The sequence below is a fragment of the Leptodactylus fuscus genome (assembly GCF_031893055.1).
Source record: "Leptodactylus fuscus isolate aLepFus1 chromosome 2 unlocalized genomic scaffold, aLepFus1.hap2 SUPER_2_unloc_2, whole genome shotgun sequence".
Classification (NCBI taxonomy): domain Eukaryota; kingdom Metazoa; phylum Chordata; class Amphibia; order Anura; family Leptodactylidae; genus Leptodactylus; species Leptodactylus fuscus.
This window is the reverse complement of record NW_027439803.1, coordinates 264,890-336,978: the sequence shown is the minus strand read 5'-3', so window position 1 is coordinate 336,978 and position 72,089 is coordinate 264,890. Positions and strand designations below refer to the sequence as shown.

The window sequence follows — 72,089 nt, the reverse complement described above, 5'->3', positions numbered from 1 at the left end:
ATTATACTACATGTGGGGGCACTGGAGGGTCATTATACTACATGTGGGGCACTGGTGGGGTCATTATACTACATGTAGGGGCACTGGTGGGGTCATTATACTACATGTGGGGGCACTGGTGGGGTCATTATACTACATGTAGGGGCACTGGAGGGGTCATTATACTACATGTGGGGGCACTGGAGGGTCATTATACTACATGTGGGGCACTGGAGGGGTCATTATACTACATGTGGGGACACTGGTGGGGTCATTATACTACATGTGGGGGCACTGGTGGGGCATTATACTACATGTGGGGGCACTGGTGGGGTCATTATACTACATGTGGGGGCACTGGTGGGGCATTATACTACATGTGGGGGCACTGGTGGGGCATTATACTACATGTGGGGGCACTGGTGGGGCATTATACTACATGTGGGGGCACTGGAGGGGTCATTATACTACATGTGGGGGCACTGGAGGGGTCAATATACTACATGTAGGGGCACTGGTGGGGTCACTATACTACATGTGGGGGCACTGGTGGGGTCATTATACTACATGTGGGGCACTGGTGGGGTCATTATACTACATGTGGGGGCACTGGAGGGTCATTATACTACATGTGGGGGCACTGGAGGGTCATTATACTACATATGGGGGCACTGGAGGGGTCATTATACTACATGTGGGGGCACTGGTGGGGTCATTATACTACATGAGGGGGCACTGGAGGAGTCATTATACTACATGTGGGGGCACTGGTGGGGTCATTATACTACATGTGGGGGCACTGGTGGGGTCATTATACTACATGAGGGGGGACTGGTGGAGTCATTATACTACATGTGGGGGCACTGGTGGGGTCATTATACTACATGTGGGGGCACTGGTGGGGTCATTATACTACATGAGGGGGGACTGGTGGAGTCATTATACTACATGTGGGGGCACTGGTGGGGTCATTATACTACATGTGGGGACACTGGTGGGGTCATTATACTACATGTGGGGGCACTGGTGGGGTCATTATACTACATGTGGGGGCACTGGTGGGGTCATTATACTACATGTAGGTGCACTGGAGGGGTCATTATACTACATGTGGGGGCACTGGTGGGGTCATTATACTACATGTGGGGCACTGAGGGGTCATTATACTACATGTGGGGGCACTGGAGGGGTCATTATACTACATGTAGGGGCACTGAGGGAGGTCATTATACTACATGTGGGGGCACTGGAGGGGACATTATACTACATGTGGGGCATTGGAGGGTCATTATACTACATGTGGGGCACTGGTGGGGTCATTATACTACATGTGGGGGCACTGAGGGGGTCATTATACTACATGTGGGGCACTGGTGGGGTCATTATACTACATGTGGGGGCACTGGAGGGTCATTATACTACATGTGGGGGCACTGGAGGGTCATTATACTACATATGGGGGCACTGGAGGGGTCATTATACTACATGTGGGGGCACTGGTGGGGTCATTATACTACATGAGGGGGCACTGGAGGAGTCATTATACTACATGTGGGGGCACTGGTGGGGTCATTATACTACATGTGGGGGCACTGGTGGGGTCATTATACTACATGAGGGGGGACTGGTGGAGTCATTATACTACATGTGGGGGCACTGGTGGGGTCATTATACTACATGTGGGGGCACTGGTGGGGTCATTATACTACATGTGGGGACACTGGTGGGGTCATTATACTACATGTGGGGGCACTGGTGGGGTCATTATACTACATGTGGGGGCACTGGTGGGGTCATTATACTACATGTAGGTGCACTGGAGGGGTCATTATACTACATGTGGGGGCACTGGAGGGGTCATTATACTACATGTGGGGGCACTGGTGGGGTCATTATACTACATGTGGGGCACTGAGGGGTCATTATACTACATGTGGGGGCACTGGAGGGGTCATTATACTACATGTAGGGGCACTGAGGGAGGTCATTATACTACATGTGGGGGCACTGGAGGGGACATTATACTACATGTGGGGCATTGGAGGGTCATTATACTACATGTGGGGCACTGGTGGGGTCATTATACTACATGTGGGGGCACTGAGGGGGGTCATTATACTACATGAGGGGGGACTGGTGGGGTCATTATACTACATGTGGGGGCACTGGAGGGGACATTATACTACATGTGGGGGCACTGAGGGGTCATTATACTACATGTGGGGCATTGGAGGGTCATTATACTACATGAGGGGGGACTGGTGGGGTCATTATATTACATGTGGGGGCACTAGTGGGGTCATTATACTACATGTGGGGGCACTGGAGGGGTCATTATACTACATGTGGGGGCACTGGTGGGGTCATTATACTACATGTGGGGGCACTGGAGGGTCATTATACTACATGTGGGGGCACTGGAGGGGTCATGATACTACATGAGGGGGCACTGGAGGGGACATTATACTACATGTGGGGGCACTGGAGGGGACATTATACTACATGTGGGGGCACTGGTGGGGTCATTATACTACATGTGGGGACACTGGTGGGGTCATTATACTACATGTGGGGGCACTGGTGGGGTCATTATACTACATGTGGGGGCACTGGAGGGTCATTATACTACATGTGGGGCACTGGTGGGGTCATTATACTACATGTGGGGGCACTGAGGGGGGTCATTATACTACATGTGAGGGCACTGAGGGGGGTCATTATACTACATGTGAGGGCACTGGAGGGGTCATTATACTACATGTGGGGCACTGAGGGGCCATTATATTACATGTGGGGGCACTGGAGGGTCATTATACTACATGTGTGGCACTGGTGGGGTCATTATACTACATGTGGGGGCACTGGTGGGGTCATTATACTACATGTGGGGGCACTGGAGGGCCATTATACTACATGTGGGGGCACTGGTGGGGTCATTATACTACATGTGGGGGCACTGGTGGGGTCATTATACTACATGTGGGGGCACTGGTGGGGTCATTATACTACATGTGGGGGCACTGGAGGGTCATTATACTACATGTGGGGCACTGGTGGGGTCATTATACTACATGTGGGGGCACTGAGGGGGGTCATTATACTACATGTGAGGGCACTGAGGGGGGTCATTATACTACATGTGAGGGCACTGGAGGGGTCATTATACTACATGTGGGGCACTGAGGGGCCATTATATTACATGTGGGGGCACTGGAGGGTCATTATACTACATGTGTGGCACTGGTGGGGTCATTATACTACATGTGGGGGCACTGAGGGGGGTCATTATACTACATGTGAGGGCACTGGAGGGGTCATTATACTACATGTGGGGCACTGAGGGGCCATTATATTACATGTGGGGGCACTGGAGGGTTATTATACTACATGTGGGGCACTGGTGGGGTCATTATACTACATGTGGGGGCACTGGAGGGGTCATTATACTACATGTGGGGGCACTGAGGGGCCATTATACTACATGTGGGGGCACTGGTGGGGTCATTATACTACATGTGGGGGCACTGGAGGGTCATTATACTACATGTGGGGCACTGGTGGGGTCATTATACTACATGTGGGGCACTGGTGGGGTCATTATACTACATGTGGGGGCACTGAGGGGGGTCATTATACTACATGTGGGGGCACTGGAGGGTCATTATACTACATGTGGGGGCACTGGTGGGGTCATTATACTACATGTGGGGCACTGGTGGGGTCATTATACTACATGTGGGGGCACTGGTGGGGTCATTATACTACATGTGGGGCACTGGTGGGGTCATTATACTACATGTGGGGACACTGGTGGGGTCATTATACTACATGTGGGGGCACTGGTGGGGTCATTATACAACATGTGGGGGCACTGGAGGGGTCATTATACTACATGTGGGGGCACTGGTGGGGTCATTATACTACATGTGGGGGCACTGAGGGGGGTCATTATACTACATGTGAGGGCACTGGTGGGGTCATTATACTACATGTGGGGGCACTGAGGGGGGTCATTATACTACATGTGGGGGGACTGGAGGGGTCATTATACTACATGTGGGGGCACTGGTGGGGTCATTATACTACATGTGGGGCACTGGTGGGGTCATTATACTACATGTGGGGGCACTGGTGGGGTCATTATACTACATGTGGGGGCACTGGTGGGGTCATTATACTACATGTGGGGGCACTGGTGGGGTCATTATACTACATGTGGGGGCACTGGAGGGGTCATTATACTACATGTGGAGGGACTGGAGGGGTCATTATACTACATGTGGGGGCACTGGAGGGTCATTATACTACATGTGGGGGCACTGGAGGGGTCATTATACTACATGTGGGGGCACTGGTGGGGTCATTATACTACATGTGGGGGCACTGAGGGGTCATTATACTACATGTGGGGGCACTGAGGGGTCATTATACTACATGTGGGGGCACTGGAGGGTCATTATACTACATGAGGGGGCACTGGAGGGGACATTATACTACATGTGGGGGCACTGGAGGGGACATTATACTACATGTGGGGCCACTGGTGGGGTCATTATACTACATGAGGGGGCACTGGAGGGGACATTATACTACATGTGGGGGCACTGGTGGGGTCATTATACTACATGTGGGGGCACTGGTGGGGTCATTATACTACATGTGGGGGCACTGGTGGGGTCATTATACTACATGTGGGGGCACTGGTGGGGTCATTATACTACATGTGGGGGCAAGTGGTGGGGTCATTATACTACATGTGGGGGCACTGGAGGGGTCATTATACTACATGTGGGGGCACTGAGGGGGGTCATTATACTACATGTGGGGGCACTGAGGGGGGTCATTATACTACATGTGGGGGCACTGAGGGGGGTCATTATACTACATGTGGGGGCACTGGAGGGGTCATTATACTACATGTGGGGCACTGAGGGGGGTCATTATACTACATGTGGGGGCACTGGAGGGGTCATTATACTACATGTGGGGGCACTGGTGGGGTCATTATACTACATGTGGGGGCACTGGGGGGGTCATTATACTACATGTGGGGGCACTGGTGGGGTCATTATACTACATGTGGGGGCACTGGAGGGGTCATTATACTACATGTGAGGGCACTGGAGGGGTCATTATACTACATGTGGGGCACTGAGGGGCCATTATATTACATGTGGGGGCACTGGAGGGTCATTATACTACATGTGTGGCACTGGTGGGGTCATTATACTACATGTGGGGGCACTGAGGGGGGTCATTATACTACATGTGAGGGCACTGGAGGGGTCATTATACTACATGTGGGGCACTGAGGGGCCATTATATTACATGTGGGGGCACTGGAGGGTTATTATACAACATGTGGGGCACTGGTGGGGTCATTATACTACATGTGGGGGCACTGGTGGGGTCATTATACTACATGTGGGGGCACTGGTGGGGTCATTATACTACATGTGGGGACACTGGTGGGGTCATTATACTACATGTGGGGGCACTGGTGGGGTCATTATACTACATGTGGGGGCACTGGAGGGGTCATTATACTACATGTGGGGGCACTGGAGGGGTCATTATACTACATGTGGGGCACTGAGGGGCCATTATATTACATGTGGGGGCACTGGAGGGTCATTATACTACATGTGGGGGCACTGGTGGGGTCATTATACTACATGTGGGGGCACTGGAGGAGTCATTATACTACATGTGGGGCACTGAGGGGCCATTATATTACATGTGGGGGCACTGGAGGGTCATTATACTACATGTGGGGCACTGGTGGGGTCATTATACTACATGTGGGGCACTGAGGGGCCATTATACTACATGTGGGGGCACTGGTGGGGTCATTATACTACATGTGGGGCACTGGTGGGGTCATTATACTACATGTGGGGGCACTGGAGGGTCATTATACTACATGTGGGGCACTGGTGGGGTCATTATACTACATGTGGGGGCACTGAGGGGGGTCATTATACTACATGTGAGGGCACTGGAGGGGTCATTATACTACATGTGGGGCACTGAGGGGCCATTATATTACATGTGGGGGCACTGGAGGGTCATTATACTACATGTGGGGCATTGGAGGGTCATTATACTACATGTGGGGCACTGGTGGGGTCATTATACTACATGTGGGGCACTGGTGGAGTCATTATACTACATGTGGGGCACTGGTGGGGTCATTATACTACATGTGGGGTACTGGTGGGGTCATTATACTACATGTGGGGGCACTGGTGGGGTCATTATACTACATGTGAGGGCACTGGAGGGGTCATTATACTACATGTGGGCCACTGAGGGGCCATTATATTACATGTGGGGCACTGGAGGGTCATTATACTACATGTGGGGCACTGGTGGAGTCATTATACTACATGTGGGGCACTGGTGGGGTCATTATACTACATGTGGGGGCACTGGAGGGTCATTATACTACATGTGGGGCACTGGTGGGGTCATTATACTACATGTGGGGGCACTGAGGGGGGTCATTATACTACATGTGGGGGCACTGGTGGGTCATTATACTACATGTGGGGGCACTGGTGGGGTCATTATACTACATGTGGGGGCACTGGAGGGTCATTATACTACATGTGGGGGCACTGGAGGGTCATTATACTACATGTGGGGCACTGGTGGGGTCATTATACTACATGTGGGGACACTGGTGGGGTCATTATACTACATGTGGGGGCACTGGTGGGGTCATTATACTACATGTGGGGGCACTGGTGGGGTCATTATACTACATGTGGGGGCACTGAGGGGGGTCATTATACTACATGTGGGGGCACTGGTGGGGTCATTATACTACATGTGGGGGCACTGAGGGGGGTCATTATACTACATGTGGGGGCACTGAGGGGGGTCATTATACTACATGTGGGGACACTGGTGGGGTCATTATACTACATGTGGGGGCACTGGTGGGGTCATTATACTACATGTGGGGGCACTGGAGGGTCATTATACTACATGTGGGGGCACTGGTGGAGTCATTATACTACATGTGGGGCACTGGTGGGGTCATTATACTACATGTGGGGGCACTGAGGGGGGTCATTATACTACATGTGGGGGCACTGAGGGGGGTCATTATACTACATGTGGGGACACTGGTGGGGTCATTATACTACATGTGGGGGCACTGGTGGGGTCATTATACTACATGTGGGGGCACTGAGGGGGGTCATTATACTACATGTGGGGGCACTGGTGGGGTCATTATACTACATGTGGGGGCACTGGTGGGGTCATTATACTACATGTGGGGGCACTGGAGGGTCATTATACTACATGTGGGGGCACTGGAGGGTCATTATACTACATGTGGGGCACTGGTGGGGTCATTATACTACATGTGGGGCACTGGTGGGGTCATTATACTACATGTGGGGGCACTGAGGGGGGTCATTATACTACATGTGGGGGCACTGGAGGGGTCATTATACTACATGTGGGGGCACTGGAGGGTCATTATACTACATGTGGGGCACTGGTGGGGTCATTATACTACATGTGGGGGCACTGAGGGGTCATTATACTACATGTGGGGGCACTGAGGGGTCATTATACTACATGTGGGGGCACTGGAGGGTCATTATACTACATGTGGGGCACTGAGGGGTCATTATACTACATGTGGGGGCACTGGTGGGGTCATTATACTACATGTGGGGCACTGAGGGGTCATTATACTACATGTGGGGACACTGGTGGGGTCATTATACTACATGTGGGGCACTGGTGGGGCCAATGGGATTAGGCTTCTTGGCCAGTTGTTCCATGTAATTCTTGATCTTCTGCATGGACTCCTGAACATTGCCTTGGAACCACAAAATCACATCACAAATAGAGGGATCCACCATGGACAGTGGTAGGGGGTGGGACTCTGGTAAGTGGCGGGATGCCAGTTGGGACTCTGGTAAGGGGCGGGATGCAAGTTGGGACTCTGGTAAGGGGCGGGATGCAAGTTGGGACTCTGGTAAGGGGCGGGATGCAAGTTGGGACTCTGGTAAGGGGCGGGATGCAAGTTGGGACTCTGGTAAGGGGTGGGACTCCAGTAGGTGCCAGGGCTCCTGTAAGGGGCGGGACTCCAGTTGGGACTCCGATAAGGGGCGGGACTCCCTGCTCATTTATAGGCTAGGGGAGGGGTTATTATTTAGGTTCAATGACTGACATGATAAGTTCCATCTCCAGTTCTCGTACACATGTAGGACTCCTGTCATGGACACCTTCGGTCCCCGGGCTTCTTCAGCCCCAAGAAACGTGAATCGGCGGATACGAATTATTAAAAGGAAAATTCAACACAACAAAAGCAAAAGACGTGGTGGTGGTATGGGAACTCACAGCGGAGGAGACGTCTCAGCTCACACCCCTGTATATAGAGCACCCCTGTATGCTGTATATACTGCACCCTGTATATAGAGCACCCCTGTATATAGAGCACCCCTGTATCCTGTATATACTGCACCCTGTATATAGAGCACCCCTGTATCCTGTATATACTGCACCCTGTATATAGAGCACCCCTGTATCCTGTATATAGAGCACCCCTGTATATAGAGCACCCCTGTATCCTGTATATACTGCACCCTGTATATAGAGCACCCCTGTATCCTGTATATAGAGCACCCCTGTATATAGAGCACCCCTGTATCCTGTATATACTGCACCCTGTATATAGAGCACCCCTGTATCCTGTATATAGAGCACCCCTGTATATAGAGCACCCCTGTATCCTGTATATACTGCACCCTGTATATAGAGCACCCCTGTATCCTGTATATAGAGCACCCCTGTATATAGAGCACCCCTGTATCCTGTATATACTGCACCCTGTATATAGAGCACCCCTGTATCCTGTATATAGAGCACCCCTGTATATAGAGCACCCCTGTATCCTGTATATACTGCACCCTGTATATAGAGCACCCCTGTATCCTGTATATAGAGCACCCCTGTATATAGAGCACCCCTGTATCCTGTATATACTGCACCCTGTATATAGAGCACCGGAGGAGACGTCTCAGCTCCCAGGCCTCAGGTGCCCAGTCATGGTCTTACACAAACGTTTCTTGTAATCTTCCCCACAAGGAGCTCGCCGGGTACAGCCTGAGGCAAGACATTGGGCAAGACGTAAGAATTACCCCATATCATCAATACAGCTAAACTAAGAGCCTGAAGATACAGACCTCTGTATATAGAGCACCCCTGTATATACTGCACCCCCTGTATCCTGTATATACTGCACCTCATATATACAGCACCCCTGTATATACTTCACCCTGTATATACTTCACCCTGTATATACTGCACCTTGTATATAGAGCACCCCTTGTATCCTGTATATACTGCACCCTGTATATAGAGCACCCCTGTATCCTGTATATACTGCACCTCATATATACAGCACCCCTGTATATACTTCACCCTGTATATACTTCACCCTGTATATAGAGCACCCCTGTATCCTTTATATAGAGCACCCCTTGTATCCTGTATATACTGCACCCTGTATATAGAGCACCCCTGTATCCTGTATATACTGCACCTCATATATACAGCACCCCTGTATATACTGCACCCTGTATATAGAGCACCCCTGTATCCTGTATATAATGCACCCTGTATATTGAGCTCCCCTGTATCCTGTATATACTGCACCTTGTATATAGAGCACCCCTGTATATACTGCACTTTGTATATACTGCACCTTGTATATACTGCACCCTGTATATACTGCACCCTGTATATAGAGCTCCCCTGTATCCTGTATATAATGCACCCTGTATATAGAGCTCCCCTGTATCCTGTATATACTGCACCTTGTATATACTGCACCCTGTATATACTGCACCCTGTATATAGAGCACCCCTGTATCCTGTATATAATGCACCCTGTATATAGAGCTCCCCTGTATCCTGTATATACTGCACCTTGTATATAGAGCACCCCTGTATATACTGCACCTTGTATATACTGCACCTTGTATATACTGCACCCTGTATATACTGCACCCTGTATATAGAGCTCCCCTGTATCTTGTATAAACTGCACCCTGTATATAGAGCACCCCTTTACCCTGTATATACTGCACCTTGTATATAGAGCACCCCTGTATATACTGCACCTTGTATATACTGCACCTTGTATATACTGCACCCTGTATATACTGCACCCTGTATATAGAGCTCCCCTGTATCCTGTATATACTGCACCCTGTATATAGAGCACCCCTGTATCCTGTATATAGAGCACCCCTGTATATAGAGCACCCCTGTATCCTGTATATAGAGCACCCCTGTATCCTGTATATAGAGCACCCCTGTATCCTGTATATAATGCACCCTGTATATAGAGCACCCCTGTATCCTATATATAAGGCACCTTGTATATAGAGCACCCCTGTATCCTGGATATACTGCACCTTGTATATAGAGCACCCCCTGTATCCTGTATATACTGCACCTTGTATATAGAGCACCCCTGTATCCTGTATATAATGCACCCTGTATATAGAGCACCCCTGTATCCTGTATATACTGCACCCTGTATATAGAGCACCCCTGTATCCTGTATATAGAGCACCCCTGTATCCTGTATATAATGCACCCTGTATATAGAGCACCCCTGTATCCTATATATAAGGCACCTTGTATATAGAGCACCCCTGTATCCTGGATATACTGCACCTTGTATATAGAGCACCCCCTGTATCCTGTATATACTGCACCTTGTATATACTGCACCTTGTATATACTGCACCCTGTATATACTGCACCCTGTATATAGAGCTCCCCTGTATCCTGTATATAATGCACCCTGTATATAGAGCTCCCCTGTATCCTGTATATACTGCACCTTGTATATACTGCACCCTGTATATACTGCACCCTGTATATAGAGCACCCCTGTATCCTGTATATAATGCACCCTGTATATAGAGCTCCCCTGTATCCTGTATATACTGCACCTTGTATATAGAGCACCCCTGTATATACTGCACCTTGTATATACTGCACCCTGTATATACTGCACCCTGTATATAGAGCACCCCTGTATCCTGTATATAATGCACCCTGTATATAGAGCTCCCCTGTATCCTGTATATAATGCACCTTGTATATAGAGCACCCCTGTATCCTGTATATACTGCACCCTGTATATAGAGCACCCCTGTATCCTGTATATAATGCACCCTGTATATAGAGCACCCCTGTATCCTGTATATAATGCACCCTGTATATAGAGCACCCCTGTATCCTGTATATAATGCACCCTGTATATTGAGCACCCCTGTATCCTGTATATAATGCACCCTGTATATAGAGCACCCCTGTATCCTGTATATAATGCACCCTGTATATTGAGCACCCCTGTATCCTGTATATAATGCACCCTGTATATAGAGCACCCCTGTATCCTTTATATAATGCACCCTGTATATAGAGCACCCCCTGTATCCTGTATATACTGCACCCTGTATATAGAGCTCCCCTGTATCCTGTATATATTGCACCCTGTATATAGAGCACCCCTGTATCCTTTATATAATGCACCCTGTATATAGAGCTCCCCTGTATCCTGTATATACTGCACCTTGTATATAGAGCACCCCTGTATCCTGTATATAATGCACCCTGTATATAGAGCACCCCTGTATCCTGTATATAATGCACCCTGTATATAGAGCACCCCTTTATCCTGTATATAATGCACCCTGTATATAGAGCACCCCTTCATCCTGTATATATTGCACCCTGTATATAGAGCACCCCTGTATCCTTTATATAATGCACCCTGTATATAGAGCACCCCTGTATCCTGTATATAATGCACCCTGTATATAGAGCACCCCTGTATCCTGTATATAATGCACCCTGTATATAGAGCACCCCTGTATCCTTTATATAATGCACCCTGTATATAGAGCACCCCTGTATCCTGTATATAATGCACCTTGTATATAGAGCACCCCTGTATCCTGTATATAATGCACCCTGTATATAGAGCACCCCTGTATCCTGTATATAATGCACCCTGTATATAGAGCACCCCTGTATCCTTTATATAATGCACCCTGTATATAGAGCACCCCTGTATCCTGTATATAATGCACCTTGTATATAGTGCACCCCTGTATCCTGTATATAATGCACCCTGTATATAGAGCACCCCTTTATCCTGTATATAATGCACCCTGTATATAGAGCACCCCTGTATCCTGTATATAATGCACCCTGTATATAGAGCTCCCCTGTATCCTGTATACATTGCACCTTGTATATAGAGCACCCCTGTATCCTGTATATACTGCACCTTGTATATAGAGCACCCCTGTATCCTGTATATAATGCACCCTGTATATAGAGCACCCCTGTATCCTTTATATAATGCACCCTGTATATAGAGCACCCCTGTATCCTGTATATAATGCACCTTGTATATAGAGCACCCCTGTATCCTGTATATAATGCACCCTGTATATAGAGCACCCCTGTATCCTGTATATAATGCACCCTGTATATAGAGCACCCCTGTATCCTGTATATAATGCACCCTGTATATAGAGCACCCCTGTATCCTGTATATAATGCACCTTGTATATAGAGCACCCCTGTATCCTGTATATAATGCACCCTGTATATAGAGCACCCCTTTATCCTGTATATAATGCACCCTGTATATAGAGCACCCCTGTATCCTGTATATAATGCACCCTGTATATAGAGCACCCCTTTATCCTGTATATAATGCACCCTGTATATAGAGCACCCCTGTATCCTGTATATAATGCACCCTGTATATAGAGCTCCCCTGTATCCTGTATATAATGCACCCTGTATATAGAGCTCCCCTGTATCCTTTATATAATGCACCCTGTATATAGAGCTCCCCTGTATCCTGTATATAGAGCACCCCTGTATCCTTGTATATAGAGCACCCCTGTATCCTGTATATAATGCACCCTGTATATAGAGCACCCCTGTATCCTTTATATAATGCACCCTGTATATAGAGCACCCCTGTATCCTTGTATATAGAGCACCCCTGTATCCTGTATATAATGCACCCTGTATATAGAGCACCCCTGTATCCTGTATATAATGCACCTTGTATATAGAGCACCCCTGTATCCTGTATATAATGCACCCTGTATATAGAGCACCCCTGTATCCTGTATATAATGCACCTTGTATATAGAGCACCCCTGTATCCTGTATATAATGCACCCTGTATATAGAGCACCCCTTTATCCTGTATATAATGCACCCTGTATATAGAGCACCCCTGTATCCTGTATATACTGCACCTTGTATATAGAGCACCCCTGTATCCTGTATATACTGCACCTTGTATATAGAGCACCCCTGTATCCTGTATATACTGCACCTTGTATATAGAGCACCCCTGTATATACTGCACCCTGTATATAGAGCACCCTGTATATAGAGCTCCCCTGTATCCTGTATACATTGCACCTTGTATATAGAGCACCCCCGTATCCTGTATATACTGCACCTTGTATATAGAGCACCCCTGTATATACTGCACCCTGTATATACTGCACCCTGTATATAGAGCACCCTGTATATAGAGCTCCCCTGTATCCTGTATATACTGCACCCTGTATATAGAGCTCCCCTGTATCCTGTATATACTGCACCCTGTATATACTGCACCTTGTATATAGAGCACCCCTGTATCCTGTATATACTGCACCCTGTATATACTGCACCTTGTATATAGAGCACCCCTGTATCCTGTATATACTGCACCCTGTATATACTGCACCTTGTATATAGAGCACCCCTGTATCCTGTATATAGAGCACCCTGTATATAGAGCACCCCTGTATCCTGTATATAGAGCACCCTGTATATAGAGCACCCCTGTATCCTGTATATAGAGCACCCTGTATATAGAGCACCCTGTATATAGAGCACCCTGTATCCTGCTATACTGGAAGCTCCCAAGTCCAGAAGGCTATTGCAGTCCACAGATTTATGTTTTTGTGTATATCTTCTGTTGGTCCCCTACCAGATACTCAATGTTCACGGCATCAGATTTCCCAGAAAGCTACTAGAGATGAATCCAGAGATCTTGTGATTGAATATGAGGTCACTGCTGTCTAAGATGAATTTCTATCGATGGAAGAAAGGTTGGAGCCGGTGGCCGTAGTCCGAGGGACATATCAGTGTAGGGGGCGCTCACACCCGGGGCATCGGACCTGTCCTGGGACAAGCTCGTCTATCAGGTTAGTGCAATCCCTCCCATGGGAAACTGGTAACATCTCTAGTCATATATCTCCATATTGGGACACGTTCTGTTATTGATTTGGTGGCTGATATGATCGGTCCCCGGGCGGGATGTGACGGTGGGTGATAGGAGAGAGCGATGGCCGGGTCCTTGATGTCTCGTTATCATTCCCCCCCATACATACATTGTAGCTTTCTGTAGGATTCTGGATTCATCTGAGGGGTCAGAGGAGAGCGGAGAATAACGGTGACGGGATATGATGGGTCTCCCCTACACAGGTCTCCCAATCCGAATTACCACCCCTCCCCCCATATCAGCGCTCCCCATGACTATGTCCCGATTATTCATAAGGGACCTCAGGACTTGTCTCTATAAAGTCGGGATTGTTACTGAGGGATCTAATGGCAGCTGCTAATGGATACAAAGTGTCTGTATGACCCCCCCCCCTCTGGTGTACAGAAGTGGGAACGAGGTCACATACATTAAGTGATGTCACATAGAACTGGTGATGTCACATAGTCATACCTCCCAACTTTTGAAGAACCGAAAGAGGGACAAAATGTGTGGCGCGCGTAGCGCGCTGCGGCAAATTTAGCCCCACCCACTTTTGTGTTGACTCCGCCCACTCGTTAATTTTTCATATGCCCGCACACAATATAATCCTCCTACAGTCACCTGTAAATTATATGTCCCCCCTCTATCTCTCCCCCAGTTTCATATACACCCTTCATCTGCCCCCAGATTCATGTCCTCTCCATCTCTGCCCCCAGATTCATGTCCCTCCATCTCTGCCCCCAGATTCATGTCCCCTCCATCTCTGCCCCCAGATTCATGTCCCCTCCATCTCTGCCCCCAGATTCATGTCCCCTCCATCTCTGCCCCCAGATTCATGTCCCCCATCTCTGCCCCCAGATTCATGTCCTCTCCATCTCTGCCCCCAGATTCATGTCCCCATCTCTGCCCGCAGATTCATGTCCTCTCCATCTCTGCCCCCAGTGTCATGCCGTCCTCTCCTTCATCTGCCCCCAGATTCACGTTCCACCTCCACATTAAACTTACCTTCTCCTCCGTTCCCTCACCGCTCTCTGCCCGCCTCTCTCGCTGACACATGCGGCTGAAGAGAGGAGCTGACCTGTGTCAGCTCCTCGCTTTGCTGCTGCCGCCGGCTCCTGGCTTGTACATCGCGTCTACAAGCCAGGAGCCGGCGGCAGCAGCGAAGCGAGGAGCTGACACAGGTCAGCTCCTCGCTTCAGCCGCATGTGTCAGCGAGAGAGAGACGCAGCGGCGAAGCGAGCACGCGAGCAGCTTCAGCCGCATGTGTCAGGGAGAGAGGCGGGCAGCGGCAAAGCGAGGAGCTGACCTGTGTCCCCGGGACCGCGGGACATGTCACCGGAATCGTGACTGTCCCGCGGAAATCGGGACGGTTGGGAGGTATGCATAGTCGGTGATGTCACATACAGTCGGTGATGTCACAGTGAGTCAGTGATGTCACATACAGTCGGTGATGTCCCAGTCAGTGAGAGTCTCTGCAGGGTGAGTTCCAGTGGCGCCCTCTGCAGGTACACAGGGCCGGTGCTGATCAGTACCTCCCAGTCACGTACATAGATGGGGTTACACATCACACAGTAAGAAGTTTCCTAAGAACTCCTGGGTTATGTAAGATGTCAGTAAGAGGAGCCGGCCCCAAATATTAGTAAACAGGAAGGGCCCCGCTCCTACATAACACCCAACCGACATCCCCTCCTGTATCACACCTGAAGCTGCAGAGGAGCGGTGAGTGGGGGCAGGAGCAATAGTTAGGGATGGGGACTCCAGTCACAGCCAGAGCTGCACTCACATATCCTACTACAGACCTGGGTGTGACTGGAGAGTAAGACGTGATGTCACCTAGTAACTGTAACTGCAGATCTGGATGTGACTGGAGTGTGACGGGCCACTTAATACTATAATACTGACCCCTGTAGTACCCCACTCTATACAGTGATCCCCTATTATACTGACCCCTGTAGTCCCCACTCTATACAGTGACCCTCTATTATACTGACCCCTGTGGTACCCCACTCTATACAGTGACCCTCTATTATACTGACCCCTGTAGTACTCCACTCTATACAGTGACCCTCTATTATACTGACCCCTGTAGTACCCCACTCTATACAGTGACCCTCTATTATACTGACCCCTGTAGTACTCCACTCTATACAGTGACCCTCTATTATACTGACCCCTGTAGTACCCCACTCTATACAGTGACCCTCTATTATACTGACCCCTGTAGTACCCCACTCTATACAGTGACCCTCTATTATACTGACCCCTGTAGTACCCCACTCTATACAGTGACCTCTATTATACTGACCCCTGTAGTACCCCCCTCTATACAGTGACCCTCTATTATACTGACCCCTGTAGTACCCCACTCTATACAGTGACCCTCTATTATACTGACCCCTGTAGTCCCCACTCTATACAGTGACCCTCTATTATACTGACCCCTGTGGTACCCCACTCTATACAGTGACCCTCTATTATACTGACCCCTGTAGTACCCCACTCTATACAGTGACCCTCTATTATACTGACCCCTGTAGTACCCCACTCTATACAGTGACCCTCTATTATACTGACCCTTGTAGTACCCCACTCTATACAGTGACACTCTATTATACTGACCCCTGTAGTACCCCACTCTATACAGTGACCCTCTATTATACTGACCCCTGTAGTCCCCACTCTATACAGTGACCCTCTATTATACTGACCCCTGTAGTACCCCACTCTATATAGTGACCCTCTATTATACTGACCCCTGTAGTACCCCACTCTATACAGTGACCCTCTATTATACTGACCCCTGTAGTACCCCACTCTATACAGTGACCCTCTATTATACTGACCCCTGTAGTACCCCACTCTATACAGTGACCCTCTATTATACTGACCCCTGTAGTACCCCACTCTATACAGTGACCCTCTATTATACTGACCCCTGTAGTCCCCCCTCTATACAGTGACCCTCTATTATACTGACCCCTGTAGTACCCCACTCTATATAGTGACCCTCTATTATGCTGACCCCTGTAGTACCCCACTCTATACAGTGACACTCTATTATACTGACCCTTGTAGTCCCCACTCTATACAGTGACCCTCTATTATACTGACCCCTGTAGTACCCCACTCTATACAGTGACCCTCTATTATACTGACCCCTGTAGTCCCCACTCTATACAGTGACACTCTATTATACTGACCCCTGTAGTCCCCACTCTATACAGTGACCTCTATTATACTGACCCCTGTAGTACTCCACTCTATACAGTGACCTCTATTATACTGACCTCTGTAATACCCCCCTCTATACAGTGACCCTCTATTATACTGACCCCTGTAGTACCCCACTCTATACAGTGACCCTCTATTATACTGACCCCTGTAGTACCCCACTCTATACAGTGACCCTCTATTATACTGACCCCTGTAGTCCCCACTCTATACAGTGACCTCTATTATACTGACCCCTGTAGTCCCCACTCTATACAGTGACCCTCTATTATACTGACCCCTGTAGTACCCCACTCTATACAGTGACCCTCTATTATACTGACCCCTGTAGTACCCCACTCTATACAGTGACCCTCTATTATACTGACCCCTGTAGTCCCCCCTCTATACAGTGACCCTCTATTATACTGACCCTGTAGTCCCCACTCTATACAGTGACCCTCTATTATACTGACCCCTGTAGTACCCCACTCTATACAGTGACCCTCTATTATACTGACCCCTGTAGTACCCCACTCTATACAGTGACACTCTATTATACTGACCCCTGTAGTACCCCACTCTATACAGTGACCCTCTATTATACTGACCCCTGTAGTACTCCACTCTATACAGTGACCCTCTATTATACCGACCCCTGTAGTACCCCACTCTATACAGTGACCCTCTATTATACTGACCTCTGTGGTACCCCACTCTATACAGTGACACTCTATTATACTGACTCCTGTAGTACCCCACTCTATACAGTGACCCTCTATTATACTGACCCCTGTAGTCCCCACTCTATACAGTGACCCTCTATTATACTGACCCCTGTAGTACCCCACTCTATACAGTGACCTCTATTATACTGACCCCTGTAGTACTCCACTCTATACAGTGACCCTCTATTATACCGACCCCTGTAGTACCCCACTCTATACAGTGACCCTCTATTATACTGACCTCTGTGGTACCCCACTCTATACAGTGACACTCTATTATACTGACTCCTGTAGTACCCCACTCTATACAGTGACCCTCTATTATACTGACCCCTGTAGTCCCCACTCTATATAGTGACCCTCTATTATGCTGACCCCTGTAGTACCCCACTCTATACAGTGACACTCTATTATACTGACCCCTGTAGTCCCCACTCTATACAGTGACCCTCTATTATACTGACCCCTGTAGTACCCCACTCTATACAGTGACCCTCTATTATACTGACCCCTGTAGTCCCCACTCTATACAGTGACACTCTATTATACTGACCCCTGTAGTCCCCACTCTATACAGTGACCTCTATTATACTGACCCCTGTAGTACTCCACTCTATACAGTGACCTCTATTATACTGACCTCTGTAATACCCCCCTCTATACAGTGACCCTCTATTATACTGACCCCTGTAGTACCCCACTCTATACAGTGACCCTCTATTATACTGACCCCTGTAGTCCCCACTCTATACAGTGACCTCTATTATACTGACCCCTGTAGTCCCCACTCTATACAGTGACCCTCTATTATACTGACCCCTGTAGTACCCCACTCTATACAGTGACCCTCTATTATACTGACCCCTGTAGTACCCCACTCTATACAGTGACCCTCTATTATACTGACCCCTGTAGTCCCCCCTCTATACAGTGACCCTCTATTATACTGACCCTGTAGTCCCCACTCTATACAGTGACCCTCTATTATACTGACCCCTGTAGTCTCCACTCTATACAGTGACCTCTATTATACTGACCCCTGTAGTACTCCACTCTATACAGTGACCCTCTATTATACCGACCCCTGTAGTACCCCACTCTATACAGTGACCCTCTATTATACTGACCTCTGTGGTACCCCACTCTATACAGTGACACTCTATTATACTGACTCCTGTAGTACCCCACTCTATACAGTGACCCTCTATTATACTGACCCCTGTAGTCCCCACTCTATACAGTGACCCTCTATTATACTGACCCCTGTAGTACCCCACTCTATACAGTGACCTCTATTATACTGACCCCTGTAGTACTCCACTCTATACAGTGACCCTCTATTATACTGACCCCTGTAGTACCCCACTCTATACAGTGACCCTCTATTATACTGACCCCTGTAGTACCCCACTCTATACAGTGACACTCTATTATACTGACCCCTGTAGTACCCCACTCTATACAGTGACCCTCTATTATACTGACCCTTGTAGTACCCCACTCTATACAGTGACACTCTATTATACTGACCCCTGTAGTACCCCACTCTATACAGTGACCCTCTATTATACTGACCCCTGTAGTACCCCACTCTATACAGTGACCCTCTATTATACTGACCCCTGTGGTACCCCACTCTATACAGTGACCCTCTATTATACTGACCTCTGTGGTACCCCACTCTATACAGTGACCCTCTATTATACTGACCCCTGTAGTACCCCACTCTATACAGTGACCTCTATTATACTGACCCCTGTAGTACTCCACTCTATACAGTGACCCTCTATTATACTGACCCCTGTAGTACCCCACTCTATACAGTGACCCTCTATTATACTGACCCCTGTAGTACCCCACTCTATACAGTGACCCTCTATTATACTGACCCCTGTAGTACCCCACTCTATACAGTGACCTCTATTATACTGACCCCTGTAGTACCCCCCTCTATACAGTGATCCTCTATTATACTGACCCCTGTAGTACCCACTCTATACAGTGACCTCTATTATACTGACCCCTGTAGTACCCCCCCTCTATACAGTGACCCTCTATTATTCTGACCCCTGTAGTACCCCACTCTATACAGTGACCCTCTATTATACTGACCCCTGTAGTCCCCACTCTATACAGTGACCCTCTATTATACTGACCCCTGTAGTCCCCACTCTATACAGTGACCCTCTATTATACTGACCCCTGTGGTACCCCACTCTATACAGTGACCCTCTATTACACTGACCCCTGTAGTACCCCACTCTATACAGTGACCCTCTATTATACTGACCCCTGTAGTACCCCACTCTATACAGTGACCCTCTATTATACTGACCCCTGTAGTCCCCACTCTATACAGTGACCCTCTATTATACTGACCCCTGTAGTACCCCACTCTATATAGTGACCCTCTATTATACTGACCCCTGTAGTACCCCACTCTATACAGTGACCCTCTATTATACTGACCCCTGTAGTACCCCACTCTATACAGTGACCCTCTATTATACTGACCCCTGTAGTACCCCACTCTATACAGTGACCCTCTATTATACTGACCCCTGTAGTACCCCACTCTATACAGTGACCCTCTATTATACTGACCCCTGTAGTCCCCCCTCTATACAGTGACCCTCTATTATACTGACCCCTGTAGTACCCCACTCTATATAGTGACCCTCTATTATACTGACCCCTGTAGTACCCCACTCTATACAGTGACACTCTATTATACTGACCCCTGTAGTCCCCACTCTATACAGTGACCTCTATTATACTGACCCCTGTAGTACTCCACTCTATACAGTGACCCTCTATTATACTGACCCCTGTAGTACCCCACTCTATACAGTGACCCTCTATTATACTGACCCCTGTAGTACCCCACTCTATACAGTGACCCTCTATTATACTGACCCCTGTAGTACCCCACTCTATATAGTGACCCTCTATTATACTGACCCCTGTAGTACCCCACTCTATACAGTGACCCTCTATTATACTGACCCCTGTAGTCCCCACTCTATACAGTGACCTCTATTATACTGACCCCTGTAGTACTCCACTCTATACAGTGACCTCTATTATACTGACCCCTGTAATACCCCCCTCTATACAGTGACCCTCTATTATACTGACCCCTGTAGTACCCCACTCTATACAGTGACCCTCTATTATACTGACCCCTGTAGTACCCCACTCTATACAGTGACCCTCTATTATACTGACCCCTGTAGTCCCCACTCTATACAGTGACCTCTATTATACTGACCCCTGTAGTCCCCACTCTATACAGTGACCCTCTATTATACTGACCCCTGTAGTACCCCACTCTATACAGTGACCCTCTATTATACTGACCCCTGTAGTACCCCACTCTATACAGTGACCCTCTATTATACTGACCCCTGTAGTCCCCCCTCTATACAGTGACCCTCTATTATACTGACCCTGTAGTCCCCACTCTATACAGTGACCCTCTATTATACTGACCCCTGTAGTACCCCACTCTATACAGTGACCCTCTATTATACTGACCCCTGTAGTACCCCACTCTATACAGTGACCCTCTATTATACTGACCCCTGTAGTACCCCACTCTATACAGTGACCCTCTATTATACTGACCCCTGTAGTACCCCACTCTATACAGTGACCCTCTATTATACTGACCCCTGTAGTACCCCACTCTATACAGTGACCCTCTATTATACTGACCCCTGTAGTACCCCACTCTATACAGTGACACTCTATTATACTGACCCCTGTAGTACCCCACTCTATACAGTGACCCTCTATTATACTGACCCCTGTAGTACTCCACTCTATACAGTGACCCTCTATTATACTGACCCCTGTAGTACCCCACTCTATACAGTGACCCTCTATTATACTGACCCCTGTAGTACCCCACTCTATACAGTGACCCTCTATTATACTGACCTCTGTGGTACCCCACTCTATACAGTGACACTCTATTATACTGACTCCTGTAGTACCCCACTCTATACAGTGACCCTCTATTATACTGACCCCTGTGGTACCCCACTCTATACAGTGACCCTCTATTATACTGACCCCTGTAGTCCCCCCTCTATACAGTGACCCTCTATTATACTGACCCCTGTAGTACCCCACTCTATATAGTGACCCTCTATTATACTGACCCCTGTGGTACCCCACTCTATACAGTGACCCTCTATTATACTGACCCCTGTAGTACCCCACTCTATACAGTGACCCTCTATTATACTGACCCCTGTAGTACCCCACTCTATACAGTGACCCTCTATTATACTGACCCTTGTAGTACCCCACTCTATACAGTGACACTCTATTATACTGACCCCTGTAGTCCCCACTCTATACAGTGACCCTCTATTATACTGACCCCTGTAGTACCCCACTCTATACAGTGACCCTCTATTATACTGACCCTTGTAGTACCCCACTCTATACAGTGACACTCTATTATACTGACCCCTGTAGTACCCCACTCTATACAGTGACCCTCTATTATACTGACCCCTGTAGTACCCCACTCTATACAGTGACCCTCTATTATACTGACCCCTGTAGTACCCCACTCTATACAGTGACCCCCTATTATACTGACCCCTGTAGTACCCCACTCTATACAGTGACCCTCTATTATACTGACCCTTGTAGTACCCCACTCTATACAGTGACACTCTATTATACTGACTCCTGTAGTCCCCACTCTATACAGTGACCCTCTATTATACTGACCCCTGTAGTCCCCACTCTATACAGTGACCCTCTATTATACTGACCCCTGTAGTACCCCACTCTATACAGTGACCCTCTATTATACTGACCCCTGTAGTACCCCACTCTATACAGTGACCCTCTATTATACTGACCCCTGTAGTACCCCACTCTATACAGTGACCCTCTATTATACTGACCCCTGTAGTACCCCACTCTATACAGTGACCCTCTATTATACTGACCCCTGTAGTACCCCACTCTATACAGTGACCCTCTATTATACTGACCCCTGTAGTACCCCACTCTATACAGTGACCCTCTATTATACTGACCCCTGTAGTACCCCACTCTATACTGATAGGGACATCAATGGATCCCTCTGTATGTTGTAGAGGTCCTAATTAGAGATTAGATCACAGGCCTGCAGAAGACACACGCACACAGCTGATGGTGTACCAAGTGAATTCAAATTTTATTGTAAGAAAAAGGTAGTTTAAATACATTACAGACAAAGAGCTGGCTTGGCTATTCTAATTAGTATACCATGATTGGTCATAGAGATATAAGATAAGCCTGGCACATGACTATTGGCTGAGGCTCATTATAATCTCCATCTCATTATAGCTTTCCAAACTGGGATGGACTTTCCCATGAAACAAAGAAGGATTCAAAATACTTATGTGTGAGCTAACATCCCAGACTGTCTATATGTATATATCATGGCAAAAGAGATAAGATGACATGTTCCAACTTAATTAACAATGAGCTACATAGATTCTGTGTCTGTACACACTCTAAGTGACCTTCATATACCATAAAATATGATAAAGTGCCCAGATACCTTAAGATTAATACTTTTGTTGGTTATGTGTCCATACATCATGTAAAGGAGATAAGAGATATACAAAGTCAGCTGTATCTTCTCAAAATGAGGCCCTTGAGAGATAATGATTAGCAACCTCTGCATTAACATTCATTATCACATTCCTTAAAGTCTAACAAAGGGCCTCCTTGACTTAAGCAGAAAAATACATACTTATACAGTTATATGTGAAAGATTACAAGATGGCTGCCAAAATACAAAGATGGAGGACTTAACTCTAACAATACAGTGACCCTCTATTATACTGACCCCTGTAGTACCCCACTCTATACAGTGATCCCCTATTATACTGACCCCTGTAGTACCCCACTCTATACAGTGATCCCCTATTATACTGACCCCTGTAGTACCCCACTCTATACAGTGACCCTCTATTATACTGACCCCTGTAGTACCCCACACTATACAGTGACCCTCTATTATACTGACCCCTGTAGTACTCCACTCTATACAGTGACCCTCTATTATACTGACCCCTGTAGTACTCCACTCTATACAGTGACCCTCTATTATACTGACCCCTGTAGTCCCCCACTCTATACAGTGACCCTCTATTATACTGACCCCTGTAGTACCCCACTCTATACAGTGACCCTCTATTATACTGACCCCTGTAGTACCCCACACTATACAGTGACCCTCTATTATACTGACCCCTGTAGTACTCCACTCTATACAGTGACCTCTATTATACTGACCCCTGTAGTACCCCACTCTATACAGTGACCCTCTATTATACTGACCCCTGTAGTCCCCCACTCTATACAGTGACCCTCTATTATACTGACCCCTGTAGTACCCCACTCTATACAGTGACCCTCTATTATACTGACCCCTGTAGTCCCCACTCTATACAGTGACCCTCTATTATACTGACCCCTGTAGTACCCCACTCTATACAGTGACCCTCTATTATACTGACCCCTGTAGTACCCCACTCTATACAGTGACCCTCTATTATACTGACCCCTGTAGTACTCCACTCTATACAGTGACCCTCTATTATACTGACCCCTGTAGTACTCCACTCTATACAGTGACCCTCTATTATACTGACCCCTGTAGTACCCCACTCTATACAGTGATCCTCTATTATATTGACCCCTGTAGTACTCCACTCTATACAGTGACCCTCTATTATACTGACCCCTGTGGTACCCCAATCTTTCCATTGATCCCCTATAATACTGATGTGCTCCTCTGCTCCTAGTGCTGCCCCCCTGTGGTTATTGGCCCATCCAGGTCACTATAGAATCCCTGACTATTAGAAGGACCTGTCTATTAGCTGCCTCAGCTCTCTTAGCACCCGGGGGTGTAGACTATTTGGGGTGTTTGGAGTTTTGGGGTGCCTCTGCACTTCTTCCTCCGTTACTTTGTTTCTTTTCATTTCTTGGGTTTTCTTATTGTCCTCAGTGACCACATGCTCTTGTGTCTTCTCTTCCTCCCTATCACTATTTCTATAGGTGCGGGATATTTCGGGGTGCCCTTCCCCTCCTCTGGTAATGATTCTCTGTCTCCAGCTTTGCCGCCTTCCTCTTCTGTCCCTTTTGTCTTTCTTCTTATTATTAATGGCTTCCTTCACACTTGTATTTTTTCACTTGAGTTTCCTCCTGCCGTTAACCCTTCCATCCCAGAATTCTGCATTCTGACAATAAATCAGGAGATCTGGAGAGTCAGAGGATTAGGGTACAACTCTCCAAAGACACACCCCTGGAAAAGATATGGCGCAGTCCACCGAATATCGTGAACGGCCGGAGCATCAGAACTATAACATAAAGCTCCGAGAGCCAACGAATCTACCCCAAGGCCCGACCATGAAGAATAATCGTAATAATGCTGTGCTATTATGTGATACAGGGGCATCTCTGCTCAGGGACAGCTCCACTTAGGGACATTTCCTCTCCTCAGGGACATTTCCTCTTTTCAAGGACATCTTCTCATAGGATCATTTCTGCTCAGGGACAGATCCTCTTCCCAGAGACATCTCCTCCTCGCAGGGACAGCGTCTCACAGGGACATCTCCTCTTTTCAGGGACATCTCCTCCACTCAGGGACATCTCCTCCACTCAGGGACATCTCCACTCAGGGACATCTCCTCCACTCAGGGACATCTCCTCCACTCAGGGACATCTCCTGCTATCAAAGACATTTCCTCACTTCAGGGACATTTCCTCCTCTCAGGGACATCTCCTCCTCTCAGGGACATCTTCTCCTCTCAGGGACATCTTCTCCTCTGCTCAGGGACATCTCCTCCTCTCAGGGACCTCTCCTCCTCTCAGGGACATCTCCTCCTCTCAGGGACCTCTTCTCCTCTCAGGGACATCTCCTCCTCTCAGGGACATCTTCTCCTCTCAGGGACATCTCCTCTGCTCAGGGACATCTCCTCTCAGGGACCTCTCCTCCTCTCAGGGACATCTCCTCCTCTCAGGGACATCTTCTCCTCTCAGGGACATCTCCTCTGCTCAGGGACATCTCCTCCTCTCAGGGACCTCTTCTCCTCTCAGGGACATCTCCTCCTCTCAGGGACATCTCCTCTGCTCAGGGACATCTCCTCCTCTCAGGGACCTCTTCTCCTCTCAGGGACATCTCCTCCTCTCAGGGACATCTCCTCTGCTCAGGGACATCTCCTCCTCTCAGGGACCTCTTTTCCTCTCAGGGACATCTCCTCCTCTTAGGGGCATCTCCTCTCAGGGACATCTCCTCTTTGGGGCATCTCCTCTCAGGGACATATTTTCCTACCACAGGAACTATCGCATGGCCGTGTTGTAGGGATAACCCTTGTGGTCCCAGAGTGCTGTCTTGTGGGTCTTCTGCTTTTCTGCTTCTTTTCCAATTTCCTTATCTGTCCCTTTAATGCTTACTTCTGATCTGCTGTCCTGGAGGACATAGATTATAGTTATAGAGGTCTCCATCCATTCACATGTAGTAACCCCAGCCTGATATATACCAGACAGAGAAGAGCTGAGACAGCACCGGACATCATCTGAAGACATGGGGACCTTCAAGCTGACAGTGGCCACTGGAAGAGATGTCCAAGCTGGGACCCTCGATTCCATTTGTATCAGCCTCATTGGGAGGAAAGGAGAAAGTCCTAAGAAGAAGCTGTCCCATGTGTGGGTACCTGGGAAGGTAAGTGTTCCCGCAGGACCAGGCGTGTGCGGCCCTGACCCTACTCCTACCTCTGCTTGGTCATGTCAAGCAGGACATCATGAGTCCTGACCGAACCTAGTAACACATATGGTAAGGCTAAAAATCCCTCTGTCCCTCCAGCTCAGGCTATTATTCAGTAATACTCGTTCAGAGGATGAGCCGCTACGTAAGATGGATTTGTGAAAATTTTTTTTTTAATTTTGGCTTTGCCACCTACAAATTTCTATTACGCTTTGGGGTCTCTTCAAGTGCCGAGACCCTAATCCAGTCCTAGCGTTGTCCATCTTGATCCGTTACGATCATCTACTGGACTCGTTCAACTGCAAGAGACTCCAGAGTATAATAATAGACTGGTCTGGGCAGAACAAGCTCAGTGTGAAAGACTGGGAGAACCTCAAATATTCGTGAAACAAGCAGTGGTGTAACTAGGAATGGCTGGGCCCCAAGGTGAACATTTCACATGCCCCCCCCCCACCTTTGCCCCGACTGAGCAAACTCGCCCTCCCCACAGAAGCCGCATTCCTGCACACAGTATTATCCCCAATAGTGGCCCCTGCACACAGTATTATGTCCCATAGTGGCCCCTGCACACAGTATTATCTCCCATAGTGACCCCTGCACACAGTATTATCCCCAATAGTGGCCCCTGCACACAGTATTATGTCCCATAGTGGCCCCTGCACACAGTATTATCTCCCATAGTGGCCCCTGCACACAGTATTATCCCCCATAGTGGCCCCTGCACACAGTATTATGCCCCATAGTGGCCCCTGCACACAGTATTATGTCCCATAGTGGCCCCTGCACACAGTATTATGTCCCATAGTGACCCCTGCACACATTATTATGTCCCATAGTGGCCCCTGCACACAGTATTATGTCTCATAGTGACCCCTGCACACAGTATTATGTCCCATAGTGGCCCCTGCACACAGTATTATGTCCCATAGTGTCCCCTGCACACAGTATTATCCCCCATAGTGGTCCCTGCACACAGTATTATCCCCCATAGTGGCCCCTGCACACAGTATTATGTCCCATAGTGACCCCTGCACACATTATTATGTCCCATAGTGGCCCCTGCACACAGTATTATGCCCCATAGTGACCCCTGCACACAGTATTATGTCCCATAGTGGCCCCTGCACACATTATTATGTCCCATAGTGACCCCTGCACACAGTATTATGTCCCATAGTGGCCCCTGCACACAGTATTATCCCCCATAGTGACCCCTGCACACAGTATTATGTCCCACAGTGGCCCCTGCACACATTATTATGTCCCATAGTGACCCCTGCACACAGTATTATGTCCCATAGTGACCCCTGCACACAGTATTATGTCCCATAGTGGCCCCTGCACACAGTATTATGTCCCATAGTGACCCCTGCACACAGTATTATGTCCCATAGTGGCCCCTGTACACAGTATTATGTCCCATAGTGGCCCCTGCACACAGTATTATGTCCCATAGTGGCCCCTGCACACATTATTATGTCCCCATAGTGACCCCTGCACACAGTATTATCCCCCATAGTGGCCCCTGTACACAGTATTATGTCCCATAGTGGCCCCTGCACACATTATTATGTCCCATAGTGGCCCCTGCACACAGTATTATGTCCCCATAGTGACCCCTGCACACAGTATTATGTCCCATAGTGGCCCCTGCACACAGTATTATGTCTCATAGTGGCCCCTGCACACAGTATTATCCCCCATAGTGGCCCCTGCACACAGTATTATCTCCCATAGTGGCCCCTGCACACAGTATTATCCCCCATAGTGGCCCCTGCACACAGTATTATGTCCCATAGTGGCCCCTGCACACAGTATTATGTCCCATAGTGGCCCCTGCACACAGTATTATGTCCCATAGTGGCCCCTGCACACAGTATTATGCCCCATAGTGGCCCCTGCACACAGTATTATGTCCCATAGTGGCCCCTGCACACAGTATTATGTCCCATAGTGGCCCCTTCACACAGTATTATGTCCCATAGTGGCCCCTGCACACAGTATTATGTCCTATAGTGGCCCCTGCACACAGTATTATGTCCCATAGTGGCCCCTGCACACAGTATTATGCACCATAGTGGCCCCTGCACACAGTATTATGTCCCATAGTGACCCCTGCACACAGTATTATCCCCCATAGTGACCCCTGCACACAGTATTATGTCCCATAGTGACCCCTGCACACAGTATTATGTCCCATAGTGGCCCCTGCACACAGTATTATGTCCCATAGTGACCCCTGCACACAGTATTATGTCCCATAGTGGCCCCTGTACACAGTATTATGTCCCATAGTGGCCCCTGCACACAGTATTATGTCCCATAGTGGCCCCTGCACACAGTATTATCCCCCATAGTGGCCCCTGCACACAGTATTATCCCCCATAGTGACCCCTGCACACAGTATTATCCCCCATAGTGGCCCCTGCACACAGTATTATCCCCCATAGTGACCCCTGCACACAGTATTATGTCCCATAGTGGCCCCTGCACACAGTATTATGTCCCATAGTGGCCCCTGCACACAGTATTATGTCCCATAGTGTCCCCTGCACACAGTATTATCCCCCATAGTGGTCCCTGCACACAGTATTATCCCCCATAGTGGCCCCTGCACACAGTATTATGTCCCATAGTGACCCCTGCACACATTATTATGTCCCATAGTGGCCCCTGCACACAGTATTATCCCCCATAGTGACCCCTGCACACAGTATTATGTCCCATAGTGGCCCCTGCACACATTATTATGTCCCATAGTGACCCCTGCACACAGTATTATGTCCCATAGTGACCCCTGCACACAGTATTATGTCCCATAGTGGCCCCTGCACACAGTATTATGTCCCATAGTGACCCCTGCACACAGTATTATGTCCCATAGTGGCCCCTGTACACAGTATTATGTCCCATAGTGGCCCCTGCACACAGTATTATGTCCCATAGTGGCCCCTGCACACATTATTATGTCCCCATAGTGACCCCTGCACACAGTATTATCCCCCATAGTGGCCCCTGTACACAGTATTATGTCCCATAGTGGCCCCTGCACACATTATTATGTCCCATAGTGGCCCCTGCACACAGTATTATGTCCCCATAGTGACCCCTGCACACAGTATTATGTCCCATAGTGGCCCCTGCACACAGTATTATGTCTCATAGTGGCCCCTGCACACAGTATTATCCCCCATAGTGGCCCCTGCACACAGTATTATCTCCCATAGTGGCCCCTGCACACAGTATTATCCCCCATAGTGGCCCCTGCACACAGTATTATGTCCCATAGTGGCCCCTGCACACAGTATTATGTCCCATAGTGGCCCCTGCACACAGTATTATGTCCCATAGTGGCCCCTGCACACAGTATTATGCCCCATAGTGGCCCCTGCACACAGTATTATGTCCCATAGTGGCCCCTGCACACAGTATTATGTCCCATAGTGGCCCCTTCACACAGTATTATGTCCCATAGTGGCCCCTGCACACAGTATTATGTCCTATAGTGGCCCCTGCACACAGTATTATGTCCCATAGTGGCCCCTGCACACAGTATTATGCACCATAGTGGCCCCTGCACACAGTATTATGTCCCATAGTGACCCCTGCACACAGTATTATCCCCCATAGTGACCCCTGCACACAGTATTATGTCCCATAGTGACCCCTGCACACAGTATTATGTCCCATAGTGGCCCCTGCACACAGTATTATGTCCCATAGTGACCCCTGCACACAGTATTATGTCCCATAGTGGCCCCTGTACACAGTATTATGTCCCATAGTGGCCCCTGCACACAGTATTATGTCCCATAGTGGCCCCTGCACACAGTATTATCCCCCATAGTGGCTCCTGCACACATTATTATGTCCCATAGTGGCCTCTGCACACAGTATTATGTCCCCATAGTGACCCCTGCACACAGTATTATGTCCCATAGTGGCCCCTGCACACAGTATTATGTCTCATAGTGGCCCCTGCACACAGTATTATGCCCCATAGTGGCCCCTGTACACAGTATTATCCCCCATAGTGGTCCCTGCACACAGTATTATGTCCCATAGTGGCCCCTGCACACAGTATTATCCCCCATAGTGGCCCCTGCACACAGTATTATGTCCCATAGTGGCCCCTGCACACAGTATTATGTCCCATAGTGGCCCCTGCACACAGTATTATGCCCCATAGTGGCCCCTGCACACAGTATTATGCCCCATAGTGGCCCCTGCACACAGTATTATCCCCCATAGTGACCCCTGCACACAGTATTATCCCCCATAGTGGCCCCTGCACACAGTATTATCCCCCATAGTGACCCCTGCACACAGTATTATGTCCCATAGTGGCCCCTGCACACAGTATTATGTCCCATAGTGGCCCCTGCACACAGTATTATCCCCCATAGTGGTCCCTGCACACAGTATTATGTCCCATAGTGGCCCCTGCACACAGTATTATGTCCCATAGTGGCCCCTGCACACAGTATTATGTCCCATAGTGGCCCCTGCACACAGTATTATGTCCCATAGTGGCCCCTGCACACAGTATTATGTCCCCATAGTGACCCCTGCACACAGTATTATGTCCCATAGTGGCCCCTGCACACAGTATTATGTCCCATAGTGGCCCCTGCACACAGTATTATGTCCCATAGTGGCCCCTGCACACAGTATTATCCCCCATAGTGGTCCCTGCACACAGTATTATGCCCCATAGTGGCCCCTGCACACAGTATTATGTCCCATAGTGGCCCCTGCACACAGTATTATGTCCCATAGTGGCCCCTGCACACAGTATTATCCCCCATAGTGGCCCCTGCACACTATATTATGTCCCATAGTGGCCCCTGCACACAGTATTATACCCCATAGTGGCCCCTGCACACAGTATTATACCCCATAGTGACCCCTGCACACAGTATTATCCCCCATAGTGGCCCCTGCACACAGTATTATGTCCCCATAGTGACCCCTGCACACAGTATTATGTCCCATAGTGGCCCCTGCACACAGTATTATCCCCCATAGTGGCCCCTGCACACAGTATTATGTCCCATAGTGGCCCCTGCACACTGTATTATCCCCCATAGTGGCCCCTGCACACAGTATTATCCCCCATAGTGACCCCTGCACACAGTATTATGTCCCATAGTGACCCCTGCACACAGTATTATGTCCCATAGTGGCCCCTGCACACAGTATTATGCCCCATAGTGGCCCCTGCACACAGTATTATCTCCCATAGTGACCCCTGCACACAGTATTATGTCCCATAGTGGCTCCTGCACACAGTATTATGTCCCTTAGTGGCCCCTGCACACAGTATTATGTCCCATAGTGACCCCTGCACACAGTATTATGTCCCATAGTGGCCCCTGTACACAGTATTATGTCCCATAGTGGCCCCTGTACACAGTATTATGTCCCTTAGTGGCCCCTGCACACAGTATTATTCCCTATAGTGGCCCCTGCACACAGTATTATGTCCCATAGTGACCCCTGCACACAGTATTATCCCTCATAGTGGCCCCTGCACACAGCATTATGTCCCATAGTGGCCCCTACACACAGTATTATCCCCCATAGTGGCCCCTGCACACAGTATTATGTCCCATAGTGGCCCCTGCACACAGTATTATCCCCCATAGTGGCTCCTGCACACAGTATTATGTCCCATAGTGGCCCCTGCACACAGTATTATGTCCCATAGTGGCCCCTGCACACAGTATTATGTCTCATAGTGACCCCTGCACACAGTATTATGTCCCATAGTGGCCCCTGCACACAGTATTATGTCCCATAGTGGCCCCTGCACACAGTATTATGTCTCATAGTGGCCCCTGCACACAGTATTATGTCCCATAGTGGCCCCTGCACACAGTATTATGTCCCATAGTGGCCCCTGCACACAGTATTATGTCTCATAGTGGCCCCTGCACACAGTATTATACCCCATAGTGGTCCCTGCACACAGTATTATCCCCCATAGTGGTCCCTGCACACAGTATTATGTCCCATAGTGACCCCTGCACACAGTATTATCCCCCATAGTGGCCCCTGCACACAGTATTATGTCCCATAGTGGCCCCTGCACGCAGTATTATGTCCCATAGTGGCCCCTGCACGCAGTATTATGTCCCATAGTGGCCCCTGCACGCAGTATTATACCCCATAGTGACCCTGCACACAGTATTATCCCCCATAGTGGCCCCTGCACACAGTATTATACCCCATAGTGGCCCCTGCACACAGTATTATCCCCCATAGTGGCCCCTGCACGCAGTATTATGTCCCATAGTGGCCCCTGCACGCAGTATTATGTCCCATAGTGGCCCCTGCACGCAGTATTATCCCCCATAGTGGCCCCTGCACACAGTATTATGTCCCATAGTGGCCCCTGCACACTGTATTATCCCCCATAGTGGCCCCTGCACACTGTATTATCCCCCATAGTGGCCCCTGCACACAGTATTATCCCCCATAGTGGTCCCTGCACACAGTATTATGTCCCATAGTGGCCCCTGCACACAGTATTATCCCCCATAGTGGTCCCTGCACACAGTATTATCCCCCATAGTGGCCCCTGCACACAGTATTATCCCCCATAGTGGCCCCTGCACACAGTATTATGTCCCATAGTGGCCCCTGCACACAGTATTATGTCCCATAGTGGTCCCTGCACACAGTATTATGTCCCATAGTGGCCCCTGCACACAGTATTATGTCCCATAGTGGCCCCTGCACACAGTATTATGTCCCATAGTGGCCCCTGCACACAGTATTATGTCCCATAGTGGCCCCTGCACACAGTATTATGACCCCTTACTGGTCCCTACTTATAATAATACCCCTTTAGCAGGCTCCACATAATAAACAATATAATGGTACCCACAAAGTTTAATGTCCCCCTCAATGGCCCCCATTCAGTATAATGCCCCATTAGTGTTTAGTATATTGCTCCTTTAATTCACTATACTAATGTTACGGCTCCTTTATCATCTCCAGCACAGTTTAGTGTCCCCTAAATGTCTCCCGCACTTTACCATCCCTCAGTGGTCCCTGCACAGTATAATCTGCCACTAATGTAGAAGAGACACATAATAACTTCTTCTTGACCACGCTCAGTTTAAGGATAACTTAGGCTGTATTCACACAGAGTAACGCCAGGCGTCTTTTGTGTGTTTTTTGCACATAGCGCCGCGTTAACGCCGCGTTAACGCCGGTCAACGCCACCGCAAAATAGCGTGGCATTAACGCGGCGCTACGCAGCGTTAACGCGGCGCTATGTGCAAAAAGCACACAAAAAACGCCTGGCGTTACTCTGTGTGAATACAGCCTAACTGGCACTTCACACATGATATTGTCCTCATCGTGGCCCCCACTTATTATAATGCTCCCATATGGGCGCCCCTCACAGTATATTGTCCTGTTGGAGGATCCTTACACAAAAGTCACGCAAAAAATAAAACTTTTAGTCCTCAGGTATACCCCCCCCTCCCCCACTAGGTCTCCTCTAGTCTGTGCTGTCTCTGGGGGGGGGGGCGTAGTAGTCACAATGTCGTCATCCTGCCCCAATCCACAGACAACAGTAAAAGGAAGTTGAAATTAGAGTTGAAATTGAGACAAAAGGTCCAGGATGTGAGGACGATCGAGAACTCCAGAAAGGACTCTGCTACTGCACCTCCTATAGCTACACCCCTTACTGTACCCCTACAGCTACACCCCTTACTGCACCCCCTATAGCTACACCCCTTACTGCACCTCCTATAGCTACACCCCTTACTGACCCCCTATAGCTACACCCCTTACTGACCCCCTACAGCTACACCCCTTACTGCACCCCTATAGCTACACCCCTTACTGCACCCCTACAGCTACACCCCTTACTGACCCCCTACAGCTACACCCCTTACTGCACCCCTATAGCTACACCCCTTACTGCAACCCCTATAGCTACACCCCTTACTGACCCCCTACAGCTACACCCCTTACTGCACCCCCTATAGCTACACCCCTTACTGACCCCCTACAGCTACACCCCTTACTGCACCCCCTATAGCTACACCCCTTACTGCACCTCCTATAGCTACACCCCTTACTGACCCCCTACAGCTACACCCCTTACTGCACCCCCTATAGCTACACCCCTTACTGCACCCCTATAGCTACACCCCTTACTGCACCCCTACAGCTACACCCCTTACTGACCCCCTACAGCTACACCCCTTACTGCACCCCTATAGCTACACCCCTTACTGCACCCCTACAGCTACACCCCTTACTGACCCCCTACAGCTACACCCCTTACTGCACCCCTATAGCTACACCCCTTACTGCAACCCCTATAGCTACACCCCTTACTGACCCCCTACAGCTACACCCCTTACTGCACCCCCTATAGCTACACCCCTTACTGACCCCCTACAGCTACACCCCTTACTGCACCCCCTATAGCTACACCCCTTACTGCACCTCCTATAGCTACACCCCTTACTGACCCCCTACAGCTACACCCCTTACTGACCCCCTATAGCTACACCCCTTACTGCAACCCCTATAGCTACACCCCTTACTGACCCCCTATAGCTACACCCCTTACTGCAACCCCTATAGCTACACCCCTTACTGACCCCCTACAGCTACACCCCTTACTGACCCTCTATAGCTACACCCCTTACTGACCCCGTACAGCTACACCCCTTACTGCACCCCCTATAGCTACACCCCTTACTGCACCTCCTATAGCTACACCCCTTACTGACCCCCTACAGCTACACCCCTTACTGACCCCCTATAGCTACACCCCTTACTGCATCCCCTATAGCTACACCCCTTACTGACCCCCTACAGCTACACCCCTTACTGCAGCCCCTATAGCTACACCCCTTACTACACCCCCTATAGCTACACCCCCTATAGCTGCACCCCCTACAGCTACACTCCTTACTGCAACCCCTATATCTACACCTCTTACTGCACCCTCTATAGCTACACCCCTTACTGCACCTCCTATAGCTGCACCCCTTACTGCACCTCCTATAGCTACACCCCTTACTGCAACCCCTATAGCTACACCCCTTACTGACCCCCTACAGCTACACCCCTTACTGACCCCCTATAGCTACACCCCTTACTGCATCCCCTATAGCTACACCCCTTACTGCATCCCCTATAGCTACACCCCTTACTGACCCCCTACAGCTACACCCCTTACTGCACCTCCTATATCTACACCCCTTACTGCAGCCCCTATAGCTACACCCCTTACTACACCCCCTATAGCTACACCCCCTATAGCTGCACCCCCTACAGCTACACTCCTTACTGCAACCCCTATAGCTACACCCCTTACTGCACCTCCTATAGCTGCACCCCTTACTGCACCTCCTATAGCTACACCCCTTACTGCAACCCCTATAGCTACACCCCTTACTGAACCTCCTATAGCTGCACCCCTTACTGCACCTCCTATATCTACACCCCTTACTGCACCCCCTATAGCTACACTCCTTACTGCACCTCCTATAGCTACACCCCTTACTGCAACCCCTATAGCTACACCCCTTACTGCATCCCCTATAGCTACACCCCTTACTGCAACCCCTATAGCTACACCCCTTACTGCAACCCCTATAGCTACACCCCTTACTGCACCTCCTATAGCTGCACCCCTTGCTGCATCCCCTATAGCTACACTCCTTACTGCATCCCCTATAGCTACACCCCTTACTGACCCCCTATAGCTACACCCCTTACTGCAACCCCTATAGCTACACCCCTTACTGACCCCCTATAGCTACACCCCTTACTGCAACCCCTATAGCTACACCCCTTACTGACCCCCTACAGCTACACCCCTTACTGACCCTCTATAGCTACACCCCTTACTGACCCCCTATAGCTACACCCCTTACTGACCCCCTACAGCTACACCCCTTACTGCACCCCCTATAGCTACACCCCTTACTGCACCTCCTATAGCTACACCCCTTACTGACCCCCTACAGCTACACCCCTTACTGACCCCCTATAGCTACACCCCTTACTGCATCCCCTATAGCTACACCCCTTACTGCAACCCCTATAGCTACACCCCTTACTGCACCTCCTATAGCTACACCCCTTACTGCACCCCCTATAGCTACACCCCTTACTGACCCCCTACAGCTACACCCCTTACTGCAGCCCCTATAGCTACACCCCTTACTACACCCCCTATAGCTACACCCCCTATAGCTGCACCCCCTACAGCTACACTCCTTACTGCAACCCCTATAGCTACACCCCTTACTGCACCCCCTATAGCTACACTCCTTACTGCACCTCCTATAGCTACACCCCTTACTGCAACCCCTATAGCTACACCCCTTACTGCATCCCCTATAGCTACACCCCTTACTGCAACCCCTATAGCTACACCCCTTACTGCAACCCCTATAGCTACACCCCTTACTGCACCTCCTATAGCTGCACCCCTTACTGCATCCCCTATAGCTACACTCCTTACTGCATCCCCTATAGCTACACCCCTTACTGACCCCCTATAGCTACACCCCTTACTGCAACCCCTATAGCTACACCCCTTACTGCACCTCCTATAGCTACACCCCTTACTGCATCCCCTATAGCTACACTCCTTACTGCATCCCCTATAGCTACACCCCTTACTGACCCCCTATAGCTACACCCCTTACTGCACCCCCTACAGCTACACCCCTTACTGACCCTCTATAGCTACACCCCTTACTGACCCCCTATAGCTACACCCCTTACTGACCCCCTACAGCTACACCCCTTACTGCACCCCCTATAGCTACACCCCTTACTGCACCTCCTATAGCTACACCCCTTACTGACCCCCTACAGCTACACGCCTTACTGACCCCCTATAGCTACACCCCTTACTGCAACCCCTATAGCTACACCCCTTACTGACCCCCTATAGCTACACCCCTTACTGCAACCCCTATAGCTACACCCCTTACTGCACCCCCTACAGCTACACCCCTTACTGACCCTCTATAGCTACACCCCTTACTGACCCCCTATAGCTACACCCCTTACTGACCCCCTACAGCTACACCCCTTACTGCACCCCCTATAGCTACACCCCTTACTGCACCTCCTATAGCTACACCCCTTACTGACCCCCTACAGCTACACCCCTTACTGACCCCCTATAGCTACACCCCTTACTGCATCCCCTATAGCTACACCCCTTACTGCAACCCCTATAGCTACACCCCTTACTGCACCTCCTATAGCTACACCCCTTACTGCACCCCCTATAGCTACACCCCTTACTGACCCCCTACAGCTACACCCCTTACTGCAGCCCCTATAGCTACACCCCTTACTACACCCCCTATAGCTACACCCCCTATAGCTGCACCCCCTACAGCTACACTCCTTACTGCAACCCCTATAGCTACACCCCTTACTGCATCCCCTATAGCTACACCTCTTACTGCACCCTCTATAGCTACACCCCTTACTGCAACCCCTATAGCTACACCCCTTACTGCACCTCCTATAGCTACACCCCTTACTGCACCCCCTATAGCTACACCCCTTACTGCACCTCCTATAGCTACACCCCTTACTGCATCCCCTATAGCTGCACCCCTTACTGCAACCCCTATAGCTACACCCCTTACTGCACCCCCTATAGCTACACTCCTTACTGCATCCCCTATAGCTACACCCCTTACTGCAACCCCTATAGCTACACCCCTTACTGCACCTCCTACAGCTACACTCCTTACTGCATCCCCTTTAGCTACACCCCTTACTGCACCTCCTATATCTACACCCCTTACTGCACCTCCTATATCTACACCCCTTACTGCACCCCCTATAGCTACACCCCTTACTGCACCTCCTATAGCTACACCCCTTACTGCATCCCCTATAGCTGCACCCCTTACTGCATCCCCTATAGCTACACTCCTTACTGCATCCCCTATAGCTACACCCCTTACTGCAACCCCTATAGCTACACCCCTTACTGCACCTCCTACAGCTACACCCCTTACTGCACCTCCTATATCTACACCCCTTACTGCAACCCCTATAGCTACACCCCTTACTGCACCTCCTACAGCTACACTCCTTACTGCATCCCCTTTAGCTACACCCCTTACTGCACCTCCTATATCTACACCCCTTACTGCACCTCCTATATCTACACCCCTTACTGCACCCCCTATAGCTACACCCCTTACTGCACCTCCTATAGCTACACCCCTTACTGCATCCCCTATAGCTGCACCCCTTACTGCATCCCCTATAGCTACACTCCTTACTGCATCCCCTATAGCTACACCCCTTACTGCAACCCCTATAGCTACACCCCTTACTGCACCTCCTACAGCTACACTCCTTACTGCATCCCCTTTAGCTACACCCCTTACTGCACCTCCTATATCTACACCCCTTACTGCACCTCCTATATCTACACCCCTTACTGCAACCCCTATAGCTACACCCCTTACTGCACCTCCTATATCTACACCCCTTACTGCAACCCCTATAGCTACACACCTTACTGCACCCCCTATAGCTACACCCCTTACTGCAACCCCTATAGCTACACCCCTTACTGCACCCCCTATAGCTACACCCCTTACTGCATCCCCTATAGCTACACCCCTTACTGCACCCCCTATAGCTACACCCCTTACTGCACCCCCTATAGCTACACCCCTTACTGCACCCCCTATAGCTACACCCCTTACTGCACCCCCTATAGCTACACCCCTTACTGCACCTCCTATATCTACACCCCTTACTGCAACCCCTATAGCTACACCCCTTACTACACCCCCTATAGCTACACCCCTTACTGCACCTCCTATAGCTACACCCCTTACTGCAACCCCTATAGCTACACCCCTTACTGCACCCCCTATAGCTACACCCCTTACTGCACCTCCTATATCTACACCCCTTACTGCACCCCCTATAGCTACACCCCTTACTGCACCCCCTATAGCTAAACCCCTGGTGACAGCCAATCCTTGGACCCTTTTGAGGACCCCTGAATCCTGGGATTAAGCAGTCCTGGTTTTTGTATATTTTGTATGCCATCCTTCGCCGCTCTCCCGTATACTGCACATGTTCCCATGTCTCCTCCATATGGACAGATGGCTCGGTGCACTTTGCCCAGTAGATTTCGGGGTGTCTTTCCTAGTGTTGAGTCCCATGTTCTTTCCATCTCTACAGGTGAGTTACTTTGACGTGAAAACCGATGTGGATCTCGGAGAGCTGGTGGCCTTGCGACTCTACAAGCAGACTCATGTATTCGCCATCCCAAATGCCTGGTACGGCGAGTATATCCATATCACTTCTCCAAGCGGCAGGATCTACCAGTTCCCCGTCTACCAGTGGATCTCCGGCAAGGCCAGTCTACTGGTCCATGAGGGGACAGGTGAGTGATCGGAGGAGGAAAAAGGATCTGTCACATGGAGAGAAAACCTCTTCTGTACTGTATATGGCTGCACAGAGAGGGGGCATTCACACAATGTATTCTGGCTCGTAATCTGGCACGTCTACGCCGCGGGAGCTTTTGCGGGCCGTATACGCTCCCATTGATTTCAATGGGAGCCAGGATCGTATACGCGGCGCCATTTTGAGCCAAAATACGTCGTATGAATGCACCCTAAGAAAACACTGACAACCAAAGGAAGGAAAACCTGCAAATACAGCAAAGGAACAAACCCAAAAGTATCGAGCTCCGACCACAGTATATACATAGTGTATAGTGTGACCGCTCTTACAGTATATAGTGTTACCGCTCTTACAGTATATAGTGTTACTGCTCTTACAGTATATAGTGTGACCGCTCTTATAGTATATAGTGTGACCGCTCTTATAGTATATAGTGTGACCGTTCTGACCTCAGTCTTGGACAATCCATGTGACCTCTCTGGGGTCTTCCACTTGTCCCCCTTCCCTGTCTGTTTTGGACACTTGAGAGTCCGTCACAATATACTTTTCCCATACGACCACATTAATGATCTTCAGTGTTGTTATAACCTGTCATGGACATCAGGTTCCTGTAGGGGGCGCTACCTATAGTCAGTGGGACTTGTTCTTCTTTTAGGTTCTATATTATCCATGAACGACATCATATCTGAGCACCGGACAGAACAGCTGGAGAAGGAGCGAGACGCCTATAAGTGAGTGACAACCCCCCAATCTCAGGGTGACCTTGTGGTATGGATTATGGGGCTCCTACACGTAGACGTGCCCCTTTTATGTCTTATGTTGATTGATTTCCAGGTGGAAGGTCTATGCCCCGGGGGTCCCGTACTGCATCGACGCAGCAGATATTACTGATCTTCCCTACAATGAACAGTTCTCGGGGGTGAAGCGCGGCAGCTTCCTAGTCAACCTGGGCGTGGCGTAAGTGTCATTAAACCTAAATGATATCAGGTTTTCTGCTGGACCAGGATTGTGTGAGAGCCTGAGACCACCAGAGGTTCTTCTGGTACTATGATGGTCCTACTCATAGTCCATAGGGGTTCTCTGAGGTGGACATTGGGGATCCCTACTTCAACCTTCATTCTAAGTCCATACAACCATTGCTCTAGTGGTGGATGGTCCTAGAAAGTCTCCACTGAACCCTCAAGGTGGAGATATAAAGGAGATTGATGGTCTGGTATCTCAGGAGGCTTCAGGTGTCTGTCTTTAGAGTAAAGTCCACTGGACAAGCCAAGACCTTCCACCAATGACCAGCAACAAAGCTGCTAGTCCTGGTGCTGGAATGTGGAGAGGTTGTGTGACAAGAGATTTATGCTAATCATATGCTAATATTGTCTGGTGTCTGATATTGTCTGGACTGGACACCCTCACATTAACTCCTCCATGTCTGCTTTCCTACAGAGGACTAGAAGTTGTACTGAAAGGTCTCATAACGTGCACCGATTCCTGGAAAAATCTAGACGACATCGCAACGATTTTCTGCTTTAACAGGACGGACGTTTCTGGTACGTGTTGTAGTTATTCTATATACTGATAGGTCACCGTCATGTTCCACAGCAGTGTACGTATATGATGGAGACTGTCCCAAGTAGGACTCACAATCTACGTTCCCTATGAGAAGGTCTTTGAAGTTTTAGCAAAAACCAAAGCATTTGGGAGGTCCATAAAAATACAAGGAGAACCTACAAAGTCCTTGCGGGTGTCGTCCTTGGCCGGATTCCAAACAGAGGGACCACTGGGGAGACATTACATTGTATGAGGCCCAGTCTTTGCTAGTTACTCCCCTGCAAGACGTCTTCGTCTCCATTTGACACATTGTCAGAACGGCCATCAGGAATTTCGTTGCCCTGTACAGGCACATTTTTGGGACTCCTCTTTCCCATTGACTATAAGGGGTCAGATTTCCACCCCTTCACCCTCATAGGTCATCGGACCAGAAGGGGCACGGTGCGGGACTATTATTTTCAACAATTTTTGTGAGATTTATGTTGGAGGTTCCAAAAGGTCCTGTAACACAAATGAGAACATTCCCTAAAAGACAGTCTCACAAAACTGAGCCAGACACGGACTGTTTAGTCGCAGCTTCTCCAAATCCTGGCCAGGTCAGGTGCGTTGGTCTCCATCTTGGTGGGCTCCTCCTCATTGTCAGGACCTGGTGGTAAGTTCTTGTATGGGAGGTTACTCAGTCTGTCCGAGGACTTGTGAAGGAGACCGCAGGTGGGTCCTAGGACTGATAATACCTAAGCTATACCTCCCACCCAATCTACGCCATTGACCCACAACTGGGTTATCCCTGACCAAACGACTGCCATGTGAATAAGCCCTTAGAGATAGAACCTGCAGAGGGGAAAACTGACCCAAATAGAGACAAGTCCTACAACGGGCAGATGTGCACGCTGCAGTATTCATCTAAATAAAGTTGGTTGAAAGGTTTGGTGAATATTAATTGTTTGAAAAAAAAGATGATTTGCAGAATTTTTTCTTCCTGAAAACACAACGGCAGAATTACTAGAGATATCAGACGACCGATCCGCTACCAGAATGTTTGTATTGTCACATCTTATACACGAGGAGGAAAGACAAAGATGCAACAAGTTCATGAAGACCAGGACAGTCGTCTGCTATAAGCCATTGTCTGCTCTCTGTATTCTCCAGATGAAGTCGCTCAGATCTGGAGGGAGGACTCCTTCTTTGGTTACCAATATCTGAATGGAAATAACCCCATGATAATAAGAAAATGCCTCCAACTACCCGAGAACTTCCCAGTCAGTGACAGCATGGTGGCCGCATCTCTGGGGACCTCCACCGACCTCCATAAGGAGCTTGAGGTGAGGACTGTGACAACCATATTTACCCTAGAGAGGGGCAGGTTTATTAGTGTTTCGTGCACCGTACAAGTCTGTACATAATATACAAGCACTTACTGAGCTGTAGGTCACTTCTGAGGCTCGGCTGATTCCTCCAGTATAAATCTCTCTGTCCTGTCCTCTGATCTTACAGAACGGGAACATCTTCCTGGCCGATTACAAGATCCTTGAAGGAATTCCTGTTAATGACTCCATTAATGGGAAGAAGCAATACATGACGGCCCCCATGTGTCTGCTGTGGAAGGACCCCCAGGACCAGCTGCGGCCCATCGCTATCCAGGTAATGTCCTCTCACATCAATAATTATAATAACTTTATATGGTGCCAACATACAGTACAGACCAAAATTTTGGCCGCACCTTCCCATTCTGTGAGTTTTCTGTATCTCCATGACTATGACAATTGTAGATGACACTGAGGTCAGACATGTGGGATTATAGACTTACCAAACAGTGGGACACAACTGACAATCTGTCTTCTATTCTCGCTTCCTTTTGCTTTGATTCCTGCTTTGCACACTCTTGGCATTCTCTTGATGAGCTCCATGAGGTAGTCACCAGGAATGGTTCTCACTTCACAGCTGTGCCCTGTCAGGTGTAATAAGTGGGATTTCTTGCCTTATAAATGGGGTTGGGACCATCAGTTGTGTTGTGCAGAGGTCAGGTGGATACACAGCTGATAGTCCGACTGAATAGACTCTTAGAATTTGTATTATGGCAAGAAAAGAGCAGCGAAGTAACGAAAAACCAGTGGCCATCATTACCGTAAGAAAAGAAGGTCAGTCAGTCCGAAAAATTGGGAAAACTTTGAAAGTGTCCCCAAGTGCAGTTACAAAAACCATCAAGTGCAACAAAGAAACTGGATGACATGAGGACCGCCCCAGGTAAGGAAGACCAAGAGTCACCTCTGCTGCGGAGGATGAGGACCGCCCCCAGAAAGGAAGACCAAGAGTCACCTCTGCTGCAGAGGATGAGGACCGCCCCAGGAAAGGAAGACCAAGAGTCACCTCTGCTGCAGAGGATAAGGACCGCTCCAGGAAAGGAAGACCAAGAGTCACCTCTGCTGCGGAGGATGAGGACCGCCCCAGGAAAGGAAGACCAAGAGTCACCTCTGCTGCAGAGGATGAGGACCGCCCCAGGAAAGGAAGACCAAGAGTCACCTCTGCTGCGGAGGATAAGGACCGCTCCAGGAAAGGAAGACCAAGAGTCACCTCTGCTGCGGAGGATAAGGACCGCCCCAGGAAAAGAAGACCAAGAGTCACCTCTGCTACGGAGGAAGAGGACCGCCCCAGGAAAGGAAGACCAAGAGTCACCTCTGCTGCGGAGGATAAGTTCATCCGAGTCACCAGCCTCAGAAATCGCAGGCTACCAGCAGCTCAGATTAGAGAGCAGGTCAATGCCACACAGAGGTCTAGCAGCAGACACATCTCTACAACAACTGGTAAGAGGAGACTTTGTGCAGCCGCCGGCCTTCATGGTAAAATAGCTGCTAGAAAACCACTGCTAAGGACCGGCAACAAGCAGAAGAGACCACAAGGAATGGACATTACACCAAGGTGCCAAGGTCTGATGAGTCTAAATGTGAGATCTTTGTTTCCAACCAGCGTGTCTTTGGTGACCGGATGGAGTCTACATGCCTGGTTCCCAGCGTGAAGCATGGAGGGGGAGGTGTGATGGTGTGGGGGGGCCAAGCTGGTGACACTGTTGGGGATTTATACTGAACCAGCATGGCTACCACAGCATCTTGCAGCGGCATGCTATTCTATCCGGACAAAGATCCCAAACACCTGCAGTCTGTGACCAAGAAGGAGAGTGATGGGGGGCTACACCAGGTGACCCGGCCTCCACAGTCACCAGACCTGAACCCAATCCAGATGGTTTGGGGTGAGTTGGAGAGCAGAGTGAAGGCAAAAGGGCCAACAAGTGCTAAGCATCTCTGGGAACTCCTTCAAGACTGTTGGAAGACCATTCATTCCCGGTGACTACCTCATGGAGCTCATCAAGAGAATGCCAAGAGTGTGCAAAGCAGGAATCAAAGCAAAAGGAGCCGAGAATAGAAGACAGATTGTCAGCGGTGTCACACTGTTTGGTAAGTCTATAATCCCACATGTCTGACCTCAGTGTCATCTACAATTGTCATAGTCATGGAAATACAGAAAACTCTGCGAGTGAGAAGGTGCGGCCAAACTATTAGTCTGTACTGTATATATATATACACAACTGTCCCCGGCCCCCAGTATATCACTGTACTGTATATATACAGTATATATAGCGCTATACAAATCAGAGGGAACATGACAATATCAGACATTACAATGTGACAAAGAAATAAACATATCAAACAATAGTAGTGAGGGCCGGGCACAAGAGCTTGCAATCTATGTTACCATGGTCCATCTATTAATACATAAGGTGATATAAGTGAGGCCGCCACCAGCTTAATAAGTAATGTAATGTATGTACACAGTGACTGCACCAGCAGAATAGTGAGCGCAGCTCTGGAGTATAATACAGGATAAGTAATGTAATGTATGTACACAGTGACTGCAGCAGCAGAATAGTGAGCGCAGCTCTGGAGTATAATACAGGATAAGTAATGTAATGTATGTACACAGTGACTGCACCAGCAGAATAGTGAGCGCAGCTCTGGAGTATAATACAGGATAAGTAATGTAATGTATGTACACAGTGACTGCACCAGCAGAATAGTGAGCGCAGCTCTGGAGTATAATACAGGATAAGTAATGTAATGTATGTACACAGTGACTGTACCAGCAGAATAGTGAGCGCAGCTCTGCAGTATAATACAGGATAAGTAATGTAATGTATGTACACAGTGACTGCACCAGCAGAATAGTGAGCGCAGCTCTGGAGTATAATACAGGATAAGTAATGTAATGTATGTACACAGTGACTGTACCAGCAGAATAGTGAGCGCAGCTCTGGGGTATAATACAGGATAAGTAATGTAATGTATGTACACAGTGACTGCACCAGCAGAATAGTGAGCGCAGCTCTGGAGTATAATACAGGATAAGTAATGTAATGTATGTACACAGTGACTGCACCAGCAGAATAGTGAGCGCAGCTCTGGAGTATAATACAGGATAAGTAATGTAATGTATGTACACAGTGACTGCACCAGCAGAATAGTGAGCGCAGCTCTGGAGTATAATACAGGATTAGTAATGTAATGTATATACACAGTGACTGTACCAGCAGAATAGTGAGCGCAGCTCTGGGGTATAATACAGGATAAGTAATGTAATGTATGTACACAGTGACTGCACCAGCAGAATAGTGAGCGCAGCTCTGGGGTATAATACAGGATAAGTAATGTAATGTATGTACACAGTGACTGCACCAGCAGAATAGTGAGCGCAGCTCTGGAGTATAATACAGGATAAGTAATGTAATGTATGTACACAGTGACTGCACAAGCAGAATAGTGAGCGCAGCTCTGGGGTATAATACAGGATAAGTAATGTAATGTATGTACACAGTGACTGCACCAGCAGAATAGTGAGCGCAGCTCTGGAGTATAATACAGGAGAAGTAATGTAATGTATGTACACGGTGACTGTAGCGGAAGAATAGTGAGCGCAGCTCTGGAGTATAATACAGGATAAGTAATGTATGTACACAGCGACTGCACCAGCAGAATAGTGAGCGCAGCTCTGGAGTATAATACAGGATAAGTAATGTATGTACACAGTGACTGTACCAGCAGAATAGTGAGCGCAGCTCTGGAGTATAATACAGGATAAGTAATGTAATGTATGTACACAGTGACTGCACCAGCAGAATAGTGAGCGCAGCTCTGGAGTATAATACAGGATTAGTAATGTAATGTATATACACAGTGACTGTACCAGCAGAATAGTGAGCGCAGCTCTGGGGTATAATACAGGATAAGTAATGTAATGTATGTACACAGTGACTGCACCAGCAGAATAGTGAGCGCAGCTCTGGAGTATAATACAGGATAAGTAATGTAATGTATGTACACAGTGACTGCACCAGCAGAATAGTGAGCGCAGCTCTGGAGTATAATACAGGATAAGTAATGTAATGTATGTACACAGTGACTGCACCAGCAGAATAGTGAGCGCAGCTCTGGAGTATAATACAGGATAAGTAATGTAATGTATGTACACAGTGACTGTACCAGCAGAATAGTGAGCGCAGCTCTGGGGTATAATACAGGATAAGTAATGTAATGTATGTACACAGTGACTGCACCAGCAGAATAGTGAGCGCAGCTCTGGAGTATAATACAGGATAAGTAATGTAATGTATGTACACAGTGACTGCACCAGCAGAATAGTGAGCGCAGCTCTGGAGTATAATACAGGATAAGTAATGTAATGTATGTACACAGTGACTGCACCAGCAGAATAGTGAGCGCAGCTCTGGAGTATAATACAGGATTAGTAATGTAATGTATATACACAGTGACTCTACCAGCAGAATAGTGAGCGCAGCTCTGGGGTATAATACAGGATAAGTAATGTAATGTATGTACACAGTGACTGCACCAGCAGAATAGTGAGCGCAGCTCTGGGGTATAATACAGGATAAGTAATGTAATGTATGTACACAGTGACTGCACCAGCAGAATAGTGAGCGCAGCTCTGGAGTATAATACAGGATAAGTAATGTAATGTATGTACACAGTGACTGCACAAGCAGAATAGTGAGCGCAGCTCTGGGGTATAATACAGGATAAGTAATGTAATGTATGTACACAGTGACTGCACCAGCAGAATAGTGAGCGCAGCTCTGGAGTATAATACAGGAGAAGTAATGTAATGTATGTACACAGTGACTGAACCAGCAGAATAGTGAGCGCAGCTCTGGAGTATAATACAGGATAAGTAATGTAATGTATGTACACGGTGACTGTAGCGGAAGAATAGTGAGCGCAGCTCTGGAGTATAATACAGGATAAGTAATGTATGTACACAGCGACTGCACCAGCAGAATAGTGAGCGCAGCTCTGGAGTATAATACAGGATAAGTAATGTATGTACACAGCGACTGCACCAGCAGAATAGTGAGCGCAGCTCTGGAGTATAATACAGGATAAGTAATGTATGTACACAGTGACTGTACCAGCAGAATAGTGAGCGCAGCTCTGGAGTATAATACAGGATAAGTAATGTAATGTATGTACACAGTGACTGCACCAGCAGAATAGTGAGCGCAGCTCTGGAGTATAATACAGGGTAAGTAATGTAACGTATGTACACAGTGACTGCACCAGCAGAATAGTGAGCGCAGCTCTGGAGTATAATACAGGATAAGTAATGTAATGTATGTACACAGTGACTGCACCAGCAGAATAGTGAGCGCAGCTCTGGAGTATAATACAGGATTAGTAATGTAATGTATATACACAGTGACTGTACCAGCAGAATAGTGAGCGCAGCTCTGGGGTATAATACAGGATAAGTAATGTAATGTATGTACACAGTGACTGCACCAGCAGAATAGTGAGCGCAGCTCTGGAGTATAATACAGGATAAGTAATGTAATGTATGTACACGGTGACTGTAGCGGAAGAATAGTGAGCGCAGCTCTGGAGTATAATACAGGATAAGTAATGTAATGTATGTACACAGTGACTGTAGCGGAAGAATAGTGAGCGCAGCTCTGGAGTATAATACAGGATAAGTAATGTATGTACACAGTGACTGCACCAGCAGAATATTGAGCGCAGCTCTGGGGTTTAATACAGGATAAGTAATGTAATGTATGTACACAGTGACTGTACCAGCAGAATAGTGAGTGCAGCTCTGGAGTAAAATACAGGATAAGTAATGTAATGTATGTACACAGTGACTGCACCAGCAGAATAGTGAGCGCAGCTCTGGAGTATAATACAGGATAAGTAATGTAATGTATGTACCCAGTGACTGCACCAGCAGAATAGTGAGTGCAGCTCTGGAGTATAATACAGGATAAGTAATGTAATGTATGTACACAGTGACTGCACCAGCAGAATAGTGAGCGCAGCTCTGGAGTATAATACAGGATAAGTAATGTAATGTATGTACACAGTGACTGCACCAGCAGAATAGTGAGCGCAGCTCTGGAGTATAATACAGGATTAGTAATGTAATGTATGTACACAGTGACTGTACCAGCAGAATAGTGAGCGCAGCTCTGGAGTATAATACAGGATTAGTAATGTAATGTATGTACACAGTGACTGCACCAGCAGAATAGTGAGCGCAGCTCTGGAGTATAATACAGGATAAGTAATGTAATGTATGTACACAGTGACTGCACCAGCAGAATAGTGAGAGCAGCTCTGGAATATAATACAGGATAAGTAATATAATGTATGTACACAGTGACTGCACAAGCAGAATAGTGAGCGCAGCTCTGGGGTATAATACAGGATAAGTAATGTAATGTATGTACACAGTGACTGCACCAGCAGAATAGTGAGCGCAGCTCTGGAGTATAATACAGGAGAAGTAATGTAATGTATGTACACGGTGACTGTAGCGGAAGAATAGTGAGCGCAGCTCTGGAGTATAATACAGGATAAGTAATGTAATGTATGTACACAGTGACTGTAGCGGAAGAATAGTGAGCGCAGCTCTGGAGTATAATACCGGATAAGTAATGTAATGTATGTACACAGTGACTGTACCAGCAGAATAGTGAGCGCAGCTCTGGAGTATAATACAGGATAAGTAATGTAATGTATGTACACAGTGACTGCAGCAGCAGAATAGTGAGCGCAGCTCTGGAGTATAATACAGGATAAGTAATGTAATGTATGTACACAGTGACTGTACCAGCAGAATAGTGAGCGCAGCTCTGCAGTATAATACAGGATAAGTAATGTAATGTATGTACACAGTGACTGTACCAGCAGAATAGTGAGCGCAGCTCTGCAGTATAATACAGGATAAGTAATGTAATGTATGTACACAGTGACTGCAGCAGCAGAATAGTGAGCGCAGCTCTGGAGTATAATACAGGATAAGTAATGTAATGTATGTACACAGTGACTGCACCAGCAGAATAGTGAGCGCAGCTCTGGAGTATAATACAGGATAAGTAATGTAATGTATGTACACAGTGACTGCACCAGCAGAATAGTGAGCGCAGCTCTGGAGTATAATACAGGATAAGTAGTGTAATGTATGTACACAGTGACTGCACCAGCAGAATAGTGAGCGCAGCTCTGGAGTATAATAGAGGATAAGTAATGTAATGTATGTACACAGTGACTGTACCAGCAGAATAGTGAGCGCAGCTCTGTAGTATAATACAGGATAAATAATGTAATGTATGTACACAGTGACTGTACCAGCAGAATAGTGAGCGCAGCTCTGGAGTATAATACAGGAGAAGTAATGTAATGTATGTACCCAGTGACTGCACCAGCAGAATAGTGAGCGCAGCTCTGGAGTATAATACAGGATAAGTAATGTAATGTATGTACACAGTGACTGTACCAGCAGAATAGTGAGCGCAGCTCTGGAGTATAATACAGGAGAAGTAATGTAATGTATGTACACAGTGACTGCACCAGCAGAATAGTGAGCGCAGCTCTGGAGTATAATACAGGATAAGTAATGTAATGTATGTACACAGTGACTGCACCAGCAGAATAGTGAGCGCAGCTCTGGAGTATAATACAGGATAAGTAATGTAATGTATGTACACAGTGACTGTACCAGCAGAATAGTGGGCGCAGCTCTGGAGTATAAAACATATAACATTTTCTGAATGCAAAAGTTCTATTTTCTTCCATTACAGTTGGGTCAGACTCCAGGTGACCAGACTCCGATCTTCTTGCCGAGTGACTCTGAGTGGGATTGGATGTTGGCCAAAATGTGGGTGCGCAATGCAGAGTTCCAGGTCCACCAGACCGTCTATCACCTGCTCCACACCCATCTCTTTGCTGAAGTGTTTAACATTGCGACTCACCGTCAGCTGCCTCGTAACCATCCAGTGTTCAAGGTGAGGAGCGAGAGGCGACCGCCCCATGGTGGGATCTGAGCCGGAGCAGCACTGGCACACAGGAGATGTAGCAGAACAGTCTATGCGGACAGAATCCAACTGATCCTTATTCGTAAAAAAAAAATCTTTGTTTGGTGACAGAACCCGCTGGTCACAGTTGTCCACAGTAAGCGTTCACACGATGTAACGCGGGCACAAAATCACGGCCGGAAAATAACAGCGTATACGATCCTAACTCCCATTGAAATCAATGGGAGCGTATAAGGCGTGCAAACTCTCACACGCCGTATACGTGCCACATCACGCGGCACGTTACATCGTGTGAACGCACATGGACTATTCAGCTGGTGCCGCCATCAGTAGTCCTCCGTATCCTCCTGAGAACATGATCTAACTAGAGATGAGCGGATCTTTATAATGGGTCGTGTTTGTTACAAATGTTTCACAAATTTCAGGTTTGGTCAAACTAAAGTTGAGGTTGGCCACCCATGAATTACTTATATGAACTGGGGTCACCTCAGCACCTCCATGTTGGTCCTTTTTAGTCCTCACTCAGGCCTTGTTCTCCTCTATGTTCAGTATTTTGTTTGTACCCCCAGAATACAGAATGCTGATGTGAACCAGGGCTCGTCTGTTCTGGCCCCCTGAGTAACATTACGGGCTTCGGGGGACACTGCAGTCATGTAGGACATGCCGATGTTGTGAAGCTTTGACACCAATGTCTTGACGTGACTGTAGAAACCCAATAACAAGCCTTGATGATCCCTCAGGTCCATGAGACCACCCAGAATAGGAACACAAGAGGACCACGATGGAGCTCCAAGCGTTGCAAGGGAGCCCAGGAGAGGGGAGATCAGTGATTGTCTCCACACACCCCCATGAGGTTCAACCATCTCTGACCAATAGACATCACTACAAGTGCAGAACAGACGCGCGGCGAAGGTTTTATCCGTCTTTGTTGTCAGACAAATCTAATTCTCTGTTGAAAAATAAAAAATCTTCTTTCTCCGCCAGATCGTCATCCCTCATCTGCGCTACACCCTGGACATCAATACTTTAGCCAGAAAGGAACTCATCGGTCCCGGGGGAGTTTTTGATCAAGTGAGAACCTTTAAATACAAACAACATGTGATAGGGGCGGGGCTGTGACTACCTCTCAGACATGATATATACAGCTGGCTGTCAGTACCAGGAGGCGGGGCTGTGACAACCTCTCAGACATGATACATACAGCTGGTTGTGTAACACTCAGGAGGGCCAGGGCTGGTATCACGGGTAATATATCAGATGTGGCCAGCTTTTAGGGGGTCCCTGGGTCCCAAATGTGCACAAAATCTCCTTTTTGATGTCCCCGACTACCCACCCCCACGTGATATCTGACAATGACAACAGACAACCAGGTTTCGGGGGTAGCCGTTGCTCTTTAACTAGCAGGACAAGGTAATACAAATGTACATATGGAGTAATTCTTCACATACAATACAGCGATCTTTGTAGGCTGTGTCCAATTGAGCAGGTGATGGAGCTTGGAGCAGGAATGCTTTGGATAGTTTAATTAGTAGCTGCTTGGGTAGTTAAACTGGTATATACTTGTAAAGATGGCCTGTATCCAGGGGGTTAGTCCTCAACAAACTGAGTACACATATGTAGGGGAGCGACTAGAAGTGCCAGCAGCGGGAGACCCTCGAATTCTGCCAGACTAGCTATGGGCTTCTTAAATATAGATTTGTCCCAAAGACTTACTTGAATAGAGAGATATGTGTGAGGTTCCAGATGTATGGATAACCAGGTCCGTAAACTTTAGTGCTTGTAGGCTTGGAGCTTCAGAGGAAAACACTCTCTGAGGAGAATCTTGAGTACAGAGGAAAAGCCATCTCTGTTGGAAGTGCTCTCAGACTTGGCTGCCATTTTCAGCTCTCCATGTGCTGCTCTACAGCTAGCTCCACACAAAGGACTCAGAACAAAAGGTCCCCAACCCCCCTAGAGGGGGCTGTAACTCCTCCAGGCCAGTCAAGGGAGCTTGATGGGTCCTAAAGGTCACCTGATCATACTGGACACTCCTTTACAGTGCCAACTAAAATTACAATGGCAAAGTATAGACAGGTGTAGTTCACAAAAACATCCACAAGATGGCGCATTAATAGACCCCCTGTGTGCTGGCTCTGGTAAAATAGAAATGAAGGGGGAGGAAACGCTTTACCTTATATACAAATGTCCACACCATCTCGGTCTGCAAGGACTATTAAAGGGAATGGGATGAGCAGTCCCGGACATTACAGTTGTCAGTAACAGGGGGCGGGGCTGTGACTACTTCTCAGACATGATATATACAGGCTGGTTGTCAGTAACAGGGGGCGGGGCTTAGACTACCTCTCAGACATGATATATACAGCTGGTTGTCAGTAACAGGGGGCGGGGCTGTGACTACCTCTCAGACATGATATATACAGCTAGTTGTCAGTAACAGGGGGCGGGGCTGTGACAACCTCTCAGACATGATATATACAGCTGGTTGTCAGTAACAGGGGGCGGGGCTGTGACAACCTCTCAGACATGATATATACAGCTGGTTGTCAGTAACGGGGCGGGGCTGTGACAACCTCTCAGACATGATATATACAGCTGGTTGTCAGTAATAGATGAATAGCTGTACTGTAGTATAAGGGGCAGATTTCATGTGTGATTGGAGTATGTTGTGCGGAGTTGCCCTTTACACTTCTCCTCTCTCTTACTTGCCCTCAGATTATGGCTGTCGGTAAACAGGGAATTGCAGTTTTACTGAAAAAAGGGATGGAGGAGGTGACGTACAGCGGTCTCTGCCTGCCTGATGACATCACAGCTCGGGGACTGGATTCTATTCCCAACTTCTTCTATAGAGATGATGGGAAGATGATCTGGGAGGCGATGGAGAGGTGCAGTATACATAATGACCGCGCTGTGGTATATAGGAGTTGTATACATGATAGTGAATGTTCCTTGGTATATACTGTAATTGCTGTATACAGTGGATACGGAAAGTCTTCAGAGCCCTTTAAGTTTTTCCCTTGCCGCCATGTTATGTCTCAGTAATGGACACTCGGTCTCATCTTGACAGAATAAACCATAAATGGAGATATTTTTGCAAATTTATTAAAAAAGAAAACCTGAAATCTCCCCTGGCCAGAAATATCCGGAGCCTCTGCTGTGACCCTGATATGTAACTCGCGTGTCCTTTTCCTTCTGATCCTTCTTGAGATGTTTCTTCTCCTTCATTGGAGTCCGGCTGTGTGTAATGAACCTGATTGGACTGTTGGTATATACATTTATGCAACAGATATAGACTTATTGTATTATACTGTGTTGGAGGAACTTACAGCTTCCGGACACTAGATGGCGATGTTATTATTGTTATGTGCTGAATACATGTAATGATATGCTATGGAGACTTGTCTATATCTCACAATGCTGCATCTTTCTATGGTTAGTTCTTTCCAGTGTGTTCCTCCTTATATTGCTGTATAGACATGCTGATGATGTTACCTCATGTTCTGAGAAGTAAACTGAAGATTAACCCATATAATCTACTCTGAAGCTTTCTTCTGCGACTGCACTCTGCAACAGGTTATGGGCCCAGGCACCCAGACAGCCCAGGCACAAAACCCAGCTCCCAGGCACAGCACCCCAGACACCCCAGCAACCAGACAGAGAAGACAAGAGGACTCTGTGAATACAAAAGAATTCTCCAGAACAAGTCTCTACAATAAAGTAAGATAAGTTAGGGAGCGTTCACACTACCGTCGGTGTCCGACAGGTAGTGTCTGCTCCTAGTGTCCGCTCAAAATCTGTCACGGACACTAGGAGCGGACACTAGCTGTGTCCGTGACACCGGTCATTCACTTGAATGGGCATCGGGTGCGTTCTTTTGCACTCCATGCCCGTCCTTCCCTGCATGCAGGGTTTTTCTGTCCGCTTGAGACATCTTCTCTTGCGGACAGGGAAGGACGGGCACGGAGTGCAAAAGAACGCACCCGATGCCCATTCAAGTGAATGACCGGTGTCACGGACACAGCTAGTGTCCGCTCCTAGTGTCCGTGACAGATTTTGAGCGGACACTAGGAGCGGACACTACCTGTTGGACACCGACGGTAGTGCGAACGCCCCCTTAAAGATGAACAGCAGCTCAGAGCTCAGACTTACAGTAGCTAAGCTGGACAATGAGAACTATCAGTTATGGAAGTTCAAAGTGGAGATGTTGTTGTCTAAGGATGATTTATGGGAGGTAATCACCACAGATAGACCCAATGAGAATGATCAGACATGGGAGACAGATGGATCTATGTACTGATATATGTGGACGATATTTTAGTTTGTTTTGAAAAAGAAAGGGCTGTAACAGAAATACAGAAAATTCTGGATCAACACTTTGAGATCAAAGATTTGGGAAATGTGAAACAGTATCTAGGTATACAAGTAGAAAGAGAAGAAGATGGAAGTTATCTTCTTAACCAAAGTCACATGATTCAGGACATCATTGAAACATTTGGATTGAAAGATGTGAAACCAATAAAGTCTCCAATGGAAATCAACTATCTGAAGGAGATGAACAGTGAACAAAATATGTTACCAGACAACGAACAGTACAGAAAGGCAATGGGAAAATTACTGTATCTTGCAACTGTTACAAGACCAGACATTGCAGCAGCAGTAGGAATTTTGAGCAGAAAGGTGTCAAAACCAAATAAAATGGACTGGAAAGCCGTGAAGAGAGTAATACGTTACTTGAAAGGAACTATCGATGTTAAACTAAAACTACCTGCAAGTAACAAATGCATTTTAACTGGATATGTGGATGCAGACTGGGCTGGAGATACACTTGACAGAAAATGTACCAGTGGTTATCTTTTCTTACTCTCAGGTGGACCAATTAGTTGGGCTAGTAAAAAACAATCAATAGTGACACTGTCGACAACAGAAGCAGAGTATGTTGCCGCAGCACAAGCAGCTCAAGAAGTCTTATGGTTGAGACAACTACTGACACTTAGGAGAACAACTGTGTGGGAGAAGAGCCTTGGTGAGAGGTAAAGAAGAACCCAAAGATCAGTGTGGCTGAGCTCCGGAGATGGGAGAATGTTCTACAAAGTCACCAATCACTGCGGCCTCCACCAGTCGTGGCTTTATGTCAGAGGGGCCCGAAGGAAACCTCATCTCAGTGCAAGACATAGGAAAGCCAAAAACACAAGAAGAACTCCCAGACTATGAGGAATAAGATTCTCTGCTCTGATAATGGTCTGTGTGGAGACAACCAGGCCCGGCCCAATACAATCCCAACAGTGACACATGGCGGGTGCAGCATCATGCTATGGGACAGGGACAGGATGACTGGTTGGAGTGGAAGGAAACATGAATGCGGCCAAGTACAGAGATATCCTGGACCTGAGACTGGGCCGAAGCTTCACCTTCCCACAAGACAATGACCCTCAGCAAACGGCTAAAATAGCAAAGGAGCGGCTGCGGAACAACCCTGTGACCATTCCTGACCAGCCCAGCCAGAGCCCCGACCAAAACCCACTGGAGCATCTATGGAGAGACCTGAAAATGGCTCCACCAACGTCCACCATCCAACCTGACGGAACTGGAGAGGATCTGCCGAGGGGCAGAGGGGCCCCAAATCCAGAGGGGAAAGACTTGTATCAAGAAGACTCCGGGCTGTGCGAGCTCCGAAGGGGCAAATACTCAGAGCAACGGGGCAAATACTCAGAGCAAAGGGTCCGAATAATCAACACTTAGCAAAGGGGCAAATACTTCTGGCCGGGGGAGAGCTCAGGTTTTCTTTTGTAATACATTAACAAAAAATATCTCCATTTCTGGGTTTTATTTGTCAAGATGGGGCCGAGTGTCCATTACTGAGAAATAGCATGGCGGCAAGGAAACAGAGGGAGAAACTTAAAGGGGTTTGAATATATTCCATACCTACTGTACATAATGACCACTCTGTGGTATATAGGTGCAGTATACATGATATACGTACTGTACATAGTGCCCAGTAACTGTATACAGATAATTTTATATAGTGCTAAGGTTTGTCCAAATATTATAGTCCCTTAAAGGGATTCTACCATTAAAACATGTTTTTTTCTAATGACCACGTCGGAATAGCCTTAAGGGTCCATTCACACGGAGTAATGCGAGGCGTTTTTTGTGCTTATTTTGTGCTTATTTATACGGCCATAAAAAGACGTTTCCATTGAGTTCTATAGTAAAATAACGGACGTAAAAATAAGCACAAAAAACGCCTTGTGTTACTCCGTGTGAATGGACCCTAAGAAAGTCTATTTGTCTCCTACCTTTTGATGTGTTCTCCGCCGCGCCGGTCATCTGAAATACCGGTTTTTCCTGGTATGCTAATGAGTGTCCGGCAGCAATGAGGGCGGGCCCCAGCGCTCAAACGCCTATGGAGGTGTCCCCACTTTGGCCGGAACTGGGCAATCCAGCCACGCCTTCTTCCTGATCTGCCTCCTCCCCTTCTGTGTCCTCTTCTTTCGTCATCATGGGTAACGCATGCGCAGTCAGCTCTGGCAGGGAGACCCTGTTAGAGCCGACTGCGCATTCCGGCCAGCGGCCATATTTGCGAGACCGCAATTGCGCACATGCACAGTACGCTCTACAAAGTATTTACCGAACAGAGTGTACTGCGCATGCTCAGTAAGGTCCGTGCAGTCCTCCGAAGCCTGGATGAGTTCACTTGTGCGTCAGAGGGCTGCACGGACCTTACTGAGCATGCGCAGTACACTCTGTTCGGTAAATACTTTGTGGAGCGTACTGTGCATGTGCGCAATTGCGGTCTCGCAAATATGGCCGCTGGCCGGAATGCGCAGTCGGCTCTAACAGGGTCTCCCTGCCAGAGCTGACTGCGCATGCGTTACCCATGATGACGAAAGAAGAGGACACAGAAGGGGAGGAGGCAGATCAGGAAGAAGGCGTGGCTGGATTGCCCAGTTCCGGCCACAGTGGGGACACCTCCATCGACGTATGAGCGCTGGGGCCCGCCCTCATTGCTGCCGGACACTCATTAGCATACCAGGAAAACCCGGTATTTCGGATGACCGGCGCGGCGGAGAACACATCAAAAGGTAGGAGACGAATAGACTTTTTCTTAAGGCTATTCCGACGTGGTCATTACAAAAAAAACATGTTTTAATGGTAGAATCCCTTTAAGTTGTACATATAATGCCGTCCTGTACTATTATAGCGCCAAGTAGTGTCCGTACAGGGACTTACTCTGCCCAGATATAACGGCCCCCACATACCGGGGTGCACCGATGTCTCCGCTGTCATTCCTGGGCACTTTAGTAGTTGTCAGCTGCCATAGTAAGACCTGATGTCCTTTCCTGGTTGTCAGAACTTTGTAGAATGTAAGACAGAAGCGGAGGAATTACCGTATGTGGGTCCTGAGTGATAATAGGTCGTCTGGAAGTCTAATTTATGCAAAAATATAGAAAATTCTGAAGGGTTCACAAATCTTCCAGCAGCGGGGTGTAGGACGCCATAAGTGACTGCCACTATCTAATCCTCCGTCTTCTCTCTGCCTCCAGCTTTGTATCCAGCGTGGTTCAGCATTATTATAAGAGCGATGAGTCTGTGAGGTCGGATCCAGAACTGCAGGCCTGGGTGGCCGAGATCTACGAGAAGGGATTCCTAAGCAATCAGTCCTCAGGTACCATCAGTATCTTCCCCCGATCCCAGGTCACATCACAGCCAGAGAACAGATCACTACATGAATTCATATAGAACTAAATTCACCTGGAAGTCTGACTGCAGCGAAATGTTCAGAAATTGGACAAATTGATAAAATGTGAGGTAAAGAAGGAGAAGGGAGAGGTGAGCCGCAACGTCCACCACCACCAGTAAGGAGACGAGTACCGACTGCAGTACACAATGTGTCTATGGAGGAAGCAGATAAGACTATGCAATACAGAAGACTGAGGACAGTGACACCATGACTATAAGACAGTGACCGACAACCTCAGCACATTCCGATTTCTCTGAAGCCCATCATCATAATATGCAAATATCTCCATAGCAGTCAGTATAATATGTCATCTATATCTTATTAACTGACCCCTATTGTGAACGCTAGAAATGACATATATATATATATAATACATAGTGTATGACACTGTCAGGGCTCCTAGGACTATATATATCTATAATACATAGTGTATGACACTGTCAGGACTCCTAGGACTATATATATCTATAATACATAGTGTATGACACTGTCAGGGCTCCTAGGACTATATATATCTATAATACATAGTGTATGACACTGTCAGGGCTCCTAGGACTATATATATCTATAATACATAGTGTATGACACTGTCAGGACTCCTAGGACTATATATATATCTATAGTACATAGTGTATGACACTGTCAGGGCTCCTAGGACTATATATATCTATAATACATAGTGTATGACACTGTCAGGACTCCTAGGACTATATACAGTCCTATGAAAAAGTTTGGGCACCCCTATTAATCTTAATCATTTTTAGTTCTAAATATTTTGGTGTTTGCAACAGCCATTTCAGTCTGATATATCTAATAACTGATAGACACAGTAATATTTCAGGATTGAAATGAGGTTTATTGTACTAACAGAAAATGCGCAATATGCATTAAACCAAAATTTGATCGGCGCAAAAATATGGGCACCTCAACAGAAAAGTGACATTAATATTTAGTAGATCCTCCTTTTGCAAAGATAACAGCCTCTAGTCGCTTCCTGTAGCTTTTAATCAGTTCCTGGATCCTGGATAAAGGTATTTTGGACAAACAATTCAAGTTCAGTTAAGTTAGATGGTCGCCGAGCATGGACAGCCCGCTTCAAATCATCCCACAGATGTTCAATGATATTCAGGTCTGGGGACTGGGATGGCCATTCCAGAACATTGTAATTGTTCCTCTGCATGAATGCCTGAGGATTTGGAGCGGTGTTTTGGATCATTGTCTTGCTGAAATATCCATCCCCGGCGTAACTTCAACTTCTTCACTGATTCTTGAACATTATTCTCAAGAATCTGCTGATACTGAGTGGAATCCATGCGACTCTCAACTTTAACAAGATTCCCGGTGCCGGCATTGGCCACACAGCCCCAAAGCATGATGGAACCTCCACCAAATCTTACAGTGGGTAACATGTGTTTTACTTGGAATGCTGTTTCTTTTTGGACGCCATGCATAACGCCTTTTTTTATAACCAAACAACTCAATTTTTGTTTCCAAAATGAAGCTGCCTTGTCCAAATGTGCTTTTTCATACCTCAGGCAACTCTATTTGTGGCGTACGTGCAGAAACGGCTTCTTTCTCATCACTCTCCCATACAGCTTCTATTTGTGCAAAGTGCGCTGTATAGTTGACCGATGCACAGTGACACCATCTGCAGCAAGATGATGCTGCAGCTCTTTGGAGGTGTCTGTGGATTGTCCTTCACTGTTCTCACCATTCTTCTTCTCTGTCTTTCTGATATTTTTCTTGGCCTGCCACTTCTGGGCTTAACAAGAACTGTCCCTGTGGTCTTCCATTTCCTTACTATGTTCCTCACAGTGGAAACTGACAGGTTAAATCTCTGAGACAGCTTTTTGTATCCTTCCCCTGAACAACTATGTTGAACAATCTTTGTTTTCAGATCATTTGAGAGTTGTTTTGAGTAGCCCATGATGCCACTCTTCAGAGGAGATTCAAATAGGAGATCAACTTGCAATTGGCCACCTTAAATACCTTTTCTTATGATTGGATACACCTGGCTATGAAGTTCAAAGCTCACTGAGGTTACAAAACCAATTTTGTGCTTCAGTAAGTCAGTAAAAAGTAGTTAGGGGAATTCAAATCAATAAAATGATAAGGGTGCCCAAACTTTTTCATAGGACTGTATATCTATAATACATAGTGTATGACACTGTCAGGACTCTTAGGACTATATATATATCTATAATACATAGTGTATGACACTGTCAGGGCTCCTAGGACTACATATATCTATAATACATAGTGTATGACACTGTCAGGGCTCCTAGGACTATATATATATCTATAATAGTGTATGACACTGTCAGGACTCCTAGGACTATATATATCTATAATACATAGTGTATGACACTGTCAGGGCTCCTAGGACTATATATATCTATAATACATAGTGTATGACACTGTCAGGACTCCTAGGACTATATATATCTATAATACATAGTGTATGACACTGTCAGGGCTCCTAGGACTATATATATATCTATAATAGTGTATGACACTGTCAGGACTCCTAGGACTATATATATCTATAATACATAGTGTATGACACTGTCAGGGCTCCTAGGACCATATATATCTATAATACATAGTGTATGACACTGTCAGGGCTCCTAGGACTATTTATATCTATAATACATAGTGTATGACACTGTCAGGGCTCCTAGGACTATATATATCTATAATACATAGTGTATGACACTGTCAGGGCTCCTAGGACTATATATATCTATAATACATAGTGTATGACACTGTCAGGGCTCCTAGGACTATATATATATCTATAATACATAGTGTATGACACTGTCAGGACTCCTAGGACTATATATATCTATAATACATAGTGTATGACACTGTCAGGGCTCCTAGGACTATATATATATATCTATAATACATAGTGTATGACACTGTCAGGGCTCCTAGGACTATATATATCTATAGTACATAGCGTATGACACTGTCAGGGCTCCTAGGACTATATATATATATCTATAATACATAGTGTATGACACTGTCAGGGCTCCTAGGACTATATATATCTATAATAGATATTGTATGACACTGTCAGGGCTCCTAGGACTATATATATCTATAATACATAGTGTATGACACTGTCAGGGCTCCTAGGACTATATATATCTATAATACATAGTGGATGACACTGTCAGGGCTCCTAGGACTATATATATCTATAATACATAGTGGATGACACTGTCAGGACTCCTAGGACTATATATATCTATAATACATAGTGTATGACACTGTCAGGACTCCTAGGACTATATATATAATCAAATCAAAAAATGCTTTATTGGCACGTCCGAATAGGTATTTGGCATTGCCAAAGCTAGTAAAGTGGGTGGGTGGGGGGGGGAGTTGGGTTGGGTGGGTGGTGGGTATGGGGGGGGGGGGGGTTCGGTTATAACAGTCCATGGAGTCTCATCTTCCTCTTCGTTGGTGACTGCTATATGGGGAGGTGGGGGTGGGGGTGGGTGGGGCGGGTGTTTTGGGATAAATATAACAGTCCATGGAGTCTCATCTTCCTCTGGTTTGGTGACAGCTGGACACGTATTGGGCAGCGATCTCCACAGTGGCCTCTTCTTCTCCCAGTAGGATGTAGAGTTTCCTCTTCTCCCAGTCTGGGATGTGGGCAGAGAGTCTTTGGTAGTAGACGGCCCTCATAGCTGAGTATTTGGTGCAGTGTAGCAGGAAGTGGGTCTGGTCTTCTAGGGCCCCCTGGTCACAGTGCTGGCACAGTCTCTTCTCCCGTGGCTTGTACGTCTGCCTGTATCGCCCCGTCTCTATCTCTAGGTTGTGGGCGCTCAGTCTGTATCGGCTCAGGGTCTGTCTGTGCTTGGGGTGGCGTATTCTCTCCAGGTAGGTGGCCATGGTGTAGTCCCTTTGTAGGGATTGGTACACGGTGAGTTTCTTGGAGTTATTTATTTCGTTTCTCCATTCTTCAATGTACCGCTCTCTGTTTGCCTCTGTGGTCGCCTTTATTTCGGCCTTGGTTATCATCTGTTGGAGTTTTTGGTTTGGTGGTTGGCTGCTGTTTGGTTGTTGAATGTCTGGTTTGCTCAGGTGGCTTAGCCATGCTTGGTGGTGGTAGGAGTCAGGCTTGCTCCCCTGGATGTGTGCCTGGAAAGCTAGCGCCCTCTTCTGTATGGTGAGCCATAGGGGGAGTCTGCCTAGCTCTGCCCTGCAGGCCATGTTGGTGGTGTTGCGATGGACATGGAGCAGGTATTTGCAGAACTCCAGGTGGAAGTTCTCTGTTGGGCTGGAATCCCTCTATAATACATAGTGTATGACACTGTCAGGGCTCCTAGGACTATATATATATATATCTATAATACATAGTGTATGACACTGTCAGGGCTCCTAGGACTATATATATCTATAATACATAGTGTATGACACTGTCAGGGCTCCTAGGACTATATATACCTATAATACATAGTGTATGACACTGTCAGGGCTCCTAGGACTATATATATCTATAATACATAGTGTATGACACTGTCAGGGCTCCTAGGACTATATATATCTATAATACATAGTGTATGGCACTGTCAGGGCTCCTAGGACTATATATATATATATATATATATTACATAGTGTATGACACTGTCAGGGCTCCTAGGACTATATATATCTATAATACATAGTGTATGACACTGTCAGGGCTCCTAGGACTATATATATATCTATAATACATAGTGTATGACACTGTCAGGGCTCCTAGGACTATATATATCTATAATACATAGTGTATGACACTGTCAGGGCTCCTAGGACTATATATATATATATAATACATAGTGTATGACACTGTCAGGGCTCCTAGGACTATATATATCTATAATACATAGTGTATGACACTGTCAGGGCTCCTAGGACTATATATATCTATAATACATAGTGTATGGCACTGTCAGGGCTCCTAGGACTATATATATATATATTACATAGTGTATGACACTGTCAGGGCTCCTAGGACTATATATATCTATAATACATAGTGTATGACACTGTCAGGGCTCCTAGGACTATATATATATCTATAATACATAGTGTATGACACTGTCAGGGCTCCTAGGACTATATATATCTATAATACATAGTGTATGACACTGTCAGGGCTCCTAGGACTATATATATATATATAATACATAGTGTATGACACTGTCAGGCCTCCTAGGACTATATATATCTATAATACATAGTGTATGACACTGTCAGGGCTCCTAGGACTATATATATCTATAATACATAGTGTATGGCACTGTCAGGGCTCCTAGGACTATATATATCTATAATACATAGTGTATGACACTGTCAGGGCTCCTAGGACTATATATATATATATATATATATATATATATATATATATATATATATAATACATAGTGTATGACACTGTCAGGGCTCCTAGGACTATATATATCTATAATACATAGTGTATGACACTGTCAGGGCTCCTAGGACTATATATATATATATATATATATATATATATATATATATATATATATTACATAATGTATGACACCGTCAGGGCTCCTAGGACTATATATATCTATAATACATAGTGTATGAAACTGTCAGGGCTCCTAGGACTATATATATCTATAATACATAGTGTATGACACTGTCAGGGCTCCAGGAGTGTCAGTGTACGTATCATAGCGCTGTCAGATCAGATGATGAGAGTGAATTCACATTTAATAAAACGTAATCCCAGTAACTGGTTAATATTATTTCCTCAGCATTGTCCCTTCTCACATCTGACTCTTCACTAGGAATCCCATCATCCCTGGAGGACGTGTCCTCTCTGGTGAAGTATCTGACCATGGTGATCTTCAGGTGTTCTGCTCAACACGCTGCGGTGAACAGTGGTCAGGTAAGTTGAGCGCACACGGGTGATGATCATCTATGTATGATACTGACCTCCTGCAACTTCCACCAAGTCATCGTTCTCAGCCTCCTGAAGACCCTTCCTCAGGCCTGGTCCAAGGTCCTTACCCAGCAGACTCTCAGGGTCATTTTCTGTTTTTGTTGCCTGCCTATACATGCCGAGGACCAGAAGTCAACAAATCTCCACCAAATTCCATCGGTATTGTCCCATTCTTAATAAAAACCAAGTAAGAGTTGTGGTTCCTGATGAGTCAGAACATTATATTTATTGGGGATCGTTGGTGAAGATCTTGGCCACTGTATTTTCAGAACGTTATTTCTTCCCTAGCACGTTCCCTACATTGATCTGTTGCAGCATTGTTGTGATTTGTCTTAAGTGATAAACCTAACAAGTCACCTCTGCATTGTTCTGTGGACTTACGTGTTTATCCTTCAGTTTGACTTCTATGCCTGGATGCCCAATGGTCCCTCGTCCATGAAGAGCCCCCCTCCTACATCCAAAGGGGTCACCACATTACAGACTATCCTGGACACTCTGCCTGATGTCAACACCACCACCATTGGACTTCTTATTGTGTGGCAGCTCAGCAAAGAACCCAAGGACCGGGTGAGTATTTGCCAGTACTTCAGAAGTTTGGAGCCACAACTCGATGTTTTGTTTTTGATCCGATTTTCTTCTAATGTTTCAGAGACGTCTGGGGAAGTATCGTGATGTACATTTTACTGAGGCCGCTCCTCAAAATTACATTGAGGAATTCCAGGATAAACTTGCTGTGGTGTCCAAGAAGGTTATTGAGAGGAACCAAACCCCTGTCTTTCCAAACTTGCCCTACCTGTACCTGGACCCGAATGTGATAGAGAACAGCGTCTCCATCTAATGTTCTTGCCGCGCCTCCCTCTACTGCTGAGACTTCCTCGCGCTTGGCCGCCGCTCACTTGGTGGATTCCTTGTCCTTGTTTTGCAAAGTGCTGGATAGAATGAAGTAGTCATGAGCTGGAAATAAAATATTGGGCTAATGGAAATCTCTTGTTTTTATGATTTTTTTTTTCTTTATTCTGCAGGAATATTGCCTCAGTCCAGCTGGTGCAGGTCACACCCAATAGAGTTGAATTTGGTGTCAATGAGGTCGCCGGGACAATATTTTAACATTTCAGGACCCTCCTGGACCTGACAACTCTCATCACCTTCCACCGACTGGTCACCACATGAAATAGTTATTAAGCAGTACATTTCCATATGTAAGACTACATAGACCCATGACGTTTTCTCCCAAGTATTGTATGGGCCTGAAATTGTTCACAAAGTTCACAGTATCCCTTCTCCATCTTACCCAGGCGGGGGAACAAACATTCCAACATCCTTTGACCGCTGTGTTGGAAGGAGATTACCCAATGGTAACAGACAGGCAATAGGGGGCCCAAAGAGCTGAGACTATTCTTATATATGGGGTTTTAATACTTCTTAGCCACAACTTAATGGATCACGTTGTTGGAAGAGCTTATGATGGGTTTGAAGTTTGGCTAAGCTAGAAGTCTAAGCCATTGTGGGTTCTTCATCCTAGAACTCTTGCAAGAATATACAATATGGACAATTCTACAGAGAAACCCCAGATTGGAGACAGTCCCTCTTAGCAATGGCTGAAGTGTGACTATACAGAAGACAACAATAGGTGGTACAAAGACATTAGATGTTGTCAGAGAGGCAGGTCAGGGCTGGTGGAGTACGATCATAATAGTAAATGAGCAGAGGTGAGGTCTGGTGAAGTATGATCGGAATAGTAAATGTGCAGAGGTCAGGGTTGGTGGAGTACGATCATAATAGTAAATGCACAGAGGTCAGGGCTGGTGGAGTATGATCATAATAGGAAACGCACAGAGGTCAGGGCTGGTGGAGTACGATCATAATAGTAAATGCACAGAGGTCAGGGCTGGTGGAGTATGATCATAATAGGAAACGCACAGAGGTCAGGGCTGGTGGAGTATGATCAGAATAGTAAATACACAGAGGTCAGGGCTGGTGGAGTACGATCAGAATAGTAAATACACAGAGGTCAGGGCTGGTGGAGTACGATCATAATAGGAAACGCACAGAGGTCAGGGCTGGTGGAGTATGATCATAATTATACACATCTTCCCGTGACATCACCCCTGCACTCATACAGAACACCAGTGACTGTCTCTCTGCTGTCTCTAATATCATGTCCTCACTCTATCTGAAACTAAATCTCTCTAAGACTGAACTACTACTGTTTCCACCATCTAATAGATCTGTCCCTGATATGTCCATTGCAGTCTCAGGCTTACTATAACTCCTAGGCAGCAGGCCCGCTGCCTCAGGGTCATGTTTGACGCAGACCTTTCCTTCACCCCTCATATTGAATCACTCACATGGTCATGTCACCTCCACCTCAAAAACATCTCCAGAATACACCCTTTCCTTACCAGAGATACACTAAAGATACTTATTGTCTCTCTGATTCATTCTCGCCTTGACTACTGTAACTCCTTACTAATCCGTCTTCCCCTCACTAAACTCTCCCCTCTACAATCTATTCTGAATGCAGCGGCCAGGCTCATCTATCAGGCGAGACGCTACAGCGATGCCTCCGGTCTGTGCCGGTCACTACATTGGCTGCCTATTCATTATAGAATAAAATATAAAGTTATTACTCTCATCCACAAGGCACTCCATAAAGCCGCACCTCCCTACATTTCTTTCCTCATCTCTGTCTACCGCCCAACCCGTGCTCTCCGCTCACTCAATGACCTAACACTTCCATCCTCTATTATCAGAACCTCCCCCGCTCGTATACAAGACTTCTCCCGAGCTGCACCACTTCTCTGGAATGCTCTACCCCGGACAATCAGAGAAACTCCCAATTTCTACAGTTTCAAACGCAAACTAAAGACGCATCTTATCAGACAGGCCTATCACAATTCCTAATGCTAACCCTTCTTGATGCCTTTTCAGCCTAACATATTTGTCCATGCTCTATCCACATGTTAAAGGACACGACTAGTGACGGCCCATAAAGCTTTGTTTGTGTAATGACTGTAACCTCTATTACAGAAGTGTCTGAACACTATAAGCAATGCCGCCCCTCCTACCTCTTGTGTCATCCCCTCTACCTCATAGATTGTAAGCTCTTGTGAGCAGGGCCCTCAGTCCCATTGTGTGAAATGACGTTCTTTGTTTTGTATCTGTCTGTATCTGAACCCTACAAATTGTACAGCGCTGCGGAATATGTTGGCGCTATATAAATAAAATTTATTATTATTATTATATAATAGTAAATACACAGAGGTCAGGGCTGGTGGAGTACGATCATAATAGTAAATGCACAGAGGTCAGGGCTGGTGGAGTATGATCATAATAGTAAACGCACAGAGGTCAGGGCTGGTGGAGTACGATCATAATAGGAAATGCACAGAGGTCAGGGCTGGTGGAGTACGATCATAATAGTAAATGCACAGAGGTCAGGGCTGGTGGAGTATGATCAGAATAGTAAATACACAGAGGTCAGGGCTGGTGGAGTATGATCAGAATAGTAAATACACAGAGGTCAGGGCTGGTGGAGTACGATCAGAATAGTAAATACACAGAGGTCAGGGCTGGTGGAGTACGATCATAATAGTAAATGCACAGAGGTCAGGGCTGGTGGAGTATGATCATAATAGGAAACGCACAGAGGTCAGAGCTGGTGGAGTACAATCAGAATAGTAAATGCACAGAGGTCAGGGCTGGTGGAGTATGATCATAATAGGAAACGCACAGAGGTCAGAGCTGGTGGAGTACAATCAGAATAGTAAATGCACAGAGGTCAGGGCTGGTGGAGTATGATCAGAATAGTAAATGCACAGAGGTCAGGGGTGGTGGAGTACAATCAGAATAGTAAATGCACAGAGGTCAGGGCTGGTGGAGTACAATCAGAATAGTAAATACACAGAGGTCAGGGCTGGTGGAGTACGATCAGAATAGTAAATACACAGAGGTCAGGGCTGGTGGAGTACGATCATAATAGTAAATGCACAGAGGTCAGGGCTGGTGGAGTATGATCAGAATAGGAAACGCACAGAGGTCAGGGCTGGTGGAGTATGATCAGAATAGTAAATGCACAGAGGTCAGGGCTGGTGGAGTATGATCAGAATAGTAAATGCACAGAGGTCAGGGCTGGTGGAGTATGATCAGAATAGTAAATACACAGAGGTCAGGGCTGGTGGAGTATGATCATAATAGTAAATACACAGAGGTCAGGGCTGGTGGAGTATGATCATAATAGGAAACGCACAGAGGTCAGAGCTGGTGGAGTACAATCAGAATAGTAAATGCACAGAGGTCAGGGCTGGTGGAGTATGATCAGAATAGTAAATGCACAGAGGTCAGGGGTGGTGGAGTACAATTAGAATAGTAAATGCACAGAGGTCAGGGCTGGTGGAGTACAATCAGAATAGTAAATACACAGAGGTCAGGGCTGGTGGAGTACGATCAGAATAGTAAATACACAGAGGTCAGGGCTGGTGGAGTACGATCATAATAGTAAATGCACAGAGGTCAGGGCTGGTGGAGTATGATCAGAATAGGAAACGCACAGAGGTCAGGGCTGGTGGAGTATGATCATAATAGTAAATGCACAGAGGTCAGGGCTGGTGGAGTATGATCAGAATAGTAAACGCACAGAGGTCAGAGCTGGTGGAGTACAATCAGAATAGTAAATGCACAGAGGTCAGGGCTGGTGGAGTATGATCAGAATAGTAAATACACAGAGGTCAGGGCTGGTGGAGTATGATCATAATAGTAAATACACAGAGGTCAGGGCTGGTGGGCTATGATCATAATAGGAAATGCACAGAGGTCAGGGCTGGCGAGTTTAGGCATAATGATAGGCAGCAGACAAGTAGACCAGGTGTCGGGGTTGAAAAACCTCATCAGATAATGTCATTGGTGAAATCAATGCAATGGTCAGAACAGGGAAAAAGCCAAAGGAAAGACAGATCTGGGACAGGTGGGTTACAGCAGCCCCTTTCTAAGTCCCGTCACCCATATGCTAAGTGAATATTCACAAAATTTGGCCTAAAGTTTCAGCTTGGATAAACGTGTTCAGTCCACCCCATGTTGTTATTATACTCCAGGGTCTCATCAGGCACCAGGAAATAATAATCAGAGGGGGAAATTGGTGACAAATAATAAAGTTATACTCGACTTTCCTCACTTGTCATCCGGTCTTCCTTCCTGGCATCTTCCAGCCTTTCTGTGTCTTGAGTGGCCCCCTGGGGCTTCTGATGTTACTCAGGAGGCCAGAAGATGCCACGAAAGGAGATTGGATGCTGGAGGAGCCCCCTATAGGTAAGGGAATGTGAATATCAGTATTATTAGGTATGAAGGGTTCCTAATACAGGGCACATGGGGGAGGTCTGTAGAGTGACCCCACAGTGATCCGTGTATTTATAGTATCAGGTGACATTGTATCATCTTTACATTCACTTTATTTCTTGTCCCCGTCCTCCTGTATCATCTCATTACGTCCATACCATAATGCTGTGGCCCCGATGATCCGTCGCCCATAGATCCCAGTAGATTCATCTTTATCCCTGTCCATTAACAATCATTCATGTAACAAATCTCAATAGATTATTATGGTAACAAATGTTCTGGTGAAATCTGATCAAGTGTAACTTGTGACCGTGATCCTCGATACCAAATCACAAGCACAGACCTCGGCCTAAGCTTAAAGGGGTGTCCAGTGTCAGCACATAAAGTTGAATAATTACATGATGAAAAGTTAGAATGTTTTCCAAATATGTCTCCGGTATCGATTCCTCCTGATTTTCTAGAGCCGACTTGCTGACATTCTCTGACATAAGAATCAGTCCATGGACATGTGAAAGTAGTGACAGCAAGCAGAGATCTAGAAAACCGCCAAGGAGTTACACATAAAGGAGGAATTGCAGGTACATGATGTGATGACTGAAGAACTTTCCTTTATATAAACAATGTCATGTATTCGATGAGTCCGCACAATCCCTTTAAGTCTTTGTTGCTTTCCAAAGATTCCATCAGTTCTTTTCTCTTTCTTCTTGTAGCAGCAACGTCTTTTATTAACATTACATATCAGTCTTGGCCATGATATTGGACTTGATTGGAGACGCTTTCTTCCTTAATCTTAGGTGATTTCCTGGCCTTACAATGTATCACAGTATCACAGTATCACAGTGTCCCATATCATTCATTTGCATCAATCCCAATCCCCAAATCCTTAGGATTCACTATATAACCCGCAGCCTGCTAGGCCGAGATTCATTAGCTCGTAGAAGTTGCCTTGTCCCAGTATCAGGAGCCGAATGTTCACATAGGTGGAGATAGTATATACCTGTGGAGATAGTATATACCTGGACTTGTGGTATACTGGTGATAATGTCACTTTCTCCCTAGAGAAACTCTTTTTCAAGCTTCATCCACTGCAATGCTTCGGCCGCGCCCGCGCTGATCTGCAGGACATATATGGAGGTCACATTAATATACATATAGACACATTATAACTTCTGAGTACTTTTACCTATTGCTAATGGAATACTTGTTACTTTTTAGTCCAATCTCCCCTAATTTACCGGATGATGAAACCTTGTGCTGGTAAATCCTCTCGTGTGACGCTGATTCGTTACTAGAACAGATTCATTTCCTTAAACACCTAATAAGCATTGAAGACGTCTTTCCTATTCTCCTTCAGATATGATTGTATTCTTGTCCTGGCAGCCGTCACTTTACATACATGTGCACTCAGACGTGTAACTCTATTTGTTATTACATGGTATGATGTGACACCTATGGATCACATACACAATGTATAGGACACGACATGTATACCGCACACTCCTCTCGGATTGTCTTGTACATCTGTCCTCACCCCTTCGCTAGTCACTAACCACATGAAGACTCACATCATTCTCTCACTACATATTAACCCTTACTGTGACAAGTACATGACTCCTACACGACGACCTCCATTACAGACATCACTTCA

General features: G+C 47.1%; 1 protein-coding gene across 1 annotated transcript; it reads left to right on the top strand.

The window, feature by feature from the left end:
• Positions 1-26,818: 26,818 nt before the first annotated feature.
• LOC142186336 (polyunsaturated fatty acid lipoxygenase ALOX15B-like) lies at positions 26,819-66,081 on the top strand. Its single transcript, XM_075261163.1, has 14 exons — positions 26,819-26,995; positions 40,262-40,466; positions 41,142-41,217; positions 41,321-41,443; positions 41,924-42,027; positions 43,178-43,350; positions 43,523-43,669; positions 51,171-51,374; positions 52,389-52,475; positions 54,117-54,286; positions 58,946-59,067; positions 64,956-65,056; positions 65,507-65,677; positions 65,760-66,081. Exons 1-14 carry the CDS (start codon positions 26,858-26,860, stop codon positions 65,946-65,948), a joined length of 2,010 nt encoding a protein of 669 aa, XP_075117264.1. The 5' UTR covers positions 26,819-26,857; the 3' UTR covers positions 65,949-66,081.
• The last annotated feature ends 6,008 nt before the right edge of the window (positions 66,082-72,089 follow it).

Excerpts from the sequence above, each read along its gene's own strand:
- LOC142186336 (XM_075261163.1), top strand. The coding sequence starts at position 26,858 with ATGGGGACCTTCAAGCTGACAGTGGCCACTGGAAGAGATGTCCAAGCT. Across the intron at positions 43,351-43,522 it reads ACCTCCATAAGGAGCTTGAG|AACGGGAACATCTTCCTGGC; the intron begins GTGAGGACTGTG and ends CTGATCTTACAG. Across the intron at positions 59,068-64,955 it reads CCTAAGCAATCAGTCCTCAG|GAATCCCATCATCCCTGGAG; the intron begins GTACCATCAGTA and ends ACTCTTCACTAG.